We start from the raw sequence: 71,178 nt of genomic DNA, 5'->3' as shown, positions 1-71,178 counted from the left end.
GCAGGAGTTTGGAGACTCTCTTGGTTCACTGTTGTCCCAGTGTGGCTGCGGGAGAAGTCTGGTGTGAGGTGATGCCAGAGACTGCATCTTATCTCTGTTAAATTACTAGGGCTCCCCGTTTAGAAGAATGATCCATTGCTACCCGACCTTAAACCCAGGCCCAGGTTAATCTCTCCGAGCGCTGGATCTGAGGGAGCAGCGTTGCGACCCGCTGGGCCTGGGGAAGCATGGCAGAGGCGGAAGTGGCTGCGCTGCTGTCATGGGATGGTTCTGACATGTTCCATTTTGCTTGTCGCTGCCTGGGGTGAGTTCTGTGGCCACACTAGGAGAGGCATTTCCCCTCCCATCTGGGGAGTCTGGGCTGGCTGTTTTTCCAAGAGAGTCTATGGCTCTCAGCTTGTGTGCACGCTCCAGGTGTGGGATTTCTGCTGTGGAACATATATACCTATCCCTCACCCTTGGTAATGCCGCATCTGAGGGCACGGCTTTGTCCAGAGCGGTTCTCGAGGGATAATGCACTGTCCAGACATGTCTTGAAACATTTGCGTGTGATGCCAGCTAGGGAGTCAACCTGTGAAATGGAAACTAAGCACAGTGCACATGCGGTCACTGTGGGTCCAGGTTAATCACTAGTGGCTGGGCCCCTCCTCCTCACCTGTTACAAGGGCGTCTCTGAAGTTCTCCTGGAACGGCCCTACATGGGGAAGATAGGGTTGCCAATCCTCCAAAATTGTCCTGGAGTCTCCAGGAATTCAAGATTAATCTTTTATTAAAGATTGTCATGTGATGAGACCTCCAGGAATACATCCAATCAAACTTGGCAACCCTAGCGGGCAGAGTCTATGTAGGGCAAACCCCTCTGTCACCTATTGCCTGCTTTGAAACCAGGCAGGGTCTGCTGCCCCTCCAGTGCAGTCCCTAGCCCCTACCTCTATTTATTAGCAGAGATCACCCAGATTTGGTAATGATCTGCATAAGTTATTGTGTATATATCCAGATCACTACATCCTGTGACATCCTAGTTGAGTGTGTATGCACCTCTCTGTGTGCATGCATGTGTCCATATGTGCAGAGGGCTGGCAGGCTCAGAAGCAATGGGATTCTTGTGTGGACAAGTCTGTGCTGGGTAACCTAGTAGTGGGAAAAGCTGACAGAGGGAGCATGACACCAGGAGCTATTTGTTCAATCAATGATTTACCAGATGTGTACACTGCACTAAAGGCTTGTAAACATACTTTAATGGCCAGCTGTAAATCCAGGCAGTAGCAATGCCATCTCCATCAGACACATTTTAGCAACAGCAGTGTGAAGACTTTGAATCCCTTTGCTTTCGGCTCTGTCAGTTTTGCAATTTTGCATGTAAATCAAAGAACAAATGTCCTTGGGTCAAAATTATTTGAATGCCAGAAAAGGTTTTAGGATCAGCAGCATCTCCTTCTCTGGATTCCCTGCAGTTTCTTGTCTTCCCCAAATGGCATCTCCAGAACATTGGGTTTCCATTCAAGTGCCCTGAAGTGGAGGGCTGTGTTTTCACTGACTATATTGGAAGTCTTTTTTGCTGATCACTGAAGCAAAGCATCATTAGTGAGAAGTGCAGAGTGTATACAAAGAGGAACTTGCCAAATTACTAATAAGCAGAAACTCCATCCATCTTAATGAGACAGGGTTAAGAAAATAGCAGCCTAGAATATACACAAAGGAGCGTTTCCACACTGTCTGTTTATTCATGTTAGAAAGTAGTTCAGAACGCCATCTCCGATGCTCCTTGGAGATTGTGACACAAGTTCCAACCGCAAACTGTTTATACTTTTGCAAATCATTAAGTAAATAATAAATAGATGGATTATTCAGAAAAGCATTAAAGAGGAGACACAAACATCTGGCACCCAAACAGACAATCAGCCCCTCTCTAAGCAGCTGGAAGACCTTCTCAATGCTGAATGAGTCAAATTTCCATGAGGAAACTAAGGGAAACGAACATGTTGGTCATGTCATGGCTGAAATCTTCATTCTTGCAAGTGGGAATAATATCACACTGGACCAAGCATGCAGTACCCTGGCATAGGACAACGGGATGTCAAGAGGGGCCTATACCATGGATGGCATCCCATCTTCCATTCTGGACAACTGCGCCAAGTTAGTTCTGCTACTCAGCATAGCTGGAGGGTCGGTGTGTGGGGAAAGCTAAGAGGAACCAAGTGAAGAGGAAGGCAGGAAACAAAATCAGATCCTTTTGTATTCAGGTTTTATTCTGGAGGGTTCGAAGAAGAAAGCTCAGAGGGCCAGAAAGCCACAGTGGGGAACCCAATATTTTTTCATGAGGCAGAGAAATTTGGCATGCTCTGCAACATCTCATCATATTTATGTGCACAATGCAGATGTTTGAGAGAATCTGTTGCCCATTTGTGTTTCAGTTCATCGAGTCCATGTGACCCAGGGAAGCAGCTATCCCAACAGGGTTCCTTTTGGCATTTCATACTCTTGATTTTGCAAATTTCCAGCACTAGTGAGAAATGCTCAGAGCATTAAATAAGGTGCAGCTCCACACTAAGGAGCAGATCCAGCTGGCCTGACTCGTGTTGAACAGCACCTGGGGTGAGGGGTGGGGTTCTGATGAGCTACATAGGCAGTGCAGGCAGGCCCAGCTTACCCAGTGTGCATTAGGTGCACTTGCACAGGGCCCCAATCTCTGGGGTCCCCCTGACCACCAACCGCCTCAAAAACACCAGTAGCTCTAAAAAAAAACGCAACCCGGGGCCAGGAAAGAGGGCGGAGGAAGGGACAGGGGCCTGGCCAGGGCAGGGAATTGCCTGCACACTGAGGTGAGAGCCAATGGGCTGGAGCAGGAAGCTGGGCCAGCCCCACAGGACAGGAGGGTGCTGTGGGGTGAGGGCAGGGAGAGCTCGTGCTCCAATGCCTCCCCCCAGGGCAGGGATGGTGCGGGGAGGTGGGATCCCAAGAGCCATAGTGCACAGGGCCCCAAAGTTCTTTAGCCCAGCCCTGACTGCAGGTGAGAAGCATGAGGAAGGACTGTTCCTCTCCGAAACACAGAGCCCTGCATTGTGGGGCTGGAACGCTCCGATATTCAGGTTCTTCAGCTGAGCCAGCTGAGGGCCCATGCAGGTTAAGTTATGGTGGTCGCTGTTGCTGTTAAATGTTGTGAGTCAGGTTGAGGCCTCCATCCTGTTACGCCTGGCATGTGATTTATGTCTCCGTAGTGGCTCACAGCGCTGCCCCTGGGTTACTGTGGCAACAGAGCAGGAGTTTGCCCCCGCACCGAAGTCCCTGCACACCTGTGCTGCTGAGACACATTTTTCTTTTGTTGGGTAAGAACTGACATGTGGCGTGTTTCCCGCAAGCAGCTGAGCCGGTTGCTATTTTATTGAACTCCAGTGCTTGCTGCATGCCATTTATAAGGACTTTATATAGCCAACAGTCCTGCTCAGCAGCCCCCACCTGGGCCCAGGTACAGCATGGACTCCTGGAGAAGAATATGTGGTATTTCTGCAAGGTGCTGCCATGAGCGATTGCAGCCAGTGAACGCTATATCGGTGGTGGATAGCTCTATAATGTAATGATGCTAGTTTCCCATTAACAGGAGACATTGATGGGGTATAGCTTCAGCTCACAGAATAACTCTAAGCCTTGATACTCAGCCCAGCCGTAGGTATAATTATCCTACCCTGCGGTAGGCACTGACTGGCTGCAAAGTTTCCAGCAGGTTTCCAGGTAGTGCAGACTCAGGGAACATTCCTGATTGTATCTACCTGATTTAAACCTTTGAGCCATCTACTGAGTAAAAACAAACAAGGCAGAACTAACATCCTGCCCAGAAGTCCAGCCTAGATACAGGGACTATCAGTTTGGGGATGGGGTATCTAATCTAAAGCAAATATTCCCTCTGGTATTGCAGATGGCCTGACCCAGTGCATGGCTGTGTTGTAGGAGTTGTACATCTTCATGAGGAGTGGCACGGTCTAATTCATATAATTCACGGGGGAAGGGTGGGGATTTGGGCCTTCTCTACTCTAGCATTTTACTTCAAACTCCTGGTGGGAAGCTGGGGAGAAATGCCTGTGCAGGCAAAGCCGTGACTCTTCCATGCCCACAAACCAAGAAATGCAGTAACGGGCCCTGGGTGATTTGGGGAAGCAACCGTGCTCATTAGATAGCCACAGCTGCCACCCTGAATCCATCTGGGGGCTCCTCCATTTTGCTGCTCATGTGCTATGGCCCGTCATTTGACAAAACCCAGCTCAGTCAGCAGCTGTTGTTCTGAAAGAGCCTGGGGCTGTCGGGCGTGGTGGCTAATTTGTTCATACCACTCAAGCTGGACTTCCGTTGGGAAATCTGGGGAAAACTACATTCTACAAACCAGGGCTGCCCTGCACAGCACGTCCCCTGCCAGCCCACGGGCATCAAATGCGACCATCGCCTAAAATGCGTGAGAAAAGTCAATTCAGCGAGAATGGAGAGAAAGGCTCCAATTCCAAAACCAGCATTCCCTAGGTGCAGGGCAGTCCCAGACGCTCAGGATGAAGATTGATGTTGTGCTTGGGGACATGCCAAGGCAGCCCTCATGCCTGAGGGGTGGCACATGGGGCCAGGGGACCAGAGATGCAGGGCTCACAGCCGAGTACAGTGATAGAAGGAGGCTAATGGCATTTTGGGCTGTATAAGTAGGGGCATTGCCAGCAGATTGAGGGATGTGATCATTCCCCTCTATTCGACAATGGTGAGGCTTCATCTGCAGTATTGTGTCTAGTTTTGGGCCCCACACTACAAGGGGGATGTGGAAAAATTGGAGAGAGTCCAGCGGAGGGCAACAAAAATGATTAGGGGGCTGGAGCACATGACTTATGAGGAGAGGCTGAGGGAACTGGGATTGTTTAGTCTGCAGAAGAGAAGAATGAGGAGGGATTTGATAGCTGCTTTCAACTACCTGAAAGGGGGTTCCAAAGAGAATGGATCTAGACTGTTCTCAGTGGTACCAGATGACAGAACAAGGAGTAATGGTCTCAAGTTGCAGTGGGGGAGGTTTAGGTTGGATATTAGGAAACACTTTTCCACTAGGAGGGTGGTGAAGCACTGGAATGGGTTACCTATGGAGGTGATGGAATCTCCTTCCTTGGAGGTTTTTAAGGTCAAGCTTGAGAAAGCCCTGGCTGGGATGATTTAGTTGGGAATCGGTCCTGCTTTGAGCAGGGGATTGGACTAGATACCTCCTGAGGTACCTTCCAACCCTGATATTCTATGATATGGCCCTTGAGCCTGGGACCAGGGGAGAGAACCCATGCCTGGGGAGTGTGGAGGGGAAGCTGGCTATGAGGCCCATGCTATAGAAAATGTCAGTGGGAAGAGCTCAGGATTTCATGGGTGTTTCAGGGACCCCTCATTTCTGCAGGCTTATTTGCATTCCGGATTTGCCTTATTAATTAACAACCGAGTTCACAAATCTCGCAGTCTATGCAGCAAATGCCCAGGTTTTCAATGTGTGTCCATGGAAGCCAGTTGTGCGAGCTAGCCAGCTAGGCTTCATATTTGCACTCTGGACAGTGGCAAGAGACTCCTCCCCCTTTCTCTGGGCCTCAGGTCATCTGCGGGGGAACAATGTGGCCTGCAGTGCTGGAGAGAATTCCCAGTGGGGCTGGCACATCGCATGCTACTCGCTTCTCAGAGCCCCGGTTGGCTCACTTGACTAGTTTGTCACAGATTTATCCCAGCAGTAGGCCAGACACTGCAGTGGTAGGCACAGGATGGAACACAGATCTACAGATAGATACTGGGGATGGCAGGACAGATAAAGGTTTCTCCAAAGCTGAAGTGATGAGGACTGACCCAGGTGGATGTTATTTACTGTCCCTCCCACATTGTTTCCTGTTTTATGCGGGTTTTCAGATTGAGCTGTAGTTCGAATGTAGATGGCCCCTATTGATTCCCTCGGCCGGACTGTTGTGCTGATTTGATGGCAGCTTTGGCCGTGACTCTCCTGAAAGGCTAGCCCTTTGTCCCTGAAGCAGGTGTGACAGGCTTTGAGCTATGAATGGCCGTGATCATTTAGCGAGAACTCGGGTTCAGCTGCACAAGGTAATGGATGAATCGCAGACCAGCAGAAATAAACATGTTGAATTGGACAGAACTTTCCAAGAAACAAACAAACAGAGGACTGCACATCATTGAAATTATGGATATTGCAAAACATTTCATTAAGCAGTGAGGATACATCACTCTCCTGTCGGCAAGCCAGCAATAAATGGTAGTAAAACAAAGTTACATGAAGATATTAGAGATGATGCGGTAATTTAAGAAACAGCTGGTTACATATTTATGAACTGCAATGGCTGAGTAAGCGTCATGCAGGAGAAGCTAATGCCTAACTTGGAAGAAGTTCCAGAGAAAGCAGTTCTTCTTGGGCAGAATTGTTACTTATGGGGCCTCATACTGTGTATTAAGCAATTTAGCGGGTCTAGACCAGAGCTGAGGAAAAGGACGAAAAAACGCTTTGATGGACAAACACAACATGTTTTGGTTTCTGATTTACTCCAGAATTCTGATGAGGGGTATCATGCCTGTAAATGCAGATATTAAACATGATGGAGTGCAAAGACTGTACGGACTTCGCATTAGATTTCAAGAGAAAGTGTCATCCATGCTGCTGAGTACAGATCTATTTAATTTAAATAAAATCTGGCTATGAGCTAGTGACAGTTTCAGTCAGAGAGGCTATAAAAGCTGAGTTCTAGCAGGCAGAACTTAGAAGGAATTGGGATTTTTATTTTGACAGTATTGTTTCATTTGTTTTAATAATGTTGAAATATTAATCTATCAAAATGAAACAATGTTTCTGAACTGAAATATGTCAGGATTTTGACTTTTTGTCTGAATTTGGGATGAAAACAAGATTTTGAAATGTTGGGATTTCCTGCTGGACAGAAATTCCATTTTGCAACCAGTGTTCATTGCAACATAGATAGTGCTTCACTGCCATTTCCTGAGCCCCGAGCAGCAGGAAAGGTCTCACTCCATCCAACTGGTTCTCTTTATGCCTCTTTCCTGCAGCCAGTGGCACGTTGTGGTGAGGATTTATCTTGTTTACTGCTGAATTCTCCACTTCATTAGTGTTGCTAACTGGCTTCTCTCTTCTCTTAGGCCTCAGGTGAAAGTGGCTCTTTCACGCTTCCAGGCTGCAGAGCTTCTTGCATTTACTTCTCAATGAGGTGTAGTTCCTGTATTAAATGGCACAAGCTGTTTAAGCAAAAGGCAGCAGCAGTAACAGGAGCTTTGTACGATTGTAGAGGAAAGTCCTTCACAAACTCCAGCACGGACGTCTGGGTACATGGGTAGCGCAGAGCGAAGGTGCCTAACATTACAAAATACCATATCCTGGGCAGCTGATCTGTGCTTCCTGGGTGCTGGGATTTGTGGGCAGTGCCCAGCTGGCTTTCACTGCAGCACCATGCTACCAGCATGACACACGGTGGAGTCTCTTTGGCATCTGTTTGAAAATAATAATTTGAATTCATAGTCTCTTTTCTCTGAGGAGCTCTGAGTGCTTTGCTGACACTCAGAGACAAACAGAAACACACAGGTTGGGGAAGGATGTTTGCTGATTCTCTGGCTGTTTCTCTTCTAAAGGAGTCATTCTCCTTAGATCCAGACGTGAGCATAGCAGCAATTCCTGGACATCTTACGTGTAGTGTTACACAACACATGGCTTCACCTTTCTCCTGCCAGCTGCTGCTGGTGCCCTGATAGTGCAGTAGGGGATGCATGCAAGGAATAAGCTGCCCCTTGGAAACAGAAGGACCACTTGCCTCCTTCCTACGGAGCAAGGGCAGATGGCTTAGGATGCTACCTAGCACGTCTTACTATCTGAGCTATATTGGATGCAGAGGCAAATCTGCACACATTCCATCCTGTGCCGCAGTGTGCCCAAGTGATGAGTGACCCTCGGGGACTCCTGCAACCTGACAGAGCCAAGCCCTTCTGCACTCACATATCCCTGGTGACTAGCCCCTGCCAATGCTCCCACCCGCTACTTTGAGCTCACTCCTTTGGGAACCCGAAAGTTATTTGAAAGAAGGACAAAAGACAGGCTGAAGGGAAGCAGAGGAGGCCAGGTTAATCTGTGCCAGTATAAAGCCTGATCTACATATTGACGTGGCTGTGCCTGCAATTTTCTTGTCATGCATCATCCCAGAGCCCTGTAGGAGGCATTGTTCATTCTGAAGATCCGTGTGTCCCTGATGCAGAATTCCGTCCTCACTCAGATCCTCTGGGTTATAACCAGGGGTTGGGGCTCCCAGTCTGCCCCTTTGTTAGCAGCGAGGGGCTCCCAGCGGCAGGTTTCCTCTCGTGTGGTATACCACGGTCATACGCTGCAAGCTTGAGCTCTGCAGTGCTATGGGTCATCATTGCTACCTTTCAGATATGCATTGAGCCCCGTGGTGCAATGCACCCTTTCCATACAGGAAATGGGACAACTGCAGGGACAGATGGCTGCCCCCAGTGCGCCCTCTTTCCATGACAAATGCGTGGCTGTACTTGCCTTCTCGCTGTGTGGTGCCTTGCGTTCCAGTGTCCGTACTGCATGCCAATCACCTGTCACTCAGTATTATTTTTCATATGCAAAGCCCCTTTGAAACAGGCTGTATCCCACTGGCTTCTTTGGGGCTACGGCTGTTAAAAAAAAAATTATAAAAATAGCATATAGTAAAGATAATTAAATCCAGCTCCCTAGGGTGACTGGGGCACAAAAGCAATGCGCTGGGAGGTGGTGGGGGGTGGGTATGGGCTGAGGCAAGGCAGGAGTGGTGGAGATCAGGCTCCAGTGCCTGCTCACTGCGGCTCACGATCAAATGGTCTGTGTGCAGGGCAGAATTCTCCCTCGCTCCTGACTCTGATGGATCTGGCAGCCAGAATTCAGGACCCTGGACCCAAGGGAAGCAGGGGTTCAGGACCGAGTTTAGCTGGCTTGGTCACCAGGTGTTTCTGCAGGACGATCCACACCTGCTGCGCCTCCCATGCTGCAGTGAAGGGAGCTAGGGAAGTGTGTCACTGGGGATCCATGGGCCGCAGCCCCGCCTGGGCAAGGAGCTCCATGTGGGCATGAAAGAGCTGGACCTCTCTTTGCCTCTCCCATGTGGCCAGGGCTCTAGGGCAGGAGGCATTTACCCCCAGTGCCAGGGGATGGTCGGACACCATTGGAGGAGTTCAGAAACTTTTTCAGCTCCATTTTTGCAGGCTGAGGTGTTTCCATGAAGCCCCATGAATCTCTAGGCTGTGCTCGGCTTCACTGTGAGCATGGCAGGGAGGGGGTGCCGCTGGAGCACCCAGTGTGAGGGCTCACCCAGGCTGGGGGTCATTGCTGGCGCCAGCTCACCTAGGAGCCGGGCCAGGCCTGAGGTGGTCCAGCAGAGAGGAAGAAGTAAATCACAGGCAGATGGCACTCGGAGTCAGGGCCACCCCGAGCGACAGGAGCTGAGGCAGTGATTTCTGAACACAGGCCAGCAATGTCAGTTCATGTGTCATTGTTGTACCCACCCCACCACAGCAGGTCCCAGGGTTCTCTTTACTACCAGGGGGGATGCTCAGGGAGTGGTTGTGATGGTGTCTTGGAGACACCAGGCTAGTTCCCACTTGGAAAAATAGCTCTCTAGGGCCGGAGGAGCGTGAAGACAGGAATGCTGGGCTGCCTGCACCCGTGATAGACATGCTTCCCCCTTTGTCCCCTAAACAATACAGCCTCTATTTTAGTCCTAGCGATTATCACAAAACCAACAAGACCTTGGGAAACAAAAGGAGCTGCCAGCCCCACAAAGTAGTCCAGGAAAGTGTAATTCCCACAGAGACGTGTTTAACCCCTGTTATCACTGGCTGTCAAAGGGACGGGACCAGCTGGATACGGGAGAGATGATTCCTGGGGACACATGCCTGTTCTTACATCCAGCTCCACTTAGTGAAGTGGTCTGAAAAATGGCCCCACTCTCCAGGCTTGCTGCTTTAAATGAGAGATACCAGAGGTTTCTCTTTGTCCTCTGGCCGACATTTGTATGTTTAAAGCTGAGCAGTGAATTGTATGACTGAGACATAGAACAGTGTGTATGTAAAACGCTCGATATCTGCCTTCCCTTCCCCACCCAGGCTGCTCTATGCGCGTGGCCGCTTCCCACACCCCATACCAAGTGTCTCCATCTCTCTCCCTTTCCAACTTGGATCAGCCATGGCACTCTGCTCCCATCTCGGCACCTTGCCCTTTGTTCATACCGCAACCATCCCATATCAACAGACAGGGCCCTGCTCAAGGAGCTTTCGTAAAGGGCCACAGCGCTGCACAAATAATATTTCTGTGCCCTCACAGACCCTGTCTCTCTGCACTCCCCCACCACTGGCCTCTGACAGAGGCAAGGTTCAAGGTCATCTTGATTCCTTGTGGCAATGAGTTCCATAGGCATGCAGCAGCAGCCAGTCAGACTTTCTGTCTCTCTAAAGTGTCACCCTGAGGGCTGACGGTTCCGTGTCTCCTGATTAATGCAACCGTGGTGGGAAGATACAGTCACAGGTGGAGAGAGAGAGGTGATCTCCAGAAGAGGCCTTTCAAGGCTAGGAATGAAGCCTTGGATCTGGCCCTGGGAGCAGTGTACCAGGGTGCCATGCTCTCAGCAGCCTGTCCTGCCCCATTCTGGGCGAATGGAAACTTTGGTTGTGACTATTTCTGTTGCTAGGTCCAGTGAGGTCATGGAAGCGTGGATCCCTGTGCCCCGTATTGTGTCTGACAAGTGGGAACAGCTCTGGGGGCTGGAGGAAGCTGGTTGCAGTCATAGCTACATAGGTATCCAGGAAGGATCCTGTGGGCACAGGTGCCTTGGACAAAGGGTGCTGTTGGAGTGGCAGCTAGTTTTTAAAACTACTTTCCTCTCCCTCCTCACCAACACCATCTTACCCAGATGCAGGAGATGCATTTTCTGTCGATGTCCCCACTGTGGGGATAGGAATCCAGACAGTGCAGGGGCTTTCTGAGGCTTTTCCATTTCACTTCAGGGTAACTCCTCTCAGTCATGTGATTTTTAAGCAACAGTCACAGCTGGGTTTGAAGAAACACAATGGGAGCAAACTGAGCTGACCTGCCTTTTCATGTGACCTTAGGGTGACCAGATGAGATGAAAAATATATTGGGACACTAGGGGGAGGAGGGAGGAGCAAAAAAACCCCCCAAAATGCTGAGTGCTGCCCCAGTGCCCTAGCCCAGGGATCTGTCCAGCCCACTCTCCAGGAATGGCCAGTACCAGGTACTGGTAGGGAAGGTGCAGAAAACTGAACGGGGCAGGTATTCTGACCGTCCTAAGAATGAACACTCCAAAGGACTGCCCCTGAGGCTGCTGGGATGGGACCATTCATAACAGCAGAAGAGTTAAGCTGCTGGCTACCAACATTACTTTTCCCCACTATGTCCCTTTTTATGAGGAAAGGAAAGAGTGCTGCTGAGATTCAGAGAAGCCACAAAATTGCTGCTGTCACATAGCCGCCCCCACCAAGCCCCAGCTGAATTTCATTATGGGTAATACCTCTTTAAGAAACAACCTGGCTTTTTCTGCCAATATCATAGTTTTCCTTGGACTCCATCCATCGGGAAGTAAGGTTTGCCGAGTCCAGACCAGGTTCCCAGAAACACTTTGCAGCTTTGGAAATGCTGTTTGCAGAAAAGCTGGGAGTTTCGGAGAGATCCTAGATTCCCTGATGGCAAAGGGCACAAGGCCTTATACAGTTCGGAACAGACTTTTTAAGGTATTTAGGTGCCTAAAGATGCAGACTAGGTGCCTCTTGTGCATAGATGCCTCCCATTGATTTAAAAAACCTGCCCTTCAGTGAGTCTGTCTCACTGCAACACAGCTTGGCAGAGTCAATAGAAAGAATTATACAAATTAACACATCCGATTCTGACCCTGGATTTCTCTGGAGGCGGCTGGCAAATATAAAACTACTGCGGAATTAACCCCTCGTGCACAGAAACCAGGAGACAGCACGTGCAGCCATTGCTGGGGGACAAAGGGAATCGCTGCAAAACACAACTGCTTGGAATTGTTTATTCTGCAAAGTCCAGACCCGGGGGCATGTGAACCCAGCTGGACCTGGCATAGAGCCTCCTATGTAGGCATCTCTCCTTTCCCCTCCATGACTGAAGTCTTTTGGAACCTTCTAGCAATCAGCTTCCTCAGAATGAGTTCTGTCCTGAGAGGAGAATTATCAGCCATCAGGAACTGGGGAATAAAGCTGCCCTGCGCCGCAAGGTGTTGGACCATTTACTGATCCTGGCCAGGTGCTCTGGAACTGAACAGCCCCAGAGAATTGCTGACAGGACTATTCACTTAGGTAACTATTCACTTAGGTAACAAATTGGACTCAAATGTGTGTTTGAGTGACGGGCTTGTCAGATTGATACAAGCAGCTCTGATGAGCTAACGTGTATTATTAATGTTTGCCTCTCTAACACCCTGCATCCCCTACAGCAGTAATTATTTAGGGGAAGACAGCCGGGAACTGAGTGCTAGTTTCAAACTGCGAGAACAAATGGACTGTTCTCTGGGCCGCTGGACAATGCTAACTGCAGAACTGCCATATCTTCACCTTTTCAGAAAGTGTTGACAAGAGAACTCCTGCACTTGGCAGCACAGCAGACTCTGTAAGGAGCAAAAAGTTCCTGGGCCTGTGCTCTGCAGGTTTCACGGCACTCAGAAAGCTTCTCAGACATGTCGCTCGCCTGCCTGGAGCTGCAGGGAACTAAGACTTGGTTGATTTGTGAATCAGCGTGTGCAACTGTGAAGGTAAAACATGAGCTCTCTCCATTAGCTGGCATCCGAGAAGTTTGCTGCTTCCTGCAGGGAAGATGCAGTTCACTCTGTTGTGCAGCTTTGGGTTTTGTTTTAAGGGGAGTTGACCTGTATCTAGCTTATACCCAAATAAGCCTGTGCTAGGGAGGTGATTGGCTAATCGAGTCTGTGACTGACACTCATAAATGAGTGCACTAGGGGCAGCTCAGTGCTGATTGGCTGGTGTGTGAGGCTCAGAAACTCTCTCCAACAAGAGCTCTGGCCATTCTCAGTCCTGCTGCCTTCAGAGTAGGTGCTCCAGGCACAGCCACCAGGCGAGAGGCTGCTTCCTTCGCTCAGTCACTTAGAGGCAAGTGAAGAAGGGCAGACCTCTGCCTTGCACCGGGAGAGAGGATTTCCTTGCAGACCTGCAACCCAGGAGGGGAAAGGAAGCAGAAAGCTCCTGGAACTTGATTTCATTCAGCTTAAAGGATGGGCAGAGTCCAGAGTCCAGGAGGCCCCAGCTGGAGTGGAGCTGGGGCTCTGCTGGCCTTGGCGGCCGGACTCTTTGCTTGCAGTCATGCAAATGAATACGACTATGTGAGTTTCCAGTCCGACATAGGCTCTTACCAAAGTGGGCGATTTTACACCAAACCCCCGCAGTGCGTGGCCATCCCAGCGGACCTGCGCCTCTGCCACAGCGTGGGCTATGACAAGATGGTCCTGCCCAACCTGCTGGACCACGAGACTATGGCCGAGGTGAAGCAGCAGGCCAGCAGCTGGGTGCCCTTGCTCAACAAGAACTGCCACATTGGCACCCAGGTCTTCCTCTGCTCACTGTTTGCCCCCGTGTGCCTAGACCGGCCCATCTATCCCTGCCGCTGGCTCTGCGAGGCCGTGCGTGACTCCTGTGAGCCCGTCATGCAGTTCTTTGGCTTCTACTGGCCAGAAATGCTCAAGTGCGACCAGTTCCCCCAGGACGATGTCTGCATTGCGATGACCACTCCCAATGCCACAGAGGCTTCCAAGCCCCAAGGTAAGTCTCACTGGTGTTGGCCCTGTCCCTACTAACCCCTGGTTTTCCCCCCTTTCCTAGCAGAGCAGAGGCTGGCCTGAGAGAGATGCAGCTCCAGTCCAAAGAAGAACTCCCTCCAGAAGCGATAGCAAGAGTCACCTGAACTTTGCTCTGGGGTAGCAGCCCCTCCTCCTGCCTCAGAGGGGGGATGCGAAGGGACATTTTCTCTTTAGAACTTGCCCCAGCTACCACTTTGTGAGTAACTCCTCTCTGAGTGTCCCCTCTCTGCAGCAAGCGTTCTGACGAAGTTCAGTATCGTAGACACTAGCAGGATCAGCCTCTAAGCATGTAAACATTCTCCTCTGGGCTGGGCTCCTTCCTGGTGGTTCTGATTCTCTTAGGCTGGAGCCTAGTATTGATATCTGGGACCCATCTACCACCATTGACAGTGACGTGAAAGGGACGGCTGCTGCCTCTGTTCTAATGGACCTTTCCTCGCATTCCTAAGTCTCGTGGAATCATTTTATAGCAACAGCCCAAGCCACACGTCTAAACCTGTGCTAACCTGGGGAAGCAGTGAAAATAAACCTGTCAGGAACACCTTGTTTTCCTAGCAGCGCTGAAGTTTGAGGCTGGATGGGCTTGCTTCAGTCATGCCACAAAGCAGCCTCAGTGCAGCAGGTTACATGTATTTTAGAAAAACAAATCCTGTTCATTTCAGGTAAGGGCAGTAAACCTGGACCTGGGGCTGGAGTTTTGTACAGGGCAACGTTTCTGATCAAGAATTTTACTGTAAGTTAAACAGACTTCCAGGTTGTTTGGACAAAGCAGAGGCAAACTGCTTGTTTGATTCTATTGGACAGTAGGTCTATTCGATATTATATGGGCTTGCATGGATTGAGTTACACTAATCTTTGGTTTGTTGCTTAAAACTTATAAAACAAATACAGGACCTGGTGTTTAGCTCTCCAGTTCTGGATCCTAAAAATATTTCAGAGGTTGGCAGGAAAGAGAATATAAAAAAATGAAGACAGTGTATTTAAAAAGAGGTGGTGGCGCTCTTCTTCTGGTGCCTCTAGCTTCATTTGGAAGGGACAGGCTTACTTGGTTTTCCTGAGCTGCTTTTGAAGGGAGTTCGTGGCAGCCAGGGGAATAATTCCAGTGATTTATTCCCTGTGCGTCCAGGGTTCATCTGAAGATAAATTTGCCATTCGCTATAGCTGCTCAAATGCAGTTACCTTTGGCAAACAAAGCACTTTATGTTCTGCTCAGTGCTGAGGGAGAGCGCTTGCCCAGCCAACCTGGGTTTCTCCTCTGACTGTGGGTTATATAATATTTTGCTCCTTTCCACACCAGAAACTGTCCTGTCCAGAATCCTCCAATTATCATTTAATTTCCACTCTCTAGGGCAGGAAATGAACGCAGTCTGGAATCAAGGAGTAACGTCCTCAGAGTGTCTGTAAAAATTAGAGCACAGAGCACTTGCAGAGAGAGAGGCACAGCTCAGTTAACTCTTAGTGCTTAATAGAGTGGGGAGCAGGGGGGTGGAAGATACTTTCTCCCTGTCCATTCACAGCTAGGATCCCAGCAGCTGCCAACATGGGGGCTGCTCAGTTTGTGCAGAGAGTCAGAGTTCTGGTGCTTTCGTTCAGTAGGGATGGGACTGACCCAGTGCAGCAGAGGCTTCCACAGCATTTCCCATCTCCTGAACCTTCCTTGGCAGGAGGGAGGGTGACTCCTTGGAGAACGAGGAGCTGGATAGCCCCTGCTGCTGTGAATTAGAGCATCTGAGCCTTCAGTTTAACACTAGGTGGAAAAGGGCAGAGTGATGCCATGTTTGGGTTACTAACCTGACCGAGTGACAATGTGTGACAAGGAATGTGGGGGGAGATGCCATCTCTCAGGGGTCCCCTGGTACAGCGGGGCCAACACAATCTGTCTGGACAGCGGCATGTGGGATATGATATACTCTGTAAGGTCCAGCTATGGCCAGTAAATGAGGGGGTTGGGGAGGAGAGAAGCTTAGTCTGCTATCACATCCCCGTAGGGAACCCACCACTCCACCCACAGTCGAGGCAAGCTGGGCAGCCCAAGTGAGTTCCCAGGTACACTGAGAGTCCCACCTGAGAGGTGAGTGCAAGGGGTAGGACGTGGGGGAACAGCAGGGATTTGTGGAGCACAATCTCCAATTCTCAGGCTTTTGCTGGGTTTTGTCCCAACTTTATCTCTTGAAAAAAGGCTTTACTTTGAAGGAAGGCTGTGAAATCGCTGTCTTGAAAGGTTACAGCAGCTCAGCAGAGCTGCGCTCTCGTCTTCTGAGAACGTAGGAGGACTTGTTCTGTGCCTCTTGGAATTCTCAGGGCAGTGCTGTCCCCATATGCTTTCGCGGTAACACTCATCATTACAGATTCCCACCGCTCTGGGTCAGCCCAGACTCAGCACTTCCCGACTTCTTCTAAAATCAGTGCTGTTTTCAAGGGCTTGGAAAGAAGATCTTTCCGAACAAACTGATTCTGCTCAGCTTTCCCATATGGTTAGGCTCTGTCTACACGGGAGACCATGTACTGCTGCAGCTGCGCCATTGTAAGGTCTCCCGTGTACCTGCTTTATGTTGGTGGGAGAGAGCTCTCCGGTCAGCATAATTAAACCACCCCAACGAGCGGCGGTAGCTGTGTTAGCAGGAGAGCTTCTCTGTGCTGCTGCTTCTGTCAGTGTAACTTATGTCAGTTGGGAGTGGTGGTGATTTTTTGTCACTGACAAATGCTTTTCCTACAAAAGTGCTAGGTGTAGACATAGCTTCAGAAACGTCCAACTATAGTTTAAAATAAACACTGGATTTAAAACTCAGCACCCTCCCCTGGGCAGTGCTGATGAGAACTGTCTCTCTTTAACCATTTCTAACATGCTCACCTACAGAATATAAATATCATTATGCCATTCACGGTAGTCATTAAAGTCACTGTGTTACAATAAATGACGTCAACTCCAGTTTCAAGCATTTGTGAATCCTTTTCTGTGGGTTGCAGAGAGGACTTAGGTTAGGTCTGCACTTAAAAGTTACATCAACATAGCTACAGTGCTCAGGGGAGTGAAAAACATTCACACTCCTGAGTTCTCTGGTTAGGTCGACCTAGAAGCGGGTAGGTGATGGAAGAATTCTTCCGTTGACCTAGCTACTGCCTCTTGAAGAGGTGGATTGCCTCCAGCGATGGAAAGACCCCTTCCATCAGTATAGGATCCTGTAGCACCATAGCAGTGTCTCTGTAGTGCCCATAGTGTAGACATGGCCCTGTTCTATCAGCTCTTGAGAAACACACCCATCACAAAAGCTTCAGGATCCATTTACAGTTCACTTAAAAGCACAAATTAGTAACTAGGCTTGGGCAAGTTGTGGAAAGAAAGTACCAAAGTCCTCAGCTACACCCACACCTCTGTTAAATGGCATTCACACTCTTGTTTGCCATGAATGTTCACACAAGTGATTTTGTTTGTTTGCAAGAACATTCCCAGATAGCAAGAGTCTTTGGATGCCCGTGCAAAAGTGTGTTCACGTGAAGGCACGTGCTGGGAAAGTTCCTGCAGCCATCTTGAAATCCCTTTCACTTTTCTGGCTCCTGCTGGTAAGGCTTCAGTTGTCCATTTGAGAAAAAACTACAATGTGACATAGCTGACCATCACCTACCAGGGATAACAAATAGTGACTGCTGTGTGACCATCTGCAGGATATTTCTGCATCAGGCACATAGTTTCAAACAGAAAACATTTTGCAACAATCAGAGTGCTTGATCCTCAGTTAGTATCACTTGATGTAGCTGCAGTGACGTCAGTGAAGCGATTTACAGCAGTGGAGTCTGGACGACAGTCTCTTTGTGGATAACTGACAAACAGAAGAGGGTTCAGTTTCCTAGATGCATTATTTACTAAGATTTGTTTGAAACAAACAGCTAACAGGCAGAGTGACTTTGCATGTTAATCCCAACCACCTCCGTAATCTACAGCAACTCTGGGACCCCTCCCCAGCCAGTGTCTCCTACCCAACCACCTAGCAAAGAGTTGGACCTTGGACTGAAGATCAATACATGCAGGTGCTGAGCCTCTGCATGTCCCAGCACCTCACACTCCTGCAAATAACCACTGCAGAGCAAGTTGCAGAGCTCCCTCAGAAAGCCCCCAGCCTCCCAGCTATGGGCTGATAACGGACCGTTGAGGTGAATGAGTTGCAGTATAGCAGTTCAGCCTGGGCTTTTCTGCTGCTAAACCGGTGGGGCTGTTGGGCTCCTCTGGGTTGTTTTTTTTGTTTATTTTTTTAATAAAAAGAAAAATCCAAACTGAACTGGAGCCCCCTTACATTTCAGGTGCTGGGGCTTGTTTCCTGTTGACTTAAATAAGGTCAGAGCCCAGCACTGCTTCCCCCTCCCATATTAATAAAAACGAACGAACTCTTTCAGTATTTTCCCCCATTAACACCTTGGCACTGGAATTTGGTTCTGCCTCTCAAAGAGCTGACCTGCTGAATTCCTTTCTCCTTAAGTAGGAGGCGGTAAAGCCTGCAGGCCTACAGGATGCATCAGGGGAGTCACAGATTAATATAGCATTACACATTCCTCTTCCTGCCCCTGGAGTATGGCTGCTTGAAAGCTGAGTGGTAGGAAACGGGCAGCAGGGGAAAACCCGGCTGGGAACAGACTGAGGTTGTGTACAGAACTGCTGTCAAATGCAGAAAACAGCATGTTGGCCCAGTCACAGCTCACACCAGCTAGAAGATGCTCAAGCAAGGCTTTGTCCATACCTCAGGTAGTCTGAGCTCACTGTGTAGCCTGGGAACCCAGGCCAGCATCAATTTCTTTGCAGCCCCAGAGTGTTATTTTCGGCCAGGTGTGGACTACAGGGTTAGGTCGATGTAAGCTGTCTTGCATCAACCTAGCTGTGGAAGTGTCTTCACTTAAATTTGGCTCCAGCCGACGTAAGTGCCTCTCTAGCCAATTTGGTAACCCCACCTCCCCAAGCGGTGGAGAGTCACGGTCGATGCAGTGTCAGTGTAGACACTGTGTTGCTTACGGCGACTATTACTGGCTTTCTGAGGCCATCCCACAATGCCCCATGCTGACAGTACAATTGCTACATGGTGAGTACGTGCACTGCCGACACCAGGAGCAAGTGTGCACCTCCCAGGGATTTAATAACTGCAGGAGCCGTATGCCAATGTAAGTGAGGCTGATGTAACTTTGGAGTGCAGACGGGGCCTCAGTGCTGCTGAGCGTTGGCCCATGTCAGAGCTATGTGTTGTGTTGCTCCCCAGTTTGTACTGGGTCCCTCCTGGGCCCAGTGCAGGGGCAGTGGAGCTGGGCCATGGGCTGCAGGGAAAGACTCGGTCTGGTCACTAAACCTATTCTGAGCAGCCTGGGGGCTAGTGACTGTTCAAAGTCAGACAGCTCTCACAAGTGCCCAGCAAGGAGTCTCGGAGTCTGAAGAGTCCCCTTTGTCCTTGAGGGGCTTGCTTCCTCCCCCAGGGCATCATGGGGCTAAGAGACACATGCCTGGGAATCCTGCTGGGCCCAGATAACAAGTAACTTGTTTCACCTGAGTCCCGCAGGCATTGTGGGGTTGCCCTGCCCCCCAGTGTCCATACAAGCCATTCCTGGGAGCCAGCCAAGTGTCAGCTTCTGAATATGTATTGCCAATACACAGGACTTAATTTGTAATGAAAGAAGGGCGGGGGCTCAAGCAATTTTTTTACATTCCTAACTTATGTGCCAAGCCCAGAGGTGCCGGGCTCTGAACCGCTAGGCCCAGAGGTGCTGGGGCTCTGACCTGCCAAGCCCTTCTCTCCTCCTTCCAGCTGGAGATCTCCAAGAGCTGTGCAAACACTGGTATGTAAATCCTCACATCATCCTTTCAGGCAGGTAAATGTTACTAACCCCGGGGGGAGCTGGCGGCACAGGGCGGGACGGTGACCTATCCAGGCTCATGCTCTTACATCTGTGATGAGGAGATGAGTACTTAGCCGGCGTCCATGTGCCTTTCTCTGTGGGTTGCAATGGTAACCATAGGATAGCACATCCTGTGCCTTGGCCTGCACCTCACCAGGGGCCTGACATGCAGGCAGGGTGAACTCCAGCAGGGTGGCTGGAGATAGGATGTGACGGCCTTCTCCCCAGAATAGGGGCTGTACGTGCACAGCACAAGGAGACGTGGCTGTTAACAGTGTGTGAGAGAGAGGAGAAAGCACAGCTATCGTTAGGAAACACCACTGAGGCGCTTGGTCTGAGTGCTGGTGAGGTGGGGCTAAGTGTGCGTGTGTGTTTAAGCTTAGTTTGGCTGCTCTCCACCACACCTTCCAGCCTGGGGATCGCACAGTCCGTGCTCTGTGTCCTGCCATGCAGGGAAGCTTATGCAGAGCTGCTAATTGCTTCTCAGGTTGGGATGTTGAAAGGAATGTGGCGGAAAGACTTTAACTTCCACGAGGCATGCTGGGTGCTGCTCTGCCTTTAGATGGCAGCCTTTTCCCAGGAAGAACCACATGGCTTGTGTGAAACTATGTGACAACCTCTGCGGGCAGATATTATCAGCAATTAGCTCACACATAGTCTGGGCAGAATTTGCTGTTTTTTATATAATATGGGCAGATAACGTCAATGTTCATTTTTAAGGATTTGTTTTTTCAATTTTTATCATTTAAATGTTCACAGTTGTGCAAAATTATGGGTTTTTAGCATTTTTTTTCTGATTTGTTTCTATTTAAATTTTCACAGTTGTGGGAAATTATGGGGGGGGTCAGACAATTATTTAATGACAGCAGATGTTGAGACTCATAAAGTTAAAGCTTTATAACCATTAAAACGCAAGCTGTCAACATCACATGTAAATAGCCCTAAATCAAACGCTAACAAGTTCTCATGCAGCATTTTCCTCACTGTGCCTAGCTGTGAATTTTAATTATTATTGATGGAAATGTTTGTGATCAGTTTGTTTGTGTACGGTGAAATCAGTGTTTATTGACACTTACTGATAAAAATCTAATCCTTCTGAGCCTGATAGCTCCCCACAGCATCGGCCCTTCAAGCCACAGAGAGCAACAGCTGCTCTTTGGGCTTTCCCATGTTCAGCTTTGGTGTCATGGTCCTCAACAGTTCCCCTCTCTTGTGGGCATGCTGTGAAGTAACTCCTGGAGCTCCTGACCAAGTGGAAAGCACTCTGCATTTGCTCTCGAACCAGCAAGAAGTTTAGTAATGGTCTGAGGACACTGCTGCTATGGTTTATTGCTCACTCTTATCAGTAGGCTTCAAAGCATTTTACAAAGGAAGTCAGTATCATTAACCCCATTTTACAGATGGGGAAACTGAGGCACATAGATGGGAAATCACTTTCCCAGGTCACTGGCAGAGCTGGGAGGAGAACCCATGTCTCCTGAGGCCTAGGCTAGTGTTCAAGCCACCACTGATTTCTCCGGGTAAAGTCAGACTAGAAACTGTTCTGCAGCTGCTGGAAGTGAGAGGGGGCTTATACATTCCACCCCACAGATTGCACCTCCCTCAAGGTACAAAGCAGAGTGCATCCGCTGGTGGGAGGCTGGTTCTGACCTCACTCTGCACCCCAAACACCAGCCTGTATGCATGTCCCACGGGATGTGGGGGCTGGCCCAACAATGGGTTAAAGTGCAGTGGGACCAGACCCAAGGAAAGCCAGTGGACAGCACAGGAGAGTAGAAGGTCCACTGGCAAATCCAGTGTAGATGAAACTTCTGCTCACAGGTCAGTTATTCTGTGGGAACAGGAAAGGACTCTGCTGTCACTGCACCTGCCTGGAACCAGATTCCCTCTCAGCCAGCACTTTGCTGGCTGCAGTCTATGTCTGGGTCTGATGCTGGCTGGGACTTTCTGTGAAGCCATCTGGAGATGTATTCTTATCTGCCAAGCTCATTCTCATTTGAAACAAGTAGAAATTGGCTTGATTCACCCCCACTCAACTACAGGTGTTGGCACCCGCCAGCTTCCAGATGGGCTTCAGCAAGAGAGAGCAGCTTTAAAATACAGTGAGCTGTCTTGGTAGAGGCTGCACAGGGGATGTGCTGAGTCAGCAGATTGGCCAAAGGGTCAGTTACTTTCAGGACTTTTCTGCTGGCTCTGGGCCCTTGGTGTAGGGGGCACCTTGCTCTGCTGCTGTGCACTGGGGCTCTGGGGTAATTCCTGCCACCAGGTAATTCTGCTGCCATAAACCCTGCAGCAAGTCTAGCCCTGCTGAAAACATCTTTTACAGCCAGCCTTTAGGTGTTGAGTCTGCTAACAGGAGGAATGCAGTGAAAAGTCACACTGAATAATCGAGTTACAGACACTGAGGGAGGGGATCAGGGAGTCCAGGGCGCAGGGCACTGGGCTGGGATTCAGGAGCCTGGGCTCTGTTCTCACATCTGCCCTGTCCTGCTCTGTGACCGTGGTCGAGTCACTTCCCTGCTCTGCCTCCCTCTCTTACTGGGTCTGTGCAGCACCCAGCACAACGGGGAGTCTCCGGGGCTCCAGTGACACAGGGGCTAACACATGGTAAAAATCCTTGTGTGGAGAAGGCAATTATAGTTTTCACATGGGCTAATTGGCTTAACTCTTCAGCTCCCCCCAGTGTTTACCTCAGCCCATTAACAGGTGTACAAATGACAGACTGCCCCAGCCACATGGCTGTTTCCAGATGTGAGCTAATATGTGGGGAAATCCCACCTTTTCTCCCTAGTGTGGTGCATGCAAATAGCTGTGTGACTAACCTCCCAGATCTGAGCTGTTCTTGGGACATGCAGCTGCAGCCTCCTGGCTCTCAGTCCAAGCACTTGGAGGAGAATGCCCTGTGGCTTCCTCTGTCCATTTCATCCAGTTCGTTAATGTTTGGAGGCTGTATGGAAATCTTCCTTGACTGCTTATTGAAAAACAACATCCTGAGGAGTAAAATGAGGCCCTGGTTAAGCCCTAAGGGCTGGATCCTGCTCCTATCAAAGTCACTTGTAAATTAAAAAGCTAGAAGTGGTGATTGCATGTTATTGTTTCACAGGGGGCCTGTTCCATACATCCCTGCCCACTCCTCCCACCCATGGTGGAGAAAGAGAGACAGAATCCTTGGACATTGGATCATGAGATGAGCTCAATTCTAGGTGTTGCATGAACACTGTGGTTAATTATTTGTTCCCCAATAGCATTTAAAAACTTGACTGAGATCAGGGCCTCATTGGGACCTGCACATGCAAATAGTAACAGACAGTCCTTGACTCAAAGCATTTAGAACCTAATAGACAAGGGAAGGTTTATCACTCCCATTTAACAGAGAGGGACAGAATTATTGTGTGACTTGGATGAGGCTATCCAGGGAGCCAGTGGCAGAGAACTGAGCCTCTGCCTCCCTGAGTGGCAGGACAATGCTGTAAGCCCAAGACCATCCTTCTCCTCTGAGTTTACACCTCACTTCACATGGGATCTATTTCTGTGTCCAATAATCTTGAAGTCACTGAGGAGGGATGCCCATCCTTCTGCCCTCAAGAGCCTGGGGGAAAGCCTCCTAGATTAACAGATTCAACATCCAGAAGGGACCATTGTGATCATCTAGTCTCACCTCCTGGGTAGCACAGGCCAGAGACCTGCCGCAAAATAACTCCTGCAGCAGATCTTTTAGAACAACAGCCAATCTTCATTTAAAAAGTGCCAGTGAGGGAGAATCCACCCTGACCCTCGGTAAATGTTCTACTGGTTAATTACCCTCTCTGTACGTTGTATCAAGCAGAGGTGTATTCTTTTATTCCCTGAGAATCTCTGTCCTGTGAAAAAGGGCCCTCTAGTTTGATGTAACAAGAACAGAAGCAGTGTCTCATTTTCAACAAATGTATCCTTCAGCAGCATAAATCTGTGCTGCTGGGTGGTCTCAGCCTGTCTGCCGAGAGCTGGGCGCAGGGACCTTGAAACAGGATGGTAGTTCAGTACCTGGCTTTGAGCACAATGTACTCTCTTCACAAAGCGGATCTTAGGAAAATGACCCAGGATGGCATATCGCATCCTCTCCTAAGAGCCTCCTGCTGCAGTCCAATACTAAGCTAGGGCTCAGAGCGAGGCATGTGGGTGGGAGGGGTGTAGCTGCCTTGCTGCAGCCCAGGTTGGGTTTGTTCTGGGGATAACTCCAGCCTGTAGGGCTGTCAAAACTGCAGGCCCCCTCTGATGTATATTCCACCTCTGTGGCTGCGGGAGTCCTTGCTGTAGCCATGCCCTAGTGACAGAGGAGCCATCTCGGCGGGAGCCTCATCCCTTCTCTGCATTGTTAGTTCGGGATTTTACACGGCTGAGCCATGCTGCAGTGCCCTTGTGGTGATGCCCTTTCCCCCCATTCACTGGAAGCTTTGGAGGCAGCATGGAGTGATGCTGCTTAGGATCTGGCCCCAGAACAGCTTCTCCCTGCCAGTTTGGCAGCTGCCTTCCCCAGCTGGCTCCCCACCTTGCCCAGCAGCTCAAAGCCAGGCCGCAGTTCTGTGTGTCTTTGTTGGGTGCACTGTATTGCTCTTAGGCCAGCCCTGGGGAGGGCATCAGTCAGTTGTCTTGTGGCCCTGCTGCGGCAGAGAAGCCCAAGTGCAGTCAGACCTTTAGGAGCAGGAGCGGGGACTAGTTTCTCAAGAGCAGAGCTGTGGGACTTGGGGGCAGGGAGGGGCAGAGAAGCACCATTGCAGCCCAGAGCGTGGTTTGTAATGAGGAGGGACGGTATGAGTGCGGTGCAAAAGGAGAAACGATGGGTCCCGTGCTTCCCTCCACTTCTCAAATAAACAAGCCCACCAGCACTTGGTGGGAATTTCTGACACATGCTTAGTGGGGACTGCCCCTCAGGGGCCATCCCAGCAGGTGACATGGTGCTAAAACCTTCCTGAGCCACAGAGATATTGTGTGACACATAGACTCCACACACACACTCACTCTAGCAGTGAAGGGGTTTTGTTTGCTCAGGGAGGGGGGAGAGTGAGCTGAATCTCCTCAAAGCCTGTGGAAAATAGCACCATTGCAATAGGACCAGTAACAGGTAAAAGCCTCATCTCAGTCGAATAATTCCCTCCTCTCCATCCTTCAAATCTAAACAAACCTCTGACTGGGTAAGCTTTGTACATGTTTGGGTAACTCTTTAAGTCCCATGTTGGGCCACCAAAAAGATGCTATTAATGTAGATGGAATAACTCAATACATTTCTGGTTCCATAGCTTCTGTTCTTACCAGGCAGGATTTCGCCAGTCGGCCCTTTTGGTGTTATCGGAAGAGTGGCAGTTCTGCCCATTCGCTGAGCAGTGACTTGTGGCACAACTCCCAGCTGGCAGCCTTTAGCCTTCAGCGCCATTGTACGGGGAGCTGGGAACTGCAGAAGGAAGTTGGTGCAGAGAAATCCTGTCTGTAGGAGGCTGTGGCTGTGAGCCCCACTTCACCACAGAAAGTTCCCGGCCAGGGCTCTGGGAGCCTCTTTCAGCTGACCTGGTCTAGATTAGAAAATTAGCTACGTCTTTCAGCGGTGTGAAAAATCCACACCCTGGGAGAACATAGGTAAGCAGACCTAAGTCCCTGTGTAGCCAGCACTAGGGAGGAGCCAGAAGAATTCTTCCGAGATGGGAGAACCCCTCCTGTCAGCATAGGTAGTGTCTGTGCTGTAGTGTTTTAAATATAGACCAGCCCTCACTGAACGTTAACGCATTTCCCTTTATCTGCGCACCATGCCAGGCTCCTCATCCATCTGACAGCGGCTCCTTTAGGCCTTTCCATGGGTTTCAGGTGGCAAAATGTTTCCCAGGCCTCAGACCCTTCCCAGGGCTGGGCCATTGGTCCAGCACGTCATGGGATGCATAACAAATGCCTTGTGGGAGGGTAGCGCTGGTGGGAACTGGTCTGAGAATGTAACCAGTTTGGTACCAAATCTCTCCAGTTTGAGTGTGTTCTGTACTGATCCCGTCTCTCCTCCCTGGCTAGGAACGGCTGTGTGTCCCCCCTGCGACAACGAGATGAAGTCAGATGCCATCATTGAACACCTGTGTGCCAGTGAATTCGGTAAGGAAACATTCTGGCCTCCTCTTCTCACTTTCCAGAGTTTCTAATGTACATGAGGGAGGAGAAACTCAATATCATGCAGAGCCCCCTCTCCTTGGGCTGCTCAGCTAGTTACTGGCAGTTTCCTGTCTTGGTTAGGAAGTGCCATGGTGCAGTAATTTAGGTGAAGGAGAAGCAGCTCCGTCCTAGCATGCTGGGAGCACTGCATGGCTGCTGCAGGGCCACCGTGCTTTGCCTTTTCTTTCTGGTGCTTGCGTCAAAAACCAATGTGGATCCACCCTGCTGAGCCAGCAGGAGCCCAGATGGAAGTTCCCTTGGGGTGGCCATGGCTGTTCGGCTGAGTCTGGTTATCAGATGGGAAGTGCACTGTTGGTGCTGGAGCTGCATGGAGCCAAATCTGGGACTGCAACTCGCACCCAGGAGCAGGGCCTGACCCTGTATGTGTCCTGCATCGCATGTCATCATTTACCCATTGCCCGGGCTACTGGCCTGGAGCAGTGGAACGGCATCCCCAGTTGGCAGTGGGGAGCGTGGCCACTCAACTAGCAGGGCAGTGGGGGATTGGCCGCTGGGTTGCCTCTCTGCCATGCCCAGGCAGCTGCAATGTCACTCCAGCTGGGGCTCCCCGAAGCACTTGGGTGGCAGGTTTCTCTCTAGTAAATGGACATGCCCCTAGATGTCACTGTTGTGCTGTGGGAGGAGGGGAAAGGGGAGTGGAGAGATCAGGAGGCTAACAGGAAGGCAGGCAGTGAGGTATAAAAAGCTCAGGTGCTTACAACCCGGACGCAGCTGTGCCCTGGAGTTGGAGTGATTCAGACTTAGCCACGCAGGGAAGCTGGGGAGGTGGCGGCAGTGGGAAGTGGAAAGGGCGCATTCCCGATCGTGGATCCTGCCTTGCTTTGCTAACCTGGGCCCACGTGCAGCTGACTTTGGGGGCTGGGATTGTGGAGGGGGAAACTCCCACACTCCTGTTCTGGGCAGGAGAGAGCTCGGTGTCCCCAGTGGTGCTTTGCCTTTCTCCACCCTACACAGTGGGCCCTGTGGTTAGTCATCCAAAACAAAGATGTTTATTTCTGCAGCGGCCTCCACCCTGTGCAGTTATGTGCAGTTCCAAGGGCCTGCTCTCCGGGAGTAGAGGCAAGGACAGGCAAGGACAGCATGGGGTCTCGCGGTCTCTCTGATCAAGCTATTGTGATTTCCCAGGACTTGATAAGGTCTCTGACAGCCAGAAGCCACTTATTGTTCCCTGTCCCACTCTGCAAACCCCTGTCATCACCCACCTCACCCAGATTACTTCTCCCCTCCTCTCTCTGGAGCCAGGCCATTGCAGCTCTGGAGTTATACTCCTCCACACAGCAGCCTCCCCACTGCCCGTGGCTCTCCCTGGGAGGCCACCCATCCCTACTAGACCCTGCTTGAGGCAGTTCATGGTCTTGCCTCCAGCACAGGCGGGTCCTCTGTGCGGAAATGGGGCAGCCCCTCCTGAATACCGCCATCTCACCCTGTTAACTCTGCACTGCAGGAGACATCACCTAGTGTCTGTGTTGGCTGCAGGAGGTGGAGGGGGTTTGGTGGTTGCTGTAAAGATTGTTAGGCGCTCCAGGATTAACATGGCTTCCTTAGCACATTTGTGTTTCGACAGCGTCTCTGGCTCTAAAGCCATCCATGTGGGGATTTGTGTCCTGGCCAGTCAGCCTGTGGTCTGCCTTGGGGAAGGCTGCAGCCGAGCTGAGCTGGCTCTCTGCCTGGAGCGTAAGTAAGATTAGTAACTGCGAGTGACATCCCAGGAGCCTTGCACCTGCACTTCGGCTGGAGGAGAAGGGAAGAACGTATTCCCCATGCAGACTGATACAGGCTCTCAGCTGGGCTGAGCTGCTCTGCAGAGAAGGCGCCCAGCACCCACTCTCTGCTGGAGCTCTGGCACTGCTCACTGTTCAAGTAGGAGCATTTTTGACTCACATGGGAAGGAAACTCCTTCCAGATGCCTCCCAGTCATCAGTGACTCTTGCAGAGTAAACTTTTAGCAGGTTTCCCTGGCCATGTCTGAGACAAGGGAGGAGTTTGCAGTAGTGGGGCCGTGCTGCTGCTCAGTAGGACCCGCTCCTGCTGTCTGGCCATTGCAGAGAGGAGACCAGTGTGGTTCAGGCTGAAGTGGAGGGGACAGAGCCAGGCTCTGTGGTTGGTTCAGGGACATCATCTGTGCTGGGCTGCACCCCTGCTGGCCAGTCTAGAGCTTCAGGGGGATCAGGTGTGCCAGTCAGGTGGTTGATGAGTCCAGGGCTGGTTGAAGTGAATGTTCTGAGCTCCCTGGCTGACGTGCTGCTGACACATTGGAGAGCCAGCCAGTGCCCTTAGTGACTCCATTTTCACGTAAAATGCAGCATTTTCCCTCCAAACCACCCTGGCTGCGGTCCTCTGCCATTTGCAGGAGCCATCCAGACTTCTACCCTCTCACCGCCTCCTCCCACAGCCCCATGGGGCAGTCTGTGTGTTTACAATAGCTGCTCTATGGGTCACGGAGCCCCCGTCTCTGCTCGGACCCGGAGGTCAGGAAGGTTCAGCCAGTTAGTTATCTGATTGGCCAGCCATTCACCAGCGCCAGGGAGCAGGGGGGTCCAGGAACAATCCTGGCCATCTCTATTGGAGTCAGCGCAGAGCAAATGAACCACAGATCCTCCCAGGCCCCTGTCAATCAGCATTGCCCCGGCCTGAGAGAGTTCTTCCTATGGCTCCACTCAGTGGATCACTCTGCCTTTCTCCTCTGCTCCCTCAAATGAATAGTGACCCAGGAGACACACACATGATCCTCTGCCCCACCCCGGGCACCTGGTGACCCAGAATGCTGGGTACTTTCAGCTATTGCTTTAAGGGATTGAACAAAGATCCTCGGGCAGGTGTCCCCACTGTGGAATGTGTGTGTGTGGGGGGGGGGGGCGACAACTCAAAGGTGGGTTTCTTGAATGTAGATGTAGTTCCAGCTGGCTGAGCTGTGATATTGAGAGGGCTTCAGTGGCTTTCCTGGGTGAGTCTGTGTGATGCAAGAGGTCAGACTAGATGATCATATTGGTCCTTTCTAACCTTAGAGTTGGTGAAGAGTCAAGAGTCTATTCCTAGCTGGTCCCACAAGATGCAGCCTAAAGCCCACAAGGCAAATGTGTGCCGCATGGCTAGTGCAATGCAGGCACGTCTGAGCAGGGTCAGGGGAACTATGTTGCCTTGTCCCATGACTCTGTGCATTGCCCAGCACATCTGCCCAGGGGGAGTGGGGCTGCAGGATGACAGTATGGCTTAGAACTTCAGAGTCATCAAGATGCACCCAAAATTTTGGATGCTTCTCAGAGCTCCTTTGGCCTGCCAGACTGCTCTGCAGGACTTGCAAGGCTTCCTGGTGCTAGGATATCCAGGCAGAGAAAAATAGATGAGAAAGGCTATGCTGGCTGCTCCCCCTGGCCGCCTCTTGAAGGCTTGTGGTAGGCTTGGATTAGGGGGGCAAGGTGGGAGATGAAGAGGGAGGCCTGTCATTAGTGGATGCTCAGGTGTGGCTGTGCAATGAATTCAGTTAAGTCCGTTATCTACTTCAAAGTGTCACATTCCAGCTTCGATTCATGCTTTTGTGGACAAGGCACAAACTTCCAGCAATGAGCGAGTGAAAATCCCCAGCGTTGGCCTGTTCTGCTGGCTTCCTTTTGTCAACTCGGCGTTTGTCTGCCAAACCCATGTGCAACTTTTGCAGCTACAGAAAGCAAAAATAAGCCCTTATGGTGCTAGTGTTGAGCAATGAGGACAAGAATGCAGAGCTGGTGGCTTAGTATGTGAGGCAGACAATCATAGCTAAACAGAACTTAATGAAAAATATTGTAAGGAAAAATATCAGGTTTTTTCAGATCAAACCAGCATTAACTGTTTTTGACATTCTTGCCGGTAAATGTAACTTTCCTGGAAGGTTCTTAAAGGCCTTTTGAACAAGGTGTGCATTTGTCAGGGATTAGCACTTGAATGTGCCTTGTGCCAAAGTGTGCTATGCAATCCCAAACCTGCTCAGCATGCAGGCCTCATTACCCTTTCTGCTAGCAATGAATGCTTGACTCTCCACAGATTTGATTGGCCAAATGTCCCAAGCTCAAGGCAGATTTTTTCCAACAGAGAAAAACATATACAGGAAAACCTATGTAATTGCTTCCCAAGAATGCATATGCTTCAGATTGGATCAAGTAACAGATGTGGAAGCCAAAGTGGAGTTTGAATTCAATATGGCAGCCAGCCTGCAAGCCTGCTGTCTTTAGAAATGCTTGTTGAGGTGAGAGAAAGCAGTCTGAGTTCTGCCCTGTTGCACAGGTCTCCCCTCACTCTCCTGAATCATAGAATGTCAGGGTGGGAAGGGACCTTAGGAGGTATCTAGTCCAATCCCCTGCTCAAAGCAGGGCTAGTCCCCAACTAAATCATCCCAGCCAGGGCTTTGTCTAACTTTCATGTTGAGACTATTGGTTACTGTAAAGAGAGATGAATAAAGGGGGACATACATGGTTAAGGTATTCAGAATAAATAATGGGACAGAGAAGGCTGCTGGGGATTGTCTCTTGTCCCAAAGCACCGGAACCAGGAAATGGAAAGGAGGCTAATTCCAAACTGATCAGAGGAAATATATTTTCACACTCACAGTTATCTGGTGGAACTCGCTGCCACAAGATATTATTGAGGCCAAGAGTTTAACAGCATTCAAAAAGGGATTTACATTCATACAGGTAAAACTAATATCTAGAGCTGTTGTAGTAAATATTGAACACATTTTGGGAAGGGATACAAACTCTTCTGCTCTAGGATAGGCACCATCCTCTAGCTATTGGGGGCCGGGAGGAAACTTCCTGTGGACAGGTTAGCCCATCAGTCCCCCACTGCAGGGTTCTTGCACCTTGCTTTGGAGCAGCTGGTACCAGCTACTGCCAGGGACAGGATACCAGGCTAGATGGGGCCCTGGTCTGATCTGGTCTGGAGATTTCTGTGTTCCTAGAAATCAGGCTACATGATCATTAGCAGTTGAACACCAGCATCTATAATTTTATTTCATTCCTGTTTTCCATCAGATCATGTCTCTGCACTGGACTGTCGACTCCCTCTATTTTCTCCCCCTGTTTAGCAATTCCCTTTTGGCCTCTCTAGCATTACATGGTGATAGAGCTTTCCCTGAGGTGTGTCACATCCTTCTCCCATCGTGTCTCGTATGCACCTTATCCTCACTGTTGGACTTGATCTCAGACAGCGGCACTTGCTGTCTGCTATCTGGTTTGCTCTGTCTATAAACAGAGGCTTTTCTTTGCTGTTAGACGTCTCCCGTGTCATATCTCCTACGCTGACTGTGCCTGCTCTTTGCATTGGACTCTGCAACTCTTCTAGAGTTTGCAGCTCAGCCACTGTGGTGACTGCAGCAATTGGAGCCAGCAGTACATTGCACACCCAGTCTTTGCTCTCGCTTAGTCTGTGTTTGGAAAGGGGGAGACTTCACTTGTGAACAAAGCAAATCCTGTGATATTTTGTTAGACCTAGCTATGGCTTTGCCAGGAGAGAGGTGGTGTCCATGCCTGCTGAGCCCCATGGATAGTGTGCCAGCAAAGAAACTTCCAAGCAACTGCTAATAAACCCAGAACGCCAACCTGCACTTTATGGTTGAGTGCAGGGAACACCTACAAGCACTGCGTGAGCACCAGAGCTGGTGCACTTAAAGGGAAAGTGTAGCATCTACAAACCCACTTCGCTCAGAGCAAAAATAAATAAACCTAGGAGCAAGAGCTGTTCCCTGAAGTCAGGCTGGCAGACTCAGAACAATTGTCCCTGCAATGCACGTTACATCCACAGTGATTGGAATGTGAGGAATGAGCCATTATGGGCAAACACTGGGAAGGGAAATAAACATTTAATCACACGCTTGTCATCAGTGTCTTGTTCTGAATATTCTTCCCAACTGCTGGGATTGTTACACAACACACCAGGGTGGCCAAATCAGAAGTATTCAGGCCCTTAGTGGAGCAGCCCAGGACATTAACTAACCCATATGGCAGTTCAATTATTGAGAAACTGTTGCAACAGAGTCTATGGGGTGGAAATACTACTTTGGAGACAGTTCCCTGGGCCAGGCTGCCCATGTAGCTAGCTCCCCTCAGCTCTCATAGTGTTTGTGGGGAGATGAAGCAGTTGGGTTAAACTTAGAATAGGCTCTAGGACCCTGCAAGGTGGGAGGGTCCCAAAGCTCAGGCTGCAAACCGCAGTTAAACAGTCCTTTAGCCAGAGCCCCATGAGCCTGCCCAGCCTTGGGGGTCTAACTGCAGTGTAGACAGACCCTTAGATGCTGCCAAAGAGCTCATGCCCCAACCAGCAGCTCTCAGGAATATTCCTATTGGCTCTACTCAGGTATTATTCTGGGGTATAAGGTATATAAATCACTTGGGAGTGGAGAGTAGGGGGAGTCCCCCTCAAACAATGTCGATCTAGAAGCCTGGGGTTAGTGATATATGCCAGCACTGCTAAAATCTACCCAGAGTCCATTGGCAATGGCTGCATATGCACATCAATTGAAATATAATTCTAAAAATTCATATGATCAGAACCAGAGTTACAGCATCTTCAGATCATTGTAAGATCCTGAAGTTTTACTGTGATTTGACAGATCTTGAATTCCTGGTGTTCTCTGGGCCCCAGACCATTTGGAGTTCAATAAGTAGATCTGTAAACCCACTGCAGTGTGTGTGGCTGCACGATAATATAGACTCTGGGACTCATTTTGTTTGGCCTGAACTTTTCATAGACTGGACTATTATGGAAATACATGTGCCATGTCTTGCCATTTTTAAAAAATAATGTTTTTTATTTTTCAAGAAAAATGCAAAATTAAACCAATGCAATGGGTGAGATATTTAAATGAATAAAACAAACATCATGACAACACCAAACATACTGCAGTATACTTTATCTTCTTCTTTGTTAGTCCCAGATACAGGAAAGAGGAATAGGGTTGGCATGTACTGGTTGAAAGAAAGTTGTTTTAGCAATGACATCACACAGGAGCTCTGTTACATCATAATGGCATGAATGCATCCATCTGGCACTAGATACTAGTGTGTTTTCCCATGTTGTCATTGATGGATTTTTCTCTCCCAAACCTGGGTTGGACAGTTCTTTCAGCCATTCCAGATCACCTGGAAGTCAGTCTTTGTTTCCCAAACCAGCATGACACTGAGGTGTACTTGTATTTTTTAAACAAGTGCTGAAGCTATTGCGGGTCTGAAGTTCAACCCACTCCTCTCTTTTCCCAATGCCTCTCCCCTGGTTGTCCCAGACTCCCAGAAACTGTTTCTGTTTGAAAACAAAATGCTCTCCCAAGTCTAGAAAAGTCTCCAATAAGCTGATCAGCACATGGCTGGTGTCTGTTGTGGATGAGTTTCCTGGTCCTGCTTGGCAGCTGGTGAATCTCAGTGACAATGGGAAGATGGCCAGGTCTTTGATATCCCTTTGTGACCATGTCCATTTTCACTGTTGTTCTTTTGGGGACAGACTCATGGTTCATGCAGCTGTAGTTAGCTTTCCAGCTCCTGCTGCTGTGTTTTCCTCTCTCCGCTAAGCGGAAGTCCTGAGGAGGGTTAATAATGCTGCTTCCAAATCTGCCCAGTCAGGAGGGTGGGAATAAGAGACACTATAGCTTGATGTATTAGCTACTTAGTTAATTCATGGTACTTGCAAATGTGCTGGTGGGCAGCATGTTCCATTTATACCAGGCGGTGGGGGGGAAAAGGGGGCAGAATGGAATTCTGTGAACACCTGCCATGACTTCCGGCCATAGCTGGGGGGAGGGGGATGTGAACCTTTCGTGTCTTGCTCTTTTGTTCATGTGGCAGGGAGGTCTGGGCATCGGACCTCTGGCTCCACTCTAGCTACCCTTGCATGAAAGAGGGTCAGCAGCAGGTGAAACTAATCGATCAGTCACCTTTATCCATCCTGCCATTCACTTCCATGGCTTGTCCTTGTTTTGACCAACAAACGTCATTTGTCTATGTCATTTACTTGTAACGACAAGGGAGCTTGCAGTGGTGGGTCATGGCTAGCAACCACCCAGCCAGTCTTTGTGCAGGGACTTGGGTTACCGCTTTATACTTTGACAAAAGTCTTTTTGGTGTCACTAAAGACTTGCCAGGCAAGTGAAAGTGACTCAGAGGCAGGATTCTGATTTGCACCGAGGCAGTTGGCTTCAGTACTTCCCATGACACCAGGAGGAGATGTCCTAGCATCTTGCTGGTCCTGCCTTAGCCGCACAGTTTCAAACAGCACATGAGCCTGTTACCAGTTTCCCCTCCAGAGGATGAAGGCTAGAGGGAAAGCAGGAAACATTCAGAAGTGCCTTGAGCCCCAGTCGCACCATCGCATCTATCCGCAATGTCTTTCTCTATATCTCCAGCCCTTTCTTTTTAGGCCAACCATAGGTAAGGCATCTACTTAGCTGGTCAGAGAGGTCTCTCCCGTTCACCTACAAGAAAGGCTTTGGAGGACAAGTCGTTTTTTCAATGAATGGCTCTGATGTTCTTCATTCTTGCCCTCTCCATCCCTGGAACTGTGTAAGTTCATTTCCTCTCTCCCCACAGATGTTCCTGGTATTTAGCTAACACCTTCAGCTCCTTTGGCAAGCAGCACCATTTAGAAACAGTAAATCTTACCTGTGGCTTTAACAGAGAGGAAAGTGACAGGAGGAGTGTCAGCACATTTCAGACCCTGCCCTGGGCGGCTGCTCCAACCTGTTAAGAGCAACCAATTAAGGATGCATTAGCTTTTGGAAAGTTCCTCAAAGGGCTCTGGATTGTGCTTGAGATCTTTGTTTAGTCTTTGAGGGATACTGTCACATGGGTGATTTATCAAGCAGAACTGTTTATCTGGCACTAAAATAAACTCTTAAAATGTTCAGATTGAGATTTCTCGTGAATTTCCACCAAGGTAAACACTGGTAACTGGCAGGTTACAGATTCTCTGTCAAAGCCAGACACATACAATAAATGTTTAAACTAAAGCTTACTATAAAGGGCAGCTGTCACTGGGTCCACCACACCTCTCTGCTCTCTACAGCCTTTTCCCATTCATTCTTGTAATCCTAGTTTACACTTCTAAAGCTTTGCCTTCATCCCAACGGCAATTTACAGAGTAGGCTTAAGCATTTCTCACCCACTGCTGAAATGCAGTCATGTCTGGGGTGGGAGGCAGCAGCAGTTTAACAGCACACAGCAACAGTATGCAGCTAATTAGGAAATGAAGTGAAGAATTCTGTATCCATTTGAAACCACAGGAGGAATGTTAGGGAGTCAGGACATTGGGGTTCACACGCTGAAGCCTGGTAAAAGTGCTAGGAGGATCTTTTATGAGCACAAGTGGTGAGGAGCCAGTGTTGCATTTCATGCATTTCTCCAGCAGTCCCCTAGCACCAGCACTGACTCACAGGGAAGCAGCACTTCCTGTAGAGCCGATGGTTCCTTGAAGGCTTCTCCTCTGAGTTCTGGTGCAGACCGACCTTGCTACGCTTCTGATGTCTGACGGGGTCACAGCCCCCTGCACTTTCCTGGGGGCTGCCCAGAGAGCTTTCTGTTGGCACTTTGGGGTCTATTTTCACACAGCCTTGGGATCCCTGATGAACCCAATGACCTGAATAGCTTCACTGCAAAATGTGATTTTGTTCCTTGTTATGAATAGGAAGCATTTCCCCGTGTAACCAGATGGCTGATGGTGGGTGAGGTTTCCACATCAGCTGGGTGATGTGAAAGTGGTGCTAACACATTTCTAGCTATGATGGCAAACACTCTGCCAGAACAGCTCTCCCCTCCTCACCTTCTTATAATGGCGAAATAACTGGCAAAATTCTTTACAACTCTCCGAAGAGGAGAGTTGTGTCTAGGAGGCGAGCCTGGAAGGAGTTCTGAAAGATAGGGCCTGGCATGATTCATAGGAGGGGGAAGATAAAGGAGAATATTTACATAACTCAGCCTGTCTGTAACACTTGGCTGCAAAGCCCAGGGCCTGTTGGGAATCCCAAGGTCAAAGGCAGGACCATGCACAGCTAAGCTGAGGCTAGAGGAGCTGCTTTTCCTAACACCCTTTCTCATGGGCCATCACCCTTCATAACATGAAAGCTGTTGGGAAGAGACGGGGCTTTGAATAATTCTTCCAGCCCTTGTAATACACGTGAGACTTTGTTTCCTTAACACCTATGATTATTATTGTTATGGTAGCATCTAAAGACCCATATCAGGGATCAAGGTCCCATTGTGACAAACCTGGTACCAGTGAACGACTCAATGCCCTGCCCTGCCCTGCCCCAGGCAGCTCACAATGTCTTTGTACAAGGATAACATCTCAGTTGTACAGCTGCACCCAGCTTTAACAAACACCTTCAAGGTTGAGATTGTTCAAAGTGGTGAATGGATCCGTGCCGCAGCGCAGCCTTGCCTCAGCAGCAGGCACTGCACCTCGTCGGGCGCTTCCCCTGGACCACCTGCTCAGGGCACATGGTCCTAACCGCAGCAATCGTAAGGACAAAGGGGCAGCTGTAGCCTCCACACGATGGCAGTTCAGTGGGATGATGGCATGGCACTGGGGTGTTCTGTCTTTGGGAACAGCTGGTAATGGTACAGTCTGTGCCTGCAAAGGAATACCAGTTCTGGGAACAGGTGTCATGTGAATGCTGATGGGTTACAGATACTTGTGGCTGGGATGGTGCTGTTCTCACTCTTCCATTGTGGGAAGGGGAGTGGGACCTTGTTATTGACTGACACTTCTCTTCCATCTCTGAAGGGGAGCAGAGCCAGAGAGCCAGAGACCAAGCTGATGTCCAGGCCAGAGCTGTCTGAGGGGAGTGAGGTTGGAAGAGGGGGAATAGTTCACTCCTAGCAGGAGTTGGGTGAGTCTCTGATCCAGGCTGCTCTTCCATGACTCTCAGTCACTTCTGACAAGCTCCTGGGTCCCAGGCTGTAACAGACACTTCTTTGTGATTCATTCTCCTCTTCGTGAGCAGTGGGAGAGCAAGCCAGGCAGCCCAGGTGTAACTGGGGTGTGTTGGGATGACGCTTCCACACACACAGACCTCACGTAGGTGCAGCTGAGGTTAGATGTTCATGGCTTGAGCGTTGTGCTTGGTCTGAGGCCTGTGTTTTTGGAAGGCAGTTGGCAGAGCTGGAGCTGGCACTGCTGTATGTACTGTGGGGTGGACCCTCTGTGTGGGATCTCTGAGGTCCATGTGTAACATCTAGCGCAGGTTCACTTGCCCACGCGGGGGTAACGTTTGGAGGATTGCTTGCTGGCTAGGAACAAGGCTGGAGAATGCACTTTCCAGTGTTAAAGATTTTTCTTTGTGCAGCTTTAGAGAAAACCTCACTCTGACATGGGCCTCTCAGACCATCTGCTTTGGCTTTCACTGTGTGCCAGTAGCCAAGGAGCATTATGGCTCAGTGTTTTTGAATCAGGTCTCAGAGACCTGCAGGGAGCAGAGGGGCCTGGAAGGGCTTGGGCAGTGAGCAGAGACCTTCAGAGAAAGGGAGGTGGGAGTTTTAAAGCCAGAGCAGTAGTTTTGCCCCTAGACTGTCGATTGGCAAAGCCAGGCAAGGCACAGTTCCCATCAAAGCAGTGGCTTTCTGAGTCCCAAGAACACATGGTGCCTTCAGGTTGCCTCTGTGTCAAGCCCACTGACTTCCATGCAGCAGAGCAGCTTTTGAATCAATGGTGAGATGCTTCATGTGAGATGGTGACATGGAGCCTTTCCACAGCCTCGGTGCTCTTTGCAATCATGCTCACAGCTCCATTCTGCAGAGGGGGAAACTGAGGCAGAGCAGGTCACCAGCAGAGCATCTGTGAAACAGCTGGGACTAGAACCGAGCAGGAACTCTTGGTTCCTGTCCTGAGCACTCATCTCTCTCCGAAGCAGAGGAAATGCTGTAGTGCACACAGATGTTCTCCCTGGAGGAGACACAGCTCTGCAGGAGGGGGCAGAGCGTGTGTTGCAGTACCCTGAACTCCCAAGTACTTGGCACAGCATGGCTCAAGTCCTGATACTCTGCAAGTGTCTGGAAAATTCACTACGTGGCTGTTCAGAATGTCGGAGGATCAGTGGGGAAATGTCTCCTGCCACAAGCCCAGGAGTAACATCAGTCCTGGTGTGTTGCAGAGGTTTGGGCTGCATGCAGTAGTTCTAGAGCACCAGCGTTCCTTGAGGTACCGCAGTGGCCTTGGCCATAGTTTGCCAGTGAATGGGCTGTGCAGATCTGTTCTCACTGTGACCAGAACTGCCGCTGTCTGCCACCACAGTCGGTGTCCCCCTCACACGCGGAAGGAGCGGGGCTCTGACCCTCGGTAATGGAGGCCTCGATTGACTGGAGTGAAGTAATGAGACCTTGAGGTTTGCATTGCCCAGGGGCCATGAGGGATCATCCCTTCAAGGCAGCTGGATGCCTGGAGATTAGCAATGGCTTTTATTTGTGTTATACCAGTAACATCCAGAAACTGCCTTTCATCTTCTTCACAAAGCCCTTCCTGGAGGGGGAATCTGCGGAGAGCCCTGAAATGTGCTTCCAGGGTGATCCTTCAGTGTTTTCGGAAAGGAGACAAGATGGGAGCATTGGGATGCTTCTTCAACCAGTCCTGGTAATCAAAGGGTCTCCCTTAAAATCCATTCTCTCTCCCCTGTCACAACTGTCATTTCTCAGCTCCTGCCAACAGCTGGGACTTCTTTCCTGGAGCTCTAGACTCTGATAGTTCGAAGCTCTGTTTTTATTAGGCTGTCTGCTCTCCAGGAGAGAGACTGTTTGTGTTTGCAGCGTGCTCAGCACAAGGTCAGCAGAGTGAGGCCGTTCCTGGATGGGGTGGGTAGGCAGCGGTGGGTTCTGAGGAGGGATGTGTGTGAGGAGGGGGACGTTGCGTGGCAGGCAGGATCTGAGAGCACTCTGGGTACAGGCAGTGGCAGCAGGGGAGTCAGAGACAGAGCACCGATTTGCACCGCACTGTGAGCTGAGTGGCTGTCCCAGCAGAACGGGTCCCAGGCTCAAAGGAGGGGAAAAGAAAGACTCATAAAATGAGAAGTGTGTCTCCTGTCAACACCACTGACTAAACAGCGCACTCTGGTGCTGAAGGCGCAAACCAAGAGCATCTCAGGTCTTATTTCCACCGCCTGACCAGGGTCTGAGCATCATTATCACCCAGCCATTCCTGCTTTTCCTACTCCACCAGGACCCTGCAGCTCTCCTCATTCCGGGGGATGGTGAGACCAGCCCGGAGCTCAATCATTTTATACACTGGGAATGTCACAAACTGCTTAGAGCTACCAGTAGATGGAAATCTCCCTGGGGCTGGTCCAAGCTTGAAAGGGCTCAGCACTGCAGGTCATTGCCCCAGCTGGGAGATAAAATCTAACAATAAAGTCAACTTCTCCCTTCAGTGCTTCTCACCCTCAGTGGGTAAAACGCCAAGCTTTGGGTGTGGGAGCCCATCCAGGGCCCTTCACAGGAACAGGTGTGTTAGACTCTCGAGTCACAGCTACAGTTCCTGCATGCCAGCAGCCTCCCTTCAGCGCCTGCTGTGGGTCCGGGAGAGAGGGCTCTTCCCTTCCCTTGCTAACCTTGTGGGTCGTGTAAGCCTGCTGCCATGTCCCACTCTGGGCCTGGCTGCCTGTCAGTGGTGGGCTAAACGACTGCTGCAGGTTGGAGCTGGTCAGCGCAGGCTTACCGTGCCTGTCATGTTTGTAAAGTGCTTGGGGATGAGCTGGAAGGCAGCAGAGACTCGCATGAAATTATTTACCCTCTGCTTGTGCTACAGACCAGCTCCAGGAATGGTTGTCTCAGAGACTTTGGGTTAGGTTTCAGCGTGTCTCTGCCATGCTGAGGGCACTGACAAATGGAGGCTGGAATGCAGGGATGCCCTCCTGGGCCTCCCACAACTCCTCCCAGGAATCTCGCTCCTCTGCATGTGACCAGACTTCGCTTCTCACTCCTCACCCGGCCAGGCTGATCCTGGAGCCTCCTGGGATTCATTCCTGGATCTGTTTCTCTTGGTGATTTTATTTATTGTTCTTGCCCTTTCTCTGGGGTGGGAAGGGATCCTGCTGAACCCGCGGCTCTGATTGCAGTAGCGACTGGAGTAAAATCAATACACTCTATTTATTTTCCCCCTTGACTGACAGCTCCTTGCCTGCTGCCTTCTTCTCTTACAGTCCTAATGTGTCTCCTGGCAGGTTTCCTTGCTTTGAGTGGTTTTTAAAGGAGGGAGCAGTTAGGCTGAAGGAAAAGCCGAATTTTTCCGTTCTCTCTTTCCCCCACCCTCCAGTGGTGCTGGAGTGGGGCCCTGCTTGCACATGCCGGGAAACTGCAGCAGATGGAGGTGGGTTTTCCCCAGTGCCTGACTCCACATTCTGGACAATGGCAGGGACTGCAGATGCATGTAATGCCACAGGGCTAATAGTTTAGGTGCAGGGTCACAGTAAGCCATGGTACACTTGGCTCTTCTGTAGATCTGTGGCTTGTGGCTGGGAGCTGATGCTACGTCTTTTGTGACATAGCTAGTGTAGACTTGGCTTTAGCAGGACGAACTAGTGGTTAGCAAATCTCTCTTTTCACCTGGGCACTTGCCATGCTGTCAACATTAGACCAAGGGTAGTTACCTGCCTTCCCCAGCTGCTAAGCCCTGTGTTATCTAGGACCCAGAGCTTCCCAGGACTACAGTTCCTTTATACCCCAGTTGCTTATTATTACAGCAACCCAATGGCTTTCAGTCCAGTCCAAGTGTGGGGGAGGGGTGCACAGAGGAAGATTACTTTGTCTCTGAGTTTCCCTTCAGTCTTCTCCAGGGGTGAAAGTAACTTACAGGACTTACCGGTACTGCTGGAGTCCTGAGCAGGGCGTGGCCTCATCAGGAAGAGGTGTGGCCTCTCAAGATTTAAAGGCCCTGGGGCACCAGCTGTGGCTGGGAGACCCAGGGCCTTTAAATCAACCAAGGACTCCCAGCTGAAGAGGTGGCTGGGAGCCCCCCGGGGCTCAGGGACAAATTAAAGGGCCCGGGTCTCTGGCAGCCGGGGGGAACCCTGAGCTTTGCAGGGCTGGGGCAGGGATTTAAAGGGCCCAGAGCTCCTGCCGCTGAGGGGAGCCCCGAGCCCTTTAAATCCTGGCCCCAGCCCGGCTGCCAGAGCCATGGCCGGAATTCAAAGGGCTCTTGGCTAACCGCAGCCATAGGGAGCTCTGAGCCCTTTAAATCTCAGCCGGGCCAGGATTTAAAGGATTCTGAACTGCCCACAGCGACGGGAGCTCTGAGCCCTTTAAATCCAGCCCCAGCCTGGCCGCCGGAGCCGTGGCCAGGATTTAAAGGGCTCTGGGCTGCCCGCAGCAGCGGGGAGCTTTGAGCCCTTTAAATCCTGGCCCTTGCCTGGCTGCCGGAGCCACTGCCAGGATTCAAAGGGCTCTGGGCTGCCCGCAGCTGCGGGCAGCCCAGAGCCCTTTAAATCCCCACTGCGGAAGCCGGTGCGGTCCAGCACGGCGTACTGGCTCTTGCCAGTATGCCGGACCGGACCAGACCAGCTTACTTTCTCCTCTGGCCTTCTCTGTGTTATATTCAGAGGCGTATGTTGGGGAGGGATGACAAGGCCACTTGCCTGTGCACACGCGGCTGGTTTTGTCACAGGTCACATGAGTTACCCTTGCTGGAGCTGACAAAGTTTGAATGTTCATAACCAACGGAGCCAGCCCAGGGATGGTAAGGGCCCTTTGTCACATGGCATCAGCAGGCTCAGCCAGAACATCCAGAGAATTAAAGCTGGGACCAAAAATAAAAAAGGAAAATGTGAGATTCTCTTGGTTTGGTTTGGTACTTGGTATTTTCATCAGCTCTAGAAGGGTAAAAAACTGGGAAAATGGCATCAATGATTTCCCAGTTTTTGTTTTAAAATTTTGAAATTTTCATTGAAAAATTTTGACCAGTTCCACTAAGAATTATTTGTGGAACCCAAGTGTCAGGGCCAGGACAGGTTCTGGAGTGTAAGAACCATACAGGAGAGGCTGGGAATGACAAGAATGTGGGGCTATTTTGCCAGACTTCAGTGAATAAGCAGAAGCAGCATAGCTAGTCATAGCAGCTGTGGGCTTTCTGTGCGGGAGATTACTTTACACAACCAGCATGTTCACGTTGACTCCTACTTCTTGAACCACAGGGAGTTCAATTGGCTGTAGCTGCTCTGAGGTGAGTAAATAGAGAATCTGATTATAACTGCAGATGGAAGAGCCAGTCACAGCTGAGCTCCCGTACTGCACAACACCTATCTCAGAGGACCTTACTGAGATGTTTTAGGGATGGAGTGTTTTTTGTGCTAATCCTTGCAAAGAAATTCTGCATGCATCCTGCGAAGGGGAGGGAAGGGCTCTCTCTCTCTGCTTGTGTACTGAGTAATATCTTGATGGAGCTTTGAGTCTTTTGCCATAACAGGTTGCTCATTCTGCTGTCTCTCTGTTGCCTGTCCCCCAGCCAAGAGGAAGTGACACGGTGACCATTGATAGCACAAGGGCAGCAGCATGGGGAGAGTCTTTGAGAGACTTTCCCCATCCCCCACGAATCCTGTCACCTGTCCCACTTGGCCTTAATCCCCCAGTGATGGGAGGAGTGTCTGGATGCAGAGAGGAATGCTGTGTATAATGGGAGATTTGCTACACACAGGATATGTCTGTATTTGGGTGGGGTGGTGTGATTCCCAGTGTGTAGACTTACCCATGCTAGCTCTGTTCAGGCTAGCTCAGGAACAATAGCAGTGTCGCTGGGGCAGCACGAGCAGCAGCTGGGGCTATGGGCCCAGGGGTCCCTGCGGTACTGTCCTGAGGCCGCTAGCCCAAGCTGCTGCCCATGGTGCTCCAGCCACATTGCTGTTTCTTAGCACTAGCCCCAGCAGAGCTAGTGCAAGTACGTCTACATAAGCTGGGACTCACCCTTCCCAGCTCAGAGGTAGATGTCGCTGCCTCCCCTCTGATCCTGCCTTCGGAGCTGAGTCGGCCCAGGCCCCTCACTCCTACTCCTGGCATAGCGATTCTCTGTCCCATTTAGGAGGCAACACTAGATGTACAGGCCAGCTCTACTGACCCCGGCAGACCAGGGTTAGCTTCCTCTGCAGGCAGGGGGTGTGGATTGGGCAGGGCAGACGGCCAGGAGTGCTATAAAACCTGCCTCTCGCCAGTGGAATGGGGAGCGTGTCAAGAGGAGGACTGGTTCCAAAAGTGCCTGGCTCTTGCACCAGGCCTTGTTCATTTCAGCTAAAGCCTGGGAGGTTGGGAGACTCTTGTTTCACTGCTGTCTCCTGTGCTTTTGGAACAGGCTGCCCATTCAGGCAGTTCACCCGCACTGTGGTGAGGATCTGACGGAGGCACCTGGTTTGTGACCTTCCCTACCATGCCCAGCACGGAGCGTTTGCCTGGCTCCTCGCCAGCCCACCTCCTAACTCCAGAGAGGAGCGCAGTTTAGTCTATAACCTATCAAAGCTATTGTAGTGGATTGGCTTAGGGAGATGAATAGACTCCAGTGCTCTGACACTCCAGCCTCCTCCCGAGAGTAGAAGGAGCACGAGATTCATAGTGTCAGTGTTCAGGTGCAGCCTGGGTAATCAGGCGGAGGAAGAGCTTTGAAAGGTGTCCCTTGGTAAGAGACAAGGCAGCTGGATCCTACCGAAGCTGCTGGGGCTGCACAGAACTGCAGACAGGGTAAGATCACCAGACTATCAGGGGTTTCTAGTGGGGCTTGGCCAGACCAGTTCCTTTGGCAAGAGGCAAAGAACTGGGGACAAAGCAGAAGACAAAGTGTAGTTCGGGGAGGAGAAAAATGTTCCTTAAATCCTGCCCTTCCCAGTCGACCTCACGTCCCTTCTGCCATCAGTGCTCATCCAGAGAAGGGAATGGAGCAGCAGAACCCAGAACCTTTTGCTCACAAATCACAGGCCTCTCTACCAAGGACTGGCAGCTCCTCTGAGCAGAAACGGTGCCTTCTGCGTCTGTCCTGTGGCTCACCGAGGGCACTGCTGAGTGCTGTGAAACAAAGAGCAAGCTAGATGATCCCAGCTGAAGGGGTGTCAGGGGCCAAATCCTGGGTACGGCACGGCCTTTCCTGCTCACAGAGGTGTGATGAGGTGCTCCAATCACATGACCATGGGAGCCACATAAGTACCACCAACAGATAGCCAGAGGGGTGTGCCTGGGGATGGGTCGTCAGCCCGCCCGCCAGCACAGGCTGAGTCTGACATAAGCAGACCAGACATCCCACCCACTAGAAGACATCTGGGCACAGCCACACTTCTTACGATATGGTGTTTGCAAGCGCTGAAGAAGTCACTACAGTCTTCCAGAGAATTTCCCAGGGAAGAGAATTTGACAGGTCTGGAGCTGCGGGAATGTGAGGCCAGGTTTATCTCGGCTCTCAGGAAGCACCAAGACAAAGCATCTTGTTTGCTGGAGAGACTGAGTTTCCTCCTTACTCATTTGGGAGATGGGGTTTGACAGCCTGAGCCTTGAAGACTGTTGCAAAAGAATTGCAGGAGCGATGAAAAACGTCTTGCACTCTCCCAGACTGGAGCCCTACCAACTTCTGGGGGCCTTTGCTCTTTCTGGAGTTGTTGCTGCCAAGATTAATTTCATTCTGAGTGAACAAACATTTTCATAGATCCTGTTTCATGTGAGCGGAAATCAGAAAGGACACTTTTATATCTTCAGTGCTTACTGCTCTATCTGCATTAGCGATAGCAGAACTATGCTACAATCTGATACAAGCCCTTTGTAGTCAAGGCCAAATTCCTGGCTTCGTCTAATCGGGCTGCATGTTGTCTTAGCAGAGGAATACTGCTCCTGGAGACCCAGATTCATGGTGGTGTCAGGGCTGAGCTTCTAGAGCCATTGGCTTGTCCCTCTCAAACGTGCTCTTTGTGGTCCAGGAAGTGAGACAAAAAACAAAAGGACAAAGTAGAAAGCAAAGCTGGATGCACAGCAGGGCGAGGGGCCCAGATGAGGATGCCGGGGCAGGGCAAGGAGCCCGTGGGGGAAGCTAGAGCAAGACAAAGGACCCGCCTGGCTGGGACGTGTGGCCAAGTGCAAACCACTAATGTGGACATGCTGCACTGGGAAAAGCAGGGTCTGCACGAAGGCAGCTCTGTCCCCTAGCAGTCTGATGCTGGCCTGCTGCAGCCCATCTGCACTGTGCCAGCCTAAGCAAGTGGAGGTAGTTGCTTGTGCGAATGTCCTTACTTCAGGCATAAAATTGGACTGAACTTTGGTTTCACCTACCCATAGGGTGTTGGGGGGCTCCTGGTTCCCAGCTGCCCTCTGGAAGGGAGGCTCTGAGCATTGTGATTGGAGCCATCTCAGACAGGAGCTCCCCGGGAGGGGTCTGTGGCAAGAAGCAGTCACTGCCCCAAAGCAGTCACTGCCCCAAAGCACGCTAGTGCTCTAAAATAGCTGCCTTGACAGCGCTCTGAAGTTAGGGCTTGGGCTCTGAAACCGAGGGAGTGGGGTGGGTTCACAGCCCAACTGTGTGCATGGAGCTGATTCTCCCTCAGTATCCCTGCCTCAAGACACTGCCCCAACTCTGCTCTCCTGCCATGGTGCAGTGTCTTGAGGCAGGGATACTGAGGGAGAATCAGCTCCATGCACACAGTTGGGCTGTGAACCCACCCCACTCCCTCGGCTTCAGAGCCCAAGCCCTAACTTCAGAGCGCTGTCAAGGCAGCTATTTTAGAGCACTAGCGTGAGTCCTGCTAGCCTGAGTCTGTCAGCCAGGGCAGCGGCTTGTTCCTAGTCACTCCAAAATGCAGGGTAGATACACCCTGTGTGGGGCTGGATGTCACATTGCCACCTTGGCTGGTTACGCTGTTGTGCTTGGTCTGTTGAGCGGCTGCTGCCCAGACCCTAAGTCTGGGGAAGGGCAGGTGAGGACTGTATCGGCGTGAGCCCTGGTGCAGCCTGTGAGTTGACACCCTGGGTTAGAATTTTTTGTTGTAAAAACAATATGGTTGAAATATGTTGAGGTCTGAGATTAAAAATATTTCCTATAATCTGGCCTCATTTCCCCCTCAGATGATTCTCAGTCTGAATAAAGCTTGAACTTTCGGGCATTCTGGGAAGAGGCTTTGAAGTGGGTGGTTGGAAACTTGTACTCACAGTAGTAAACTTTCGTTACTCACCAGTAAGTGGCCTCAACCGCAGCGCTCACAGGAATGGCATGTTTCATAATGGCATCTGGTATGAAATGAAATCCTAACCCAAACAGGGCCGTCACCACTCCTGTCCCCAATACTCCACTTCAGCACGGCACTGGGCAGCAGGGCATGGATCACTCCATGACTATCTGTCCTGTTCATTCCCTCTGGCGCACCTGGCGGGGGCCTCTCAGCAGGCAGGATACTAGGCTAGAGGGACAATTGGTCTGGCCATGTATAGCTGTACTGATAGCCCCAATTTTGCTGTGGGAGGAGTTTCAGGGCCTTCAGTGACACTACTTAGAAGCTTAAAGTTAAGCACACGTGTAAGTATCTTGCTGCGTTGTGGCCAAAGCATGGAGTAGGTTTTGTCACTGGAATGCCGCATAGAGCAGATGGCTTGTAGGAAATTACCCAACAAACTTGAGAGGATGACTGGTCTTGGGGTCAGGGCTCTGGATTGGGCCTCCAGTGACCTGGCTTCAATTCTGGGCCTGCCACTGAGTTCCTGTGGGACGTCTCAGTGCCTCAGATCCTGGGAGAATGCTTACTAGCTGCTGCCTTGTTCACATAGTCTGTCAACTCTTTGGGGCAGTGACTGCTTCTTGCCTAGCACCGTGGGGTGCCAGCCTGGGTTGGGGACCACTCTAATATGAGCAATGAATAATAATAACTACATCCAGCTGGTTTCTGTGTGACTCTCACTGGCCTCATCAGGTCTTGCGTTACTATTCTGGGAAAGTGATTGCGGCTCTGGCATTCCAAACAGGACATGCTACAGGGGAGATTCCATTTTGGGACTGTATCTCATCGTCAAGCCCCATGCGCCTCTCCCTGGGGCAGTCGCACAGTTGATTGACAAGTCATCTCAGCAGACACTACTTTTAAAAGTTGTATTTGGATTTTCAGATCCACATAAGTAACATCTGGAAGCAATGATGCTCAGGGTTGTGCATTCTGGGAAAGAGGCTGAGGCTAGGAGCCATGTGTTCACTAGTGCTGGTGCAGGGGGACACATGATCTTGACTGGACTGGTCATAGAGACCTAGAGCAGGCCTGGACCAGTTCAGTCATGAGAAAGCAGTGTCCATGCTTGGGAACGGTTGTGGTCAGGTCGAGGTTGAGTTTCTAGTGTAGACAAGCCTGGAGAGAAAGGAACACACTAAATTCCACTCTGTTCTTTTATTGGACTCATCACCATAGTATCTGAGTGCCTTCCAGTTGGTCATTAAGCAATGTGCCTAACATCTGTCAAGTATTTGTATGCAGGGGGGTGTCTTGCTTTGGAATTTATTTAGATAGATGATAGATAGATACACTCACACGCACACATTTGTGTTGCTCTATGTTTCTGCTGGAGAAGACAGGTCAGAGAAATGCACCTTGCACTGGGATTGGAAGCTGGCGAGGTTTGGGATGGCCCTTAGTTACTGGGGCGTTCATTCCACAGTCTTGGGCCAGCCCCCAAGAAAGCTCCGTCTGTGTCTCCTAAACAGGACTGGGGATGCTGCACACACAACAGTGACCTCAATGTCATATCACTGAGTTGTCTATCTATGTGAAACAGGGTGGGTGAGGTAATATCTTTTATTGGACCAGCTTCTGTTGGTGGGAGAGACAAGCTGTCGAGCTTACACAGAGCTTTTCTTCAGGTCAGTGTAGGTGTATGGAAGCTCGAAAGCTTGTCTCTCAGAGGTTGGTCCAATAAAAGATATTACCTCACCCACCTTGTATCTCTAATATCCTGGGACCAACATGGCTACAACAACTCTGCAAACATCTCTATCTACGTGTCTCATCTGGCACTGGCCACTGTTGGCAGACAGGATACCAGCTAGATGGATCATTGGTCTGACCCAGCATGGCTAGTCTTACGTTCTTATATTGCAGCTCATGTAGTGTCTTGGCAGCGGTATGATGTTGCATACAAGAGCTGGCATAATGGCCTGATCTTAAGTAGCCTTCACTGGCTTGTGTGTTGTCCTGAAGGTGACGGGCTTCTACTGCTGCAGCAGCACAAGCAAAGGGCCTTTTCTTGTACCGATCTCTCCTGGGACACGGCAGAAGCTTTGCTGTATTTTGGGCACTAATCCCGACGACTCCCTGTAGCTCTGAGTTTGTTGCTGGGGATGGTGGTGGATGCGGTTTGCTCAGCTGTCAGCGCTGAAGGATGGCTCCGTTCGGGGCAGCCAGTGGGGAGGGACTGGTAATTACTGCACGTTCTGTCACTACTGGAAGTTAACAGCTCCTCATTGACTAAATCTCAGCTGATGTGAGAGTTCATGTGTGGAACAGTGTGTGCGCGCGCTGCTTATCTGGTTTAAAAACCAGTTTCATGCTCAGCTGAAAAGGAAATGAAACATTAAACCAGAATTCCATTCGCTAACATCCTTTCTGCCTTTCTCAGCTAGAAGGGCTAATGGCCAGCCTCGCAAGCTGAGTCATGAATATCTGGGGGCAAGTGAAGTGAGTGCAGCCGGCTGTATGGAGCAGTGCTTGGAAGATGGTGGGGAGAGTCTGCAGAAACACCCTTTATGGTGACTTGCATTAATAATACTGGTGTGACCACTCCCACCCCTACCCCTCTTAATCTCGCTTACCCAATAGCACTATGGCTATCTGAACTGTACCAGACCTGCTGGTCTGCTATCATGTTGGTTTGGAGAGGCGTCTGGTCAGCTCTGGTGTGTCTGTCCCACCTCAAAGAGCCCCCATGAAGGAAGGGACTGCGAAATACAAGCCTCCACCTCTTCCACTACAGGCACTGTAGAAATACCTTAGATAGGGGAGCCAGAAGATGCACTTCAGACTGACCATCAAAGACAACAAAATAGCAAAACCCTCCCTCAGTCTGTGAGTGGCCAGAGGAATGAGAATTGCTGGAGTTGTAGATTTAAAAACCAGAAGAGGCCATTCTGATCATCTAAACTGGCCTTCTGCATAACACAGACCAGAGAACTTCACCCAAACCTATAGCTTCTGGAGGAGCTGGGGCGTCTCTTTCAGAGAGACATTGGGTTAAAGACTTCAGAGGATTGGTAATGAGGGATGAAGAATAATTCTCTGTGCCCAAGAGTTTATCTCTGCACCAGAGATTTTTCCTCTCCAGTTACTGAGGCAACTCTTGTGCAGTAATAATGCCTGTCTGGCAGAATGCGGCACACGGGGCCTGTCATGTGTATTGCTGCACAATGTGACATTATTTAACCAAAGAGTTTTGAGGCCTTCACAGCCATGAATGGTCAAGTAAGTGAGGGAACATAACTGAGATTCAGGTAAGGGGGATCGTGGAGTCGAAGAGTGTGGACTGGCTGTGTGTGTATATCGGTACAATCATACAAGCAACAGCAGAAGGACAATCTGAGCTGAGCATCAGTGCCTATGGTTCAGGTCCCAGTTCTGCTACTGATTTGGGCACGTCACCTGGCCTCTCTATGCCTCAGTTCCCTATCTGTAGAATGGGGATACTCCTTTTTTCTGGCTTGTCTGGTGAGATGGGAGGGACAGTCTCTTAGCTAGGCTGTGTCCACACTGCCCCACAGGTCAGACTACATGGACGTGAATAGCAGAGAGCACCAAAGTGCTGTTCCGTAACTTCCCCATGGGGATGCTGTGGGCCTGAACTAACAGGTTCCTAGTTTGCACTAGCGCAGACTACACTAGGAGCCCTTTGGTCAGGCCCACATTGTCCACATGGGGACCTTACAGCGCAGCACTTTGGTGCGCATCGCTGTTCAGGCCTCCACAGTCTGAGCTGCGGGACGGTATAGACAAGCCCTGTGTGTCTGTGCAGCGCTCAGCACAGCAGAGCCCACATCTTAGCTGGGGCTATCGGCACTGCTGCAAATAACACGTGATAACAGAAACAATAAGACTTCTGTTCTGTAGTGCTGTGCCACTGTTAAAGTGCTTGCAGCTCCCACGCGTCAGCTGGATGTGGGGGTGCATTGTGCACCTCTAGAAACCAGGCCCATCGTGACTGGCAAAGGGGGGTTCAGAAATGTAGCTGTTAACGGGTCAGCACTGGCCTGATCATGATGGGGTTCTGCTGTAGCAACTGGGGGGTTGTAACGTGCAGCGAGCCCTGCAGGGACCTCTATACAGAGAGGGGCTTGTGCACATTTCCATGTGAATTCAAGCCACTCCGCTGCATGGCACCACCCCCCATTTTGGGTTTGATTCCTAAATGAGACCTGACACCAGGCTGTCCTGGAAATGCTTGGTGGGCAACCTGCTGCCTTCTCCCGGAGAAATGCTGGGCAGGGCCATTGTCCCTCACTGCAGAGAGCTGCCTCCATTTGGCTTGCTGTGATGTGGCAGAGAGATGGGAGCATTTCTCACTGGGTTCTGAGCTTTCTGCTGGTCTCTGCTCTCTTCCTGCCAAGTGACCTGCAATGACCCCACTCTGGTAGCTCAGTGCCACTGCTGTTATTTGTCCCACTGCACTAATACAGGGACACAGCCCTTCCCAGACTGGACTGGCAAAACTCAGGTACCTGTGCTGAGTCGCTGGTGGGTGGGGAGGGGAGCAGGAGCTCTCCCCAGACACTTTGCAAATGCAGATCGTGCTTGGTCAGTGGTGGGGCAGTATTGCCAACCCCAAATGTTCAAAAATTATGAACTAGGCTCACCAAAAATAATGAGGTTTTGTAAATTTGTAAATCTGTAGATTTGAGGTTCTTTGTCATTGCCTTCTGCTTTTGGAGCCTTTAGGGTGAACTGGGGACACACTTTGAAGCTTTCTCCACAGCTGTGAGGGCTAGAAACTAACTGTTGCTTTAAGAATGAAGGCTGAAATTGTTACAGATCCACTTGACTCCAGGAGCTGGGGCTTTAAGGAAAACAATAATTATCATGAGACTCATGACAAAATCATGAGAGTTTGCAGCATTGATGGGGTGTCTGCAAGTTAGTGCAATTTGCCCAGATGCAAAGCTCGGGCTGGAACAGCCCCCTCCAGCCAGTTCATTCATGCTCTCTTTGCAGGCAAGATGCAGGCAGCCCAGCTCCTCGGTTGGGAAGGGCTGCACATGCTGTAGTGCTATAAATAGCCCTTTGTGCTGAGCTCTTTCAGGGGTCGGTACCTGTCTGCATGAGATGGTTGAAAACCGAGGCAGTATGAGCAAGAACTTCCTGGGGACTGGAGTCAATTTCAGCTCCTCCAGCCCCAATCTCCGACTCCATCTGGCATTAGATTGTCAAGACCATCTCAAGCTGAGTTTGGTTTAATGCTGGGGGAGCTGGAGGGCTGGGGCTCTGAGGGAAGGAAGCTGTTTGTGTTGGCAGCGCAGTTAGACCCTGGAGCCAAGATTCAATCAGTCCTGATGACTGACTTTATTTAAACCCTTCTCCTCTTCTTCTTGCCTGTTGCTGGGAGTGAAGGTGTTTATTGGGATGGGATCAGTGTGTGCCAGGACAGGGCTCCCCAATGACGATTCGCACAATTGTCTCCAGTGCCACAGCATTTCTTTTTAATAAAACCACAATACAAGTGGCCCTGCCTTAAATACCCAGTGCTAACCCTGCAGCATCAGACAGCTTGGGATGAATCAAGCCATTAGGCTAAGGATTCCTAATTGCCTTCACAATACTCATGCAAAAAGCAGTGGTGTTGGCCAGGCCCCACTGTTTTCAGAATGTGTCCTTAGTGCCCAGGCAGCTGACAACCAGCAAATACATCCGACATTAAATGATCTACCCTAAGATGTCCCAGGAAATGCGAGAATCCAGGTCACCAGCAGAGGGGAGAGAGGTAATGCTGCTTTTGTGCCATTTTTTTTCACATATAGCCATTGAGGCTATAACCTAGGAGCATCTGATTTGATAGGCTGGATGGTATTTGAACGTGACAGTACTACAAGTTCTATGTTTTGCTATCAGAATAAATGACCAGAATGTCTTTGCTGCGAACAGCAGAGTCCGCTAAACTGAAATTCTTGTCCCTGATCAGCCACCTTTTTGTTCCTCTTATCTCCCTGTTTTCGGCTCCCAGTTCTGAACATTGGAGACATCACTGTACACGGGTGAGGGATTTTAGAGTGTCTTAGCCAAGCCCTGGATTTATGGTTTATCTGAGCAGGTTACATGTCACCCCCAAGTATGGATCACTGTCCCATAAACATTAGTTACATTGAACAATGAAGAGGTCAGAGCTGTTGGGAACAGGACACTTCCCAGGCATGGGGGTTCCATTACACTGTGATGCCTGGAGCAGAACAAACCCCCACGAACTGATGGGCAGTGTTATTTCCAAGGGCGTTAGCAGCAAGGATGTAAACTACCAATGACATAACTAAGTCAATTTGCAAACAGGACATTTCCAAAGAGTCCCTGCATATTCACTATCTCTAGGATTATACAGGTTTCCTTGACCCTTCATCCTGCATAGACATCTGCAGTGCTTCGTATGGAGTTAAAATTCTGAACTGCTAAAGAAACTGGGATTCATAATGAAGGAGATCGCAGCCCAATTTGTGTCTCAGAATGTAGAGTGGACTAAAAACTGTTACTGTATTTTCCAGATCCATTGAAAATTGATCTAGGTCAATTTCTTTAGCTCCTTAAATATCCTGAATCCAGAAAACAAATGGAATGAAAATGTAACTGACGTTTCCAGCTCCATTACTCTCATGTATGGTAATAGTATCACACAGCAGGGCCCTTGGCAAGTGGGCTGGATATTTCTGGCACACAAGTGGATAAATACCATTATTCCCACTGCCAATGCAGTGGCTAGGAGCATGGGGGTAAGAGACAGATTCCGCTGCCTTTTCACTATTGTCATCACCATCTCCTTCCTCTCTTTGTGTCTGGAATGGTCCACAAAGCTGCTTTCCAGAACTCAACGTGTACCGTGCAGCGGCAGAGGGGCTCCACAGGGCAGACTCCCATAGGGAGATGTCGGAGGGGGGCTTTCCTCCCTGCTAGAATCAAAGGCTGCCACCATGTCTGCTTCTGCAGATACATTTAAGATGCAAAAGGAAAGGGGCACATGACAATTAACCAACTATTCAAGCCTGTTTCTCTGCAGCCCTAAAGTAAACCCCGAATGATGGAAACGTATTAGTAATTTTTGGCCACATGTGCTTTCCCCCAAAAACAGAAGAGGCAGAGCCAAATGGCACTGAAGGCATAGTTTAATGTACAACACATTTTCATCATTTTCTCCCATGTAAACTAAATTCCTCTGCATGGTCGCGGAGAAGGAACATTAATTTTTTATTCCGGTTGTCATTAGCTCAGGAAAGCAGGGAGCCCAAAGAGGAAAATCTTTTCCATTGAAGTCATATTGGATGAGCTCTCCTTCTCTTACGGGAAGGTGTGGGCACCTTCGTTACAGCAATGTGGTTCGCCCTCCTACACCTCAGGTCCCCATTAGATATACCTATTTCCAAGGAAGCTTCGTTGCTCAACTGCGGAAATTCACTGTGTTTGGAAACTTGTTTCACAGATACCCCAGGGCCAGGAGCAGCTAAAAAAATGCATTTGAAAAGCTGAGTTGACCTTTTAATTAGCCCTTTCAGGAATTTCTCTTTGTGCTTGTACAGTAAGGAAATAGCTTTGTTTATTCAACTAACATTTTGCCAGCAAATTGTATGCAGTGCCAACTAAACACATCTGTCTTTCAAATAAAAAGCATGCAGCATGGCTTTAAGAAATAGCCTGCTTTGCTCTTTGGCTTGAAACAGGGACATGAAAATCCCAACTTCACTCTCCCCCAGACCTTCCCCTCTTGGTGGTTGGGTAGGATGCAAGAATTGCAGTGGCAGCTGATGGATAAGACATGGGGTCTAAAAGAGCAGAATGGATATCTGCAGTGCCAGTTCATTTGGCTTCCTGGTGTCCATACATAGTTACTGACACAGCTGGGAGGTAACTGCTGCAGCATCTCTACAGGTACAGGTTAAGCAAGGGGCTAGTTGTTGTTTCTTATTTGTATTGCATGGCACCTAGGAGCTGCAGTCCATAACCTCCGTTCCTGCCGCTGAGAGGTTACAATCTAAGGAGAAGACAGGAGACAGTAGGCAGATATGGACAGTCAGGTGGGGGAGCACAAGGAAACAGTGAGACGTTATTGCTCAGCAGCGCTCTTTGGCCAAATGTGCAGTGTGCTGGCACTGTCTCAGTTCACTTTGGAAGGCCCAGGAGCATTGCAGTGCTTCTGTTTCATGTATGCAAATGATGTTCAGGAGTTGTTTTTTCTCTCTTGTTTTTCAGCTTTCAAGATGAAAATAAAGGAAGTGAAAAAGGAGAACGGGGACAAAAAGATTGTTCCAAAGAAGAAGAAGCCCCTGAAATTGGGAACAATCAAGAGAAAAGACCTCAAGAAGCTAGTACTGTATCTAAAGAATGGAGCAGACTGCCCTTGCCACCAGCTGGACAACCTCAGCAACCACTTCCTGATCATGGGCCGCAAAGTGAAGACCCAGTACCTGCTGATGGCCATTCACAAGTGGGATAAGAAAAACAAAGAGTTCAAAAAGTTCATGAAGAAAATGAAGACTCTGGAATGTCCAACATTTCAGTCGCTCTTCAAATGATCAGGTGGCTAGAGGGACTCCTGCTAGCCCAGAACTTGCACAGCCCTAGGACTTGGGGTTCAAATGTTGCTCCTTCTGTAGTAGTGGATGTTGTACCTGAGTCAGTTTTGTTTCTTTGTATTTTTTTTTTGAGCTTCCTTTAAAGCTCCACCCCCAGTATCAGTATTTCCCTGTAAGCGAATGTTTGAAAGTGCAACACATTCATACAGAAAAGTCACTGAGGTCACAAACTATTTACACCTGCAATGTCGGAAGTAACCTGTTGCTGTAATGATATGCAAATCTATTTAAATAAGGAACTTGTCAGATAAAAAGAGCGAAGGCGGGGGGTGATACTAGATAATCCTATTGAATTGGTCTAAAATGAAATAATTCTGGGTAAATTGATTTTTCTTTAGCTCAGGGGTGTTTATTCCCTACATGGGATGTTTTCCGCAATTCTTACTGCAGGCCAATTTCGTGAAGTACTGTCCGTGGGGAAAGGCCTTTTAAAGCTAATGGGGTGGTGGAATTAGGACATGAATGCTGCAAAAAATCCCACCTTGTAATCTTAGACCAGTATTTGCAGTGTCATCTTTGATGCAAAACTAATTCTAGATAAAGAACTTTATCATTAGTTGCTTTTTAAATTCTGCAGACTTGAATACCATAGATTGGTGAGGACATGGGGGAAGCAGGTGACAAACCTGGAACCATCAGGAGGTGGAACATTAAGGAAAACACAGGCTCAGTCGGGACTATAAGATGTAGAGTTTATAGCCGTAGAGGTTATTTTAAAACAACATACACTTAAGCTGTCTGCAAAGCACTGTGGGACATGGGGGAAAGCCTGCCAAATCCACACAAGGATTATTTCCATTGGCAGAGCAGCAGGGACAGAAAAGAGATTAGTTTTGCATCAGAGACGGGGAGATGCTAAAGGGTTTTAATGACAGGGGAATTGTCATGCTGGTCCCTCTGGTTTTATTGGCCTTCTCTCATCATTGTCTTATCCATAGGAATGTACCTTATGCCTCTTGATGGGCAAAAGCTGATTGTTTTAAACAAAATTGAGATATTTCAGCAGGAACCATCAGCTCAAATAGAAACTCAATTCATGTAGATTTGAACTCTCACTCGCCCCCCTGGCACTTCTCAGAATTAGACTGATTTCTACAAAGTTGATCTTGAGCCAAAAAGTCCAAGTTCAGAGATAATTGGGGCCACAGAACTGAGCAGTATGTCACTTTTTTCAGTGTTCGAGTATATTGCATGAAACAAAATATTTGATCCTTTAAAATGTTTAGCAGTGTCAATTAGTTTTCTACACAAATCCTGTAAGGAAACCAGTTTAGAAGGATAACGTGTTCTTTGCATTTCTTTCTCCCTCTGTAACTGTTGTGTACAGGATGTTAATTACCTGGTAAAAGTCAGGTCAGTTACACAGTAAGGAGCAGCTCTAGCAGACATTTGTGCCATTTTGCAGGACCAGGGCCTAAAGAAATGTTCTGGAATCAGATACGGTTGGTTGGCACAAGGTAGGGGTTCTGAAGTTAGTCAGACTGTATGTCCTGGTTACTGGGATGGTATTGCTCTGGGACAGGAGGACTGAGAAAAGTATCAGCTATCAAAGTTACATTGTGGAAAAGCAATTTGTTACTGTGGTTACCTATTGAAGACCTAGCATAACTGTATGCTTCTAGGTACTGAATCAGTTTGTTTACCAGCTCTCTGATCTTGTATTCTAGTCCTTTGAAAAGAGGATGAGCTAGATCCTCTTATCAGATTTGTGTGTAATATTTCAGTCAAGGTTTTTTGGACATTTTTATCTAGCTGGATAGTAATTTTACTTTCCCCTTTGCCAAACTGCTTGGTGAACTGTCAGCGATTCTGAGATTGTATGGATCTAGCTTTTAGATTTGATTGGTCGTCAATTGGACTTTTTAGTTCTGTTTTATGCATGTGCAGTTTTTGATAAAATTAACAGCATCCAAGAAAATGAGTCCGATGTAACATCAGGTTCTTTGTGAGCAGTTAAAGTATCTTTACATTTTGTCTTAATGTAACTGTTTAGAGCGTTAATTTAGGGAAGTGTGGCAGATTGGGGAAGGGGGAGGGCTTGTTTTTTGTTTGTAAATAGAGATTTTGAGAGAGGAAATGAAATGTAAAAGGTTAGTAACAATTGGAACCGAAAAGAGGTACCTTCTAAGGGCTGTAAAAATGAACGCAAGGCTTTCGTGTTGTTCCTGAAGGTGACCTGATTTTTCTGCTTCTACAAACGTTATTACACCTTTCAAAAAACAAAAAAAAATATTGCAGCCACTCATATGAAGGCTAATGCAGCTCCACATTCTGGAACAGAAATAGGACCCGAAAGCATGTCCAAAACATTTCAGTGATGTTGGAACAATAGCAGGCTTTTATCTAGTCCTGTCAAACGAAGCCACGGATGGTGAGACAGTTTGTGTGTGTTACAGGAATTTAGCTACAATCGTTGCTATAACGCCAGTTTGCTAGATACATTATGGTGTTTTCGTGTAATCGTAAAAATAAACCTGCCAGGGAAATCAAGGGTTCACTGAGAGACATGATCTGAAAATGTTAGTATTGGCACCAAAGGAAAATCCTCAGTAATGATTTCATGACAAAATAGTGTGTAGTTTTTGTAATGTACTTCATTGCATAGTTCTAATAGGTACTTCTTGAATTCCTTCTCAAAGCAGCAGGCATACAGTATGTCCTTGATTTTTAAATGATTCCTACACTGACAGGGCAAATGCATTTAAATTTTCAGATGAAGATGCCTTCCTAGAGAAGGTCCAGTAAGTTTCATGCTCTTGAAAGTCAGAACCCAGTTCTTGTCTCTTTTTCAGGAATCAACATCTAATAGCTGGTGATATATTTAATTCCACATGCATTATCTGAATAGCTATTTTAGCTATATACATTAAGCAACTGATGTATCCTAATGGACTGGCAGTACCTATCTTTCATGCAGTAAGGGTGAAGCAGCCCAGTGCAGGGAATCTGCACAAGGCGGCATGCACCACTTAAACATCATGTTAGCCCACATCACAGATGCTCCAGGCCTGACTCAAAGTCCACTGAAGTCTCCCAGCGTCTCTTCCGATGTCACTGGGTTTTGGCTCAGGTCCTCTCTGAGAAGCTTGACTCTTTTCTAGAACTAGTATCGGCTTCTCCTTTCTCCTGAGATGTGTATAAAAGTTTAGGATACTGTGAAAATGTTTGACATTCCTTTTTTTTTTACTTCAGCGTTTTATTCATGTTACATTATTTTACCAACTGTTTTTGGTGTTACGACTTATGTTTAATAGCAAGTCCAGTGTCTGTTCTTTATTCTTGCATATGTTTTCCCTGTTTTTCCATCCATGTATCAATATTCACTTAACTAAAATTGCTGAATTAATTAATTACAATGTGATTCCCCCCCTCCCCATTTTTTATAAAGAGATGTTGTTTTCTAACTCTAGTCTGGTGCCTTTCAAATGGTCGCTGTAGTAGGATGGATTAAAACAGGCACTTGGGAATAATCTGCAGAAGAACCTATTGTGTATTTACACATTCTGCAAAACTTCCAGAAATGCTGTCTATCTGTCTGTCTGTCTGTGTGTGTGTGTGTGTGAGAGAGAGAGAAACTGAAACTGCTATTTGGAACTCATGGTGAACTCTTACGGTGCAAAAGTAATGTATGGTCAAGCCTAGGGAAAGATCCTTGTTAATTCCTGATGATTCCCTGTTCTGCTCATTCCCTCTGAGGCACCGGGCATTGTCGGAAGAACGACAGGCTACTGGGTTAGATGGACCTTTGGTCTGACCCAATATGGCCGTTCTTACATTCTTAAAGGAAACCTTTACACAGGCGTCTCCCATGTGCACACTTCTGGATGAGCTTCTTTCACATTTACTCCCCAGCTGGTGCCGCAGCATGCTGTGCTGCTGTATGCTTCCCAGTGCTGCCCAGCCTCTGGCTCCCTTCACCTTTCAGGTTCGTTTTCTCACCACAGTTAAACCCAGCTGCCATCACATGGTCAGCTGTGCCCTGGGCACTCACTGCTGAAAGATGAAGGAGCCAGAGTACCATGGGGACACGGGGTGGGGAGACTTCAGGCTTGTCAAGGGAGTCCTGCCGGGTCACTGATTGCTTAGCAAGTGCATCCAGCACCAGCTGGTTAATAGGGCGACCTGTGAGGGGCGTTCCAGCTAATTGAATGGAATCACTGAGGCTGGGGTTTCATATGGGAAACACCTCAAGAAGCTCTGTCCAGAATGGAGCTGGCCAAAACTTTGAGGTTTTTCACTGAAAAAATGACCTTTCCTAAAATGTATGTTTGAGAGACACAGAGAGAAATTATTGACATTGTCGACATTTTTCTATTTTTGCCAAAAATGTAATGGCTTTTAAAAATAAAATCCCCTCTCCCCAACTTTTATCAAAAACACTATTACACTACTTCCATTTACCAAGAACCAGAGTTTGGGTAAAATCATTCAATCGATACAATTATGTTTTTGAAAAAGTTTTGAAAAAGAAAATGGAAAAAACCTCACAACAAACATAGCGACACTGAAAACAGGTATGTTTGAACCTTTCAGCATGAAAACAGCTTTGCAATTTTGAAATTTTTTGCAAACATAGATTCCCTTTTTCCAACCATCTCTAGTCCAGACCATTACCATCCCCTCGCTAAGCACCTGTGGATAGAGCACTGGACTGGGATTCTGGAGACCCAGGCTCTAGTCTCAGATTGACCACTGGCCTGTGGGGTGACCTTGGGAACGTCACTTCCCTTCTCCGTGCCTCAGTTTCTCCATATGTGACATGGGGATAATGATACTGTCCTCCTTTGGAAGCACGTTGAGATCTGCTGATGAAATGCACTACGTAAGAGCTGGATATTATTGCCATTAAAGCTCTGGCCCATCAGACACATCACATATTTCTACTCACACCATGGCTGCACATCTATACTAAAGCGCAGAGTCAAACTTTCCCTCTACGTGGCAGGCGGTCTCAGAAGTGCTCCATAAAGCAGATTTTAAAGCCTTTTAAACGTATGCCAAGAAGCGGATGTCCAAGCATGCAGCCCAGCAAGCAGAAGTTCATCTTACCCCTGCTTTGCTGCTGCTGATAAAGCCGGGATCCACTCAGAGGTGGCACTGACAGCAGCACAGCTCTGAAGCTATTCCCATGCTCACGCAGCCAATGCTTCTGGCTGCCCTAGCCAGGTGTGTAGACTGCTCAGTGGAATACATCTAGATGAATGGTCCCAGTCAATGAGCTGGATTGGAATACCACGGAGTAAAATATCCATTCCTAGGAGCTGCAGCGAGCTGCCCGGGAGCCCTTGCAGTTTGCTCCTAACCAGGATTACATGGGACGGGATTTTCCTAGTTGTATTCCTTTTTTCAATTGAAATCCCATTTCTGGCTGCACTGTCTCCTTTTATGTTTAACAAGCTCTCTGTGAATATTCTGGAGGCATAGATTCTGCTGGTCTGCAAGAGCAATGTGCTCTGGCTTTGCCCCACAACGTGGCATCAGGCCTGAAAAGAACATAGTGGCAGGAGTGCTAGAGTGTGCATCCCTCACTGCTGCGCCATTTGGCTGCCCTCACTGAGTCCTGCCGGACTGTTTCTACCTGTAGTCTCAGCGCTGTCCTTGCACTCACTTCACTTGTATGCTCAGTGCAATGGAATCTACTCCTGGGAACAGTGTTTTTCCCAAGAATTGAAATTGGGGGGGGTGTTCGAATTTACGGGGGGGGGGGAGTCAGGGCCAATGAGAGGTGAGACCAGGAGGGTGAAGGGGGGCTGTATGGCACCACAGTAAAAACTGAAAAAATGTTTCATGACCATTTTGTTAGATTTAACTCATGTTTTAAAATCGCACAAATTAAAGTTGGCTACTCAAGCCTTCTGTGAAGCACGACATCTACATTCTTCTTGGTTTCTTCTTGTAATTTTGCACAACTCTGTTAATGAACTTCTTGAATGCAATGCGTTTATCTCTGGTGGCTTTTCATGTGCCCGGTACTTCCATTCCTTCAACTGATATGCTCATTAGTTCATTCACATGATCAGGCAAAAGGTGACTTCTTTCAGAACACAAAATTCTATTCAGTGATGAAAAAGAATGCTCAGCTGTAGCTGTTATGACTGGGAGTAGCAGGAGATGAATTCCTGCTTCTTTCATCCCAGGAAACACAGCATAAAGACCGGGTTGAGCCACTAGCGATGATAAAAAAGAAGTTGAAGTCAAATCTTCATTCAGTCGTTGTATGATATTCCACTCTGTATTCAAATTCTATATTCTGTCCTGAACACATGGCAGCCCCGTTGCTGGTAGTGCCTCACTCCACTCAACTGTCGGTGTTTTATAGGATAGGGATCTGTAAAAGTTACATAGAGGTTGAGTAGAATCTAGAAGTTGCTGTTGTAGATTTTTAAGAATCAAGTCTGTGTACTTTGTCAGTTGTCTTAACAAACACTTCTTGTCCTCCTCACTTAAGGATTCAATATAAGTGCCTTCATTAGTCAACTTCTGGACTGAAGTCTTTGCTTCTTCCAGTGCTTTTTCAATGGATAGCTCTCTGATGGATCCAAATGTAGCCTCTATTGCTGGACAAAGATCTACTACTGTTGTAGCAGATGTCTGGATGGCATTGTTTAATGACCCAAGTGGTTTCAACAGTAGACTTACAAGAGAGAGAATGGCAATAGTTTTCTCTGAAAGTAGTAGCAAAAGTAATCCACCAACTTCACTACTTAGATCTGTCCCATCTTGGTAGATACTTTCCAAAGCCAGTAATATCAGCTGGAGTAATTTTAAGACAACAGCCAAGGATTGCTCATGAGAAAGCCAGCGAGTTTTCCCAGGTTGGACTAATTTGAACTTCAGTCCCAGTGCATCTTCTGTATTTTCCAAGATATTCAGTCTTTGGACTCTTGCTGAAAAAAGGATATAATGAAGACATTAAATGTATAGCTTTTTAAATGTCTTTTGAGGAGTCTGCATCACATATTAGCACTAGTTGGAGTAGATGGCCTCTACAGTGTGTATAGGAGAGATTAGGGTTACACTTTTCTCTGAGCAAAGCTTGTACTCCACCATGTCTTCCAGAGAAGTTTGCAGCTCCATCAAATACACAAGCAGCCATCTGTTTGGGGTCCAATTGACAAGCATTTAACTCTTCTAAGATGTAGTGTAGATGAGCGAACTCACCCCTGCAGTGCCTTCTTCTAGTGACTCCTGGGAATTAGCTCAGTTCCGCTCTGAAGCGCCCTCCGCAGGCCGGTGATCCATCTATCCTCTGGCCCCCATGTCCCTCCCAGGACCCGGTGCCCTTTTACATGCTTCCCCCTGCAGTAACCCCTCTTCTCTCAGGGTCTCCCCTTCCAGGGGAACCCCCACCCTCTATCCCCACCTTGCCTCAGTATATGGCTACTGCCAGTCATTGTCTAGCCCCACACCCTGGGGCAGACTGCAATATCAGCCTACTCATCACTGGCAAGGAGGATTTGGACCTGCTGCCTTAGCCTACCCCTGGGCTACCCTCTGCAACCCCCAGTACCTATTAGCCCAATGCTAGGCGGCAGCCTGAGGCTTTCCAGGCTGGAGCGCCCCAGCTCCTCTGCCTTTCCCCAGCCCTGCTCCACTCAGGTATTTTGTCTCTAGCTCCTTGCAGCCAGGCCCATCTCCCTCTACAGGCAGAGGGAGACTCCCGAGCTCCAGGCTCCCAGCCTCTTTATACAGGCCAGCTGTGGCCTGATTGGGGCATGGCCCAGCTGCAGCCACTTCCCAATCAGCCCGGCTTAGTAGCTCCCAGCCACAACCTTCCCCCAGGGCTGTTTTAAGCCCTTCAGGGCAGGAGCAGAGTAAACACCCTGCTACATGTAGATTGTCACAGATGCAGCTGATGTGTCTCCTATAACTTGAACATCTAGAAATGAATCTATTGGCCTACCACTGACATCAAGATAATGTACACAATGACTTAATACTAGATGCCCATTTGCATTGGTGCATTCATCAGCCAGGTATGCAAAGTTTTTGAATGTGGTGAGAGAGTTCTGCACTTTATCAACTGTTGAGTCTTTCACTGTTGCACCCCATGCTTCTAGCAAGTCAGTTGAATTTCTTGCAGAAAGATAATGAGCATTTGCTGGTCTTGTTTAGAATCAGTGTCCAACTTCAGGGTGAACACGTGACAATGCACTTAACATTGGCCTCTAGTTTGTAGTGTGTGATATCTTTTGCTTAAATAGAAAGTACAATGCCACAGTCATGTTTGTTTCCTTGAACTGTGTTGTGTCTCCAGCATTCTTAACAGCCTCATTAACACTCACCGGTGTTGTCCTTGGTCAGTGGAGACTCAGAGTTCAGAGGTGCTTTCACGTGAGTCCACCTTCTAGGTAGGGGACAAGAAGGCACCTTGCTCGTTCTTCCAGCTGCTCACTGTTCGCTTCGATCTGTTGCCAATAGCCCTGCACAGTCACTTTCTGCAGCCACCTGCCACTGTGACCTCTGCGAGTTGGTCTCTTGGGGTTCCACCTAGCTTGCAGTGATTTCAGCTGAGCTCTCAGTGGGGTAACTCGCTGCTAGATTGGGCCATCTCTTCCACAGAAACACTGTCCCACAGCAGGTCTAAGCACTTAGACCTGATCATTAGTGATTTCAGCTGTAGTGGTCACTTAACAAAACAAAAGACTATCTATGGAGCCTAATCAGCTCTGTCTTTAAACAGTGGAGACCATCAAGCAAAACACCTGTCCCCATTTTTTTTTGATGACCTCAGCAAGCACAGGCTAAGTACAGATCTACTGCCCATTACTCATACAATAAGAACAACAACATTTCATTACCCCAGCATTCAAGTGATTTGTAACCCAACCCTAGCCAAAATCTATCACTTGGGCAACACAGCTCTGTTTGCTGGATACCTAGGTAGATTAGATGTGAATGTAAATACAATCTGGTCCTGAAGCCTGTCCCCCAAGCCCCCAACTCATCACTAACTGTCAGGGAGAGCTCATTTAGACTTTGCTTACAAATCATAATTTGAAATTATTAGGTTGGCCAACATCACTGAAATGATTGCACTGACCTTGTCATAAAAAACAACAGCTGTATAAGGAAGCTAGTCTATATTCATACTTTTCAAATCTATTATACTTTTTCAGATACACATATTTTATCATACACTGTATATGCTTTTAAAGTGTGAATTAATATTTCAATTTCAATTCAAATTTCCAAACAATCACTAAAGTGGCAACACTGCATGTAACTGGTTAACAAAACTGTGGGACCGGGTGTTGGGGAAACTCAGGGGTGGTGTAGGGAAATCCCTGTCTGGGAAGTTGTGGCCATCCAAACATTACTGTTATGTGGTAGCCTCTCTCTGGGGCATCTTGCAGCGTGGGGACATCACTGACTCCTGAGGCTAAAATTATGGGTTGTGAGAGGGAAATCGTCAAAACTTTTCAGCCACTAACTTGCTGAGGACAGAGTCCAGTGGCCCCCAACTAATGGGACAGGTTCCATCGGCACTGGATTTACGGGGCCTACAAAAATGCATTGGGCTCCCTCAGCTAGTCCTACAGAAGCAGTTACGTGAAACAAAAAAACCAAACGAGCAAACATCACAGCCCAAATTGGGCCAGTGTAGGAAGTGACGTGGTTTAAAACAAAACAGCAAAGCATCCCTCCGCTTGAATGTCACCTCTGCATTCCACCCCCCAGAGATGCAATTAAAACAGTGTTTATCCACATGGGAAAATGACAACACGGTGAAGAAACCTGCCCTCCCCTTCTCAGCTGCACCGCATGGATCACAACTACTGAGAGTAAGAGAAGAGTGATTGTGCCTGTCTTTTCCCACGTTCACACCCCAGCCAGCAGGGCTCACTGACTCACCTGGAGCAGAGAGGGGGGTTAGGGGAAGTTTCTGGCTTGCATTCTGTATCAAGGTAAGTTCCATGCTGACTGGCAGGCTGACTGCACCAATTCTACAGAGAATATTCACACTCAGCTTGCCTAGTGGCGTGGCTCGGCTTGTGTGGCTGCTGAGGGCTTGGAAGCTTGGCTGAACTGGGAATGCTTGAGGTGGTTTTCTTCAGAGTTTCACCTGGAGCAGGAATGTGGACTAGGAAGCCTGGTGACAGGACTTTGCTTTCAGGGGTCCTTTGCTAGCAGCTGGGTTGTTTCCCTGCAGAAGGAAAAGAATTAAGACAGAAAAATACTTCGATCCACTGACAGGAGAACAACTGAGGACAGGTGGCTGCTGGCCCTCTAGAGCAGTCTGTAATGATTAATTATGCCCAGTATGGACAGGCATGGGCTGCAGCGTGAAGGCCAAGGAGAGATGGGTTCCAGAGCCAGCTCCAGGATGAGTCCAAACCCCGGTCCCCTGTCACAGCTGTGCACTCACTCACATCAAGAGCCGTTTGCTTAAAAGGAAAGTAGGGAAAGCCCCAGCAATTTCCAGCCTGCAGCTCCTGCTCATCAGGTTGATGTGGTTCCCATTAGGGTGCCCTCCCTGCTGACAGACATGAGGCGGCCGTTACTGCTGGGTTGCTGTGAGAAAGGTTCTCCCTTGCTGTCTGGGGCATGACATTACTTGTCACATCTGACAAGCTAAGCAGGGATGAGCCTGGGGAGTCCGTGGGCAGGAGAGCTGCAGGGAGAACCAGGTTGCCTCAAGGGATGGTGTTGGTGGTGCTCCTCTCTGAGTTAATTAGGCTAGTGCAGTGTTCCAGCATGATAGCATGAAGGAGAGCAGGAGTGAACGTCCCTTGGCCCTTCTGAGCAGTGACTGTTAACTCCTTTCCAAATCAGATAACTACCTCCAGCATCACACCCTAAAGCCATGGACAGTTGCAGCTGGCTCTGGGGTTCTGTTGGCCCTTTGCTCTCAAGTGATGGAGGGCTCTGTGAAACAGCTGCTGTTTTCCCTCTCAGAGTCACTTGTGCTTCAGCGGGTACAGAGTTGCTGCCTTTGTAAAATGTGTTGCGGTTCTTCGCTCTATCCTTGTAACATTATTTAGGCCCTGATTTTTGAAGGGATTTAGGCATCGCTGCAGTTAGCATTGCAATGCCTAACTGAGTTAGAAGCTGATTTAGGACAGTCAATGAGATTTTAGCTCCCAAGTGCCTAATTCTCCTTTGAAATTAAACCAGGTGTTGCAAAGCGGCCTGAAGCAGCACCTAAATACCTTTAAAAATCCTGGAAGATAAACAGTTGTTGACAGGAAAATTATTTTCTCACCTACATGTTAAAAGAGAGAGCGACAAGCATGAGTAGGAGGGAACACCGTCAGTACAGCACCGTGCAAATGGCCACATCTGCAAGCTTACGTGGATCCTCTTTGCTTTAGCAGTGAGAACAGCTGAGCATGTGTCTAATGTATAATGTTGGTTTGGAGGAAAAATAATGGACGCCAGCTCACAATCTCTTCCCCTTGCAAATGCACAGACAAAACTGAGGCAAACCCAGTGAGAACAGACCCAGCATTCCCCCAGCCCGAGTGATGAGTTACCACCTCACCCTGTTGCACTGAGGGTGATCCCCAGAGAAATGTAGTTTCCTGACTCTGTAAGCTGACCCACTCTCACTTTCACTTGTATGAAGAATATAGTGCAATCGGCCAAGAATATTTGGAGTCTTTCCTCTGGGACAGGCCAGGCACAGCAAGGCGTCACTGGGTGTTGATCTGTGAGGAATAAAGGAAAGAATATTGACTGAAGTCCTTTATAATTCCCCCCTGGGCCATTCCTCTCCCATCACCTGAATAAACTACCAACTTTGTTATGTTCTCCTGGGTGCTCCTGCTGGGGAGGGAGTGAAGAATGCAGGTTCATTACTGGCTTGTTCAGCATACACTACCTTGAACCCAAATTGTCTGGATACCACAGAGCAGAATAATTTGTGGTGTGGCGGTGCCATTTGTAACTTGGGCTAAGTGCGAATTTCCCAGGGTTAGAATGTCCAGAAGGATCTCAGGTTTTGTGCAATTGTTCTATGCCAGGGGCTCAGGCAATTCTGTACCAACACTGAGCTTAATACCGGTCCTAGAGATACAGCGTCAGGGAGAGAGAGAGAGAGATGCGATGCTCTTCTCAGCTAGGCCCCTGGTAGCTGGCATAGATTTCCTTTGGTTAAGGGCTGCCTGTCCCTCCATTGATCTCTGAGTTTTAAGATGAGTAAATCTTAGATTAGTGCAAACCACATGGAGTTCACTGTCTGAGCAATGCACTCCAAAGACGTGCTTCATGGGAAAAAGCCACAAAAACATATAGGCTCTTGTTCTCCTTAGCATTACAGCCCTGTTCTGCCGGCTGTGTAAACGGCCCTTATATGGAAATAAACCACCAGACCAGTGTCAAGGTACATGGATACAATGCCTGTGGCAGAACACTGCTCAGTTCTCTAATGGTACATTTTGATTAGACAATCTCAACCTATTTGTCTTTTGTTGTTGTTATTTTAAACTTTTATCCAGTATATAAACTTCTGAGCTTTGCTTTTTTCTCTTCTGCAATTGTGCACAACACCCTCCATAAAACAAATGTAAAAGAAACCAGATCAATCTTTATTATAACTTTTTCCATGTAGATTGTATTTCCCATGCCTTCAGATGTCAGCTTCATGTGGAATAATCATATTGTCTGTTTTCTTTTGAGATGTAGCATGACTACCCCGCTGTCCAGTGATGGATGAAATGAAAGTTCAGAATGTAGTCCAGATAAACATTTAGATTATAAAATCACAGACATTGGGGATGGAAAAGACTTTTGAGAAGATTGATATTAAATAATTATTTAATCCCAGTGTCAGATGTGGGCATGCTGCCTTTAGATGATCCATTCGTGTGGATGCTTATTTGAAACGTAGCTCACCTATCCAAATCTCAGTCTGCAAAATTAATTGGGAGACTAGAGAACATGCTTCCATGCGACATTGCTGCTGCTTCTGCAAATAGCATGGGAACCACTTTCCAAGGGGTGGGATTTCAGAATTTCTGGTTCTACCCTCCATCCAGAAAATAAATAAATATGGAGGAAAAAATCCCCAAACAAAACAAACTGTCCAATCAATTCGGAGCCTCAGACACAGGCAGAGCTTTGGGCATTGTGTGTATGCCAGGGATGGACTGCACTTGTGTTTTCCATGGTGTTTCACCCATTTGTGAATGGAACAAGTAAGCTAAAGCCAATTAGCTGCCAGAAGTATCTCCTGGAGAGCTGTTAATTGCAAACAATGCCTGCGTAACCTCACTAAACTCCCAAGTGTTACCTCCGAGAAGCTGATAGATTTGGTGCTAGAGGTGTTTGTAATGTTCACACAGCATGGATAACATGGGAGGAATCAGACTCATCAGAGAGCAAAGCCCCACATATCCTGCTGCTGAGGCCTGACCCTGTTATCTCTGAGCTCTGGTGGGGCAGATAAAACAGGACCCCCCCACGGGAATCAAACCTCTCCCAGGTTTGGATTTGCAAAGCCCAGGCTTGTTGGCCTAGCTCCAATTCTGCACTACCCTCTTCATCTCATTCCCTGGTGGCCTGGGGCTGCCACCATCCTTTCTATAGGGTCGTGGGCCAAGGGCAGGCCAGAGAGCATGTTCTCAGGCACAGTCTGCCAGAGGGAGGGCCTCAGCACAGGGGACTCCATGGTTTGTGCAGACCCTAGTAAGGAGCCTGTTCCTATGAGGAAATGAGTCACCCTGGGAGCTGAGTAAGGTGACCAGATGTCCCGATTTTATAGGGACAGTCCTAATGTTTGGATCTTTTTCTTATCTAGGCTCCTATTACCTCCCACCCCATCCCGATTTTTCACATTTGCTGTCTGGTCATCCTAGAGCTGAGGGTGTTCAGCATCCTACAGGACCGCATTGCTTTAATGTGTGGGACCAGAACCCCCAAACCGGGTGTGGCACTATGACCCAGTGGAGAGGGCACTAGCTGGAAGTCAGGAGATGTGGGTTCTCTTCCCAGTCCTGCTATTGGCCTCTCTGTGCATTACCCGCTCTGACCATATACTCCACCCCTAAGCTTCAGCCCAGCATTTTCTCCCTCGCAGCCTGTCTTCTCCACCAATTGGAAATGTGGCTGCCGTTAAGAAAAGGAGCCAGCCTGCATTTGTATTTTGTGATTTGCTTCATGGAAAGAAACGGCAGAATATGAATTAACACAAATTAAGTCAACATGCTTAACGGCCCCCAGGCACACAGTTGCTCGGTTGATCCAGATAAGGCCCAAACCGCATCAGTAGGCTGCACATTCTTTGCAAGAGGTAAAATGATCAATGTCTTAATTTGCTGCTATTGCTTCATAATCACTGATGTGTTCATATAATTATGACTCCCTTGTGGAACATTTGTCTCGGTGCAATTGCTTACAAACTTTTCCATATCAGTATCTCTTACTGTGCTGGTCCTTGTGCAATCCTTTCTGCTACATGGAGGTTCCTGCACTTCCATCAGGAGATATTATTAGAAGATTATCTTCGATGATATTTATGTGGGTAGTATTTATTTTTCCATAGGAATTCAGCATTTAGTTTAGGAAACGTTATCTAGTAAATGTAAGTATTAGAGTATCAGAAGCATCATCTAGGCTTGGCCAACAGCCACTAGCTAAACAAGAAGGCATTACACAACTACAGACAAGGTTGTGCGGGGCTAAGAGCACAGAACAGAACAAAGAAGTGATGGTCTGCAGTAGCCTGCAATAAAGAAACTGTGTGTAATGCTACTGGATATCTTGTACCCTCTCACATTTTTGGGGGAGAAGTGCCCCCAAAATAGCAGTGGGTCATTGCTTCCAGAGCATGTTTAGTGCACAAGTGCCTGGCCCACATGGACAAGGTGGGTTAAACACATAATTTTATGCATACGGGAAACACAAAAAGTGCCTTTTATAGCTTCACTTTTTAAACATGAACAAGGAAGGAAAAAAGGGCATGTTCAGAGAAGTTGAATATGAATTTTTGGTTGTACCATTAAACAGCTTGTATTTCTTGCTTTAAGAAGTTAAAACTTCTTTAATTTTTTTTGACTGAAAAATACTGTTCATGAGCATTGGGAGAGGATGTACAAACCCTGCAGTGGGTGACCAGCTGGTGGCTCAGGGAGCCCTGCCCCCCCACACCTGCAAGGCATGACGATCTTGGAGGAGGACCCTTGAAAGGGAGAAGCCCAGTTCCGAAGGGCCCAGCCTTGGGAGGTGGACAGACCTCTTCCCACTAACTACAAGGTGGGAGACACAGTAAGAAGAGACTGGCTTGCTGACCCCTCTCAATCTGGGGCACCCAGCCTGGTGAATTATTTTGCCACAACTATGTTAAATCTCATTTATGTTGTGGGTGCCAGGGGATTAACATGCTGCAAAGCTGGATACTTGGAGCTGTTAACATGAGCCACAAGATTCCTAAAAAAATTCCTTCATTTTTTTTTGCAGAGAGGACCCTTCTGTGGTTTTATAGAGAGTACCCTGAAATACATGCTCATTTCAGTGTTGGTCACTCATGCCACCACAGTCTTCCTAGTCTCACTGAATTCTTTGGGTTTTTGAATATTCTGATGTGAAGGCCAGAAAGCAACTAGCCCTTTTGGTAGCAAACAGTGTCATTTGGAAAACTTCTAGGTCAGTGAATTTTCTAGAGACAGTGAGTGTCCTTGTTTTGTTAGCAGTAATGAAAGCAGTCAACTTTCCAATAAAAATGCCCCCGTATCCTCCCTTCAGTCAATCTAGACTTCTACTCTCAGGCCATTTTGATTAAACTAATTATTTCCCCATCACTAAAGAGAAACGGTCAATTGATCTGAAAGTGCTGCAGATGGTGATGGCTCACAGGTGGCGTGCATCAGATGTACAGTCCTTTTGATATCCCAGTGAAATCAGAGAGAGCTGCTTATAGAGTATTTCTAGCAAGAAAGACTGGAACTGACACTATATCAAAATTATGGCAAGTTAAAGCTAGGGGTCAGGATTCCTGGCCTATTGCTTTGAGGGGCTTTGAAGTTTTATCTTATCTCTGCTCATAGGACAATTAAGAGTTGGCATCTGGGATTGCTTAAATTTGGGGATTTTAACAGTTTATCACATGCTCTGCAACTAAGTTTTTCAGGGTTAGATTTTCTTAAGCTGCTACTTAAAGAGGGAGTTATAAAATCAGGGGGTGGAATGTCGGTGAACATCACAGGTATGTTTGCAGAGCTGTTTGAGACAAGGGAATGTTTTCTCAGATAATGTGCCCCTTTTTCACGGAAGGTTTTGAAACTCAAAATGTGTTGACCATCTGAGGGTTTTGGTGGCATTTGGTCAGAAGTGTGGGGTACCAAATTAGAGTGCGCTTCCAGGTTATTGGATTAAAATAGCCAAACAAAGAGCCCATGCTTTGCCATATTGGTAGAGACGGGAGATATTTCCCTTAGATTCTCTTGAAAGAAAAAGTTACTGAAACATGAAGCCTCCAATGAATGTAAACGATGGGGGAAATATGCTGTGAGAAAAAGTTGCATGGAGATACCAGGTCATAGAGGGAGTCAAACAAATAGACACG

General features: G+C 48.7%; 1 protein-coding gene across 1 annotated transcript; it reads left to right on the top strand.

The window, feature by feature from the left end:
* The first annotated feature begins 12,617 nt into the window (after positions 1-12,617).
* On the top strand, positions 12,618-60,334 carry SFRP1 (secreted frizzled related protein 1). The gene is made up of 3 exons (XM_030538084.1): positions 12,618-13,842; positions 25,782-25,859; positions 54,292-60,334. Exons 1-3 carry the CDS (start codon positions 13,299-13,301, stop codon positions 54,612-54,614), a joined length of 945 nt encoding a protein of 314 aa, XP_030393944.1. The 5' UTR covers positions 12,618-13,298; the 3' UTR covers positions 54,615-60,334.
* The last annotated feature ends 10,844 nt before the right edge of the window (positions 60,335-71,178 follow it).

The sequence above is a fragment of the Gopherus evgoodei genome, chromosome 19 (genome assembly GCF_007399415.2).
Source record: "Gopherus evgoodei ecotype Sinaloan lineage chromosome 19, rGopEvg1_v1.p, whole genome shotgun sequence".
Classification (NCBI taxonomy): domain Eukaryota; kingdom Metazoa; phylum Chordata; order Testudines; family Testudinidae; genus Gopherus; species Gopherus evgoodei.
This window is presented reverse-complemented; position numbering and strand designations above follow the sequence as displayed.

Bases quoted from the DNA above. Each gene is read 5' to 3' on its own strand.
- SFRP1 (XM_030538084.1), top strand. From the start codon at position 13,299: ATGGGCAGAGTCCAGAGTCCAGGAGGCCCCAGCTGGAGTGGAGCTGGG. The intron at 13,843-25,781 runs GTAAGTCTCACT...CTCCCTGGCTAG, and splicing joins AGAGGCTTCCAAGCCCCAAG to GAACGGCTGTGTGTCCCCCC. The intron at 25,860-54,291 runs GTAAGGAAACAT...CTTGTTTTTCAG, and splicing joins CCTGTGTGCCAGTGAATTCG to CTTTCAAGATGAAAATAAAG.